The sequence below is a fragment of the Mobula birostris genome, chromosome 1, assembly GCF_030028105.1.
Source record: "Mobula birostris isolate sMobBir1 chromosome 1, sMobBir1.hap1, whole genome shotgun sequence".
In the NCBI taxonomy this organism is placed as follows: Eukaryota; Metazoa; Chordata; class Chondrichthyes; order Myliobatiformes; family Myliobatidae; genus Mobula; species Mobula birostris.
Window position 1 is genome coordinate 85593652 of NC_092370.1, and position 63763 is coordinate 85657414.

General features: G+C 44.4%; 1 protein-coding gene across 2 annotated transcripts; it reads right to left on the reverse strand.

Annotated features, from left to right (window-relative positions):
• Positions 1 to 18526: 18526 nt before the first annotated feature.
• On the reverse strand, positions 18527 to 60734 carry rnmt (RNA (guanine-7-) methyltransferase). Of its 2 annotated transcripts, XM_072258310.1 has the most exons (10): positions 60515 to 60734; positions 52892 to 53027; positions 48080 to 48205; positions 41237 to 41352; positions 35414 to 35595; positions 30327 to 30491; positions 29144 to 29261; positions 25579 to 25680; positions 22761 to 22794; positions 18527 to 19872 (listed from the first exon to the last, which is right to left on the reverse strand). In XM_072258310.1, the coding sequence occupies exons 1-10, from the start codon at positions 60671 to 60673 to the stop codon at positions 19835 to 19837; spliced, it is 1176 nt and encodes a 391-aa protein (XP_072114411.1). In that variant the 5' UTR covers positions 60674 to 60734; the 3' UTR covers positions 18527 to 19834. The 2 variants fall into 2 exon arrangements, with proteins under 2 accessions (XP_072114411.1, XP_072114404.1); XM_072258303.1 differs by lacking the exon at positions 22761 to 22794.
• Positions 60735 to 63763: the final 3029 nt, after the last annotated feature.

A 63763-nucleotide genomic window follows, 5' to 3' on the forward strand; every position in this document is an offset into this window, starting at 1 on the left:
GCCTTTAGTGTAAAAGTCTTTCTTAAAACCTCCCTCTGTCCTACTTGCAACCCTCTCCTTAGTTACACCCTTGGTCTTTGAGTCTTTATAAGGTGTCTCTAGACTTCTCTTGATTTTATTTTGATTTTTTTCATGACCTCTTTGAATTCCTAAAGTCTCTTTAACTTCACCCCCCTTGCTTTTTATATTTGTCTAGGCCTTTGAGATTATTAAGATAAGAATATCTGAAAGATTCCCTTTTTAACTTTGTCATCCAGGGGTACTAGATTTACCAGTCCCACTCTCTAAGAAAGCGTAGCAGAAGGTGTGTTTATTTTCCATGGAATGGAAATTGTTGAGAGGAAAACGTGGGGGAGCTGTGTAAAATTATGATAGTTAGGATGGACACTAATGATCCTTTTCCTGAAGTGGTGGTGCTTAAGACAAGAGGGCAGAGAATTAAAATAAGAGGGGATCTGAGGGGTGTTTTGTCACACAAGTTGCTTGCAGTCTGGAACATGCCACCTGAAGTGGTGGAGTAGGCCGGTACTCTCATGACATGTAACAAGCATAAAGGCAAGTATGTGAATCACCAAGGGATGCAAGGCTACAGACCTCAGATTCAGGTTATTTTGCTGTCACAAACACCAGGGTGCAATGAAGTTACTTGCTCGCTTGCAGTTCAGAGAGTAAACAGCCTATATGGTAATTATAAGAGCCGTGACAGGCGCAAAACAACAGAATGCTGCAAAGACGGCAGTGCAATCTGAAATTGTGCAGAAGAGAGAAATGCTAAAACGATATTATCAGAATTAATAATGGAAGAAGCATTAAGAGTCTGAGAATGGCAGCACCACTGGGAAGGGAATGTGAAGGAGTTCATGTAGTGAGGAAGACATATTCTTAAGTCTGCAAAAGCAAGTAAGTGGAATTAGCGTAGATAAATATAATGATCAGCATGGACGTGTTGGGCCAAAGGCCCATTTATGTGATGTATGAATCTATGACTTGTTTGTGACGTTGTTTTCCCAAAATGTCAACAATTGTTTCCGTCCAGAGAAAGATTTGAACTGCTGAGTTCAACACTTGCAACACTCGAACTGCACTAAATCCAAAGCACAATTTAGAAATGGAACTCCACAACACACTGTAAATAGTACCAGAAGTATATTTCACTATAGTACATAAGGTCATGGCCTAGCCGTCTCCTCAACATCAAACGGAGTGTACCTCATGGAGTGACAGGAAACTGATTCAGTGTAGAGTGAGGACAGCATGTCACTCCACAAGGTACATTGAAAAATCTCATTTTTCTCACAATTGTATGGTTGCTGTAATCACAACCCTTCAGGTAATGAAGATCGCCACACAAATGCATCACGTAGGCAAGGACAGATAAGTGCCAAGCAAAATCTAAGGCAATGACCATGTCCAATAAAAAAAGGCTACCCACCCATCTCTGACATTCAACTGTCTTTGCTGCCATCAACATTATATATAATTTATGCACATGACAATAAATTCAACTTGACTAGAACACAGGATGCTGCCTGGATTAGAGGGCGTGTTTGAAAAGGAGAGGTTGAATAATCATGGGCTTTTTTTCTCTGGAGCGGTGGAGGCCGAGTGGAGGCGCGATAGAGGTTTATAAGATCATGTGAGCATGAATAGAATAGACAGCCGGTATCTTTTTCCCAGGATTGAAATGTCAGTGGGATTACTAGAAGGCATGTATTTAAGATGAGAGGGAGTAAGTTCAAAAGAGATATGTGGGACAAGTTTCTTATACAGAGTGGTGGGTGCCTGGAATGTACTGCTGGGTGTTGGACTGGAGATGGATATGATAGAGGCATTTAAGAAGCTCTTAGATAGGCACAAGAATGTGCAGGGAATGGAAAAATATAGACTGTGTAAGCAAAAGGGATGCATTGTTGGAAGTGTCCTGATTGCTTGTATCATAACCAGGTACGGCTATTTCAATGCACAAGAACACAAGCTGCTGCAGAGATTAATCTGTAGACAGGTGCCTGTGATGCTGTTGCCAGTAAGTTTTGCACTGTTCCTGTACCTCACCGTACTTGTGTTCACGAAAATAAACTTGGGTTAATTTTAGATCTATAGTTAACCGAGAACCAACCTGATGGAATTAACTACCAGTGCAACTGTTTTGATCTCAGTCAACAGCATTCTTAACTTACAGAAACTTCGGGTTGCTGATCCAGTTCTTGGGAATCTTACATAATATTAGAAAGTAAAAACAACAGTGTGAAGCTCAGAGGAAAGTGGTCAGGTAGGGGGAGACATCAATTTCTGTTACCTGGCACCAGTGAAGGCACAAGGATGCCAGACAATAAGTTTCAGCCTGTGTATCTCTATCTGGTCTCCCCCACCACTGCTTACACTCCTCTGCGCCAAAGGAAACAAATCCAGCCTTTCCCATCTCTCCCTATAACTGAAACACTCCAACCCAGGCAAAATCCTGGTGAATCTCTTCTATGCCCTTTCCAATGTAACCAGATCCAGAGCAAACCTTAATTACAGAGCAGGCCAGAAACTGCATTAGCGATAGCAAAGTCAAAATCAAGTTTACTGTCAGGTGCACAAGCACACCTATGCGCAGGTACAGTGAAAACCTTCCTTGCTGCAGGATCACAGGTACATAGCATCATATTAGCAATATTCAGAAGGAAACCATAAATTATACACAATTTTTACAAGAAGGAACACAATTAGAACAAAAAAGTCAATTTTTGTGCAAAGTGATTGAAGTGGTCATGGTGTCACTAAATTGTTGTGATTAATGTTTTGCCAGTTAGTTCAAGACCAGAAGTAGCAGTTCTTGAACCTGGCGGTATGAGACTTGGGGTTTCTGCACCTCCTGGCCAATAACAGCTGCAAAAAGACGGCATGGCCACGATGGTGGAGATATTTGAGTTGCCCTCTTGAAGCCGAGTCTCATATAGATATTTTCAATGGTGGGGAGTGATGTGCCATGAGTCCACTCACCTCCACAGCTTCTTACATTCCCGCACATTCGAATTGCCATACCGCATCGTGCTATGTGATTGCAGTATGCAACATTAGCACTTACCTGTCAAGACTACTTTAACACAACATCACAGCCTATGAACTTTATCTCTGAGAAGAACAAAGAGCATGGGCAATGGAACAAGTTTCCATCTGATTCGCACACGTGCCCATCCAGAGTCGTGTTGCCAGGTCAAGATTCCCCCAAATTGTGTGAGAGCCTTTACTAAAGGAATATCAGGAATTCAAGGTGGTGAATCAGCTCCACACTTTAAAGGGCAATTAGGGTATTGAATTAAATGTTTGCCTTGTGTGTAACATCCTTATTGAAAGAATGAATTTTAAAAGTATTTAATTAACTTTCCTAATTGAATATCAAATGCAGCTAAAATTCTACGCTACGGCAAGAAAATCAGCAAAGCAGAATATCTATCAACCTTTCAATTACTGTTTGCACTCAGCATTGATAATAAACTGTTTAACTTCATGCTTTTCTCGCAAGAGTATTATTAAAATAATACATTTAATCTTTAAATTAAATTTCTAACTTATTTTTATAAATTCCTAGCTATGAAAGCATTGATGGCATCACTTCAATTTACAATTCCTTAGCAACATCTTGGTAATTGTGTTCTTTTAATTCATTCGAAAATGTATGTCTCCTACTTAAGACCAATGACTCAGTGTAGGTTGCCAAGTAACAGGACAATAGTTACGTGATTTCCTTTAACTACAAGTCTACCTTTCATTTCAACCCCTGTGGTGCTTCAATGCCGATTCCTGAAAGAAAATAGCACTTAAATTTTGTGGTATAGTGAATCCAGTACATTCAGAGAAAACTGGAATTAAAAGTTACCTGAAACACACAAGCAATTACTTTATTAGCTGAAATTTCTCCCTGGCTCAGTTCTAGAATATTTCAATGGATTTTGAATTGCTACAAGCATATTTTTTTTGAAGAGCAAGATTTCCAATTAGTTCTGCAACTAGATTGTGACCCCATCCTTTCTAGAGCAAGGAAAGCAAACTTTCAATCACTCCCCACATCAGATCTTTTAAATTGTTTTTTTGATTGACAGATTTAGCATAGTAGAAAAAGTGACAAGGAATTTTTCTCTACTAGTATAGTTTTTGTGAAGGTTGTTAATAATATAAAGGCCATTCATTCAGCCCTATTAGTTAAAGATGGCATTTGTACTCCATCTGCCCCTTACTATTTCCTTTCATTCCTTTCTTTCTCCTCCTTGCCTATTAGTTTTAAAAGGGTGATGCCACAGGTCAGCAGATATTGAAGGATTTCTGACCTGAAAGGTCAGCTCTGTTTCTCTGCTCCTTGATGCTGACTGGGCCTCCTGAGATTTTCCAATTTTTTTCCCTGTGATTGTAGACGTTTACAGCTGCTGCCCCACTGTCCCATCATCCAGTCCTGATCTTAGGTGCTACCTAAATGGAATTTATCATTCTCCCTGACAAATTCTCTTGGATGCTCCCATTTCCTTCCGCAGCCCAAAGACATGCTGGTAGGTTAATTGATGACTGCAAGTTACCTTCAGTGTAGTGGGTGAGCAAGATAATTGGGTAGAATTTAATGACATTACAGGGAAATAAGGGACTGGTGGATCTGATTCAAAAGATAGTTTAAACTTGATGGGCTGAATGGTCTCCTTCTCCATAATGTCACTGTTATTAATGCAGCTCCCTCACGGCTTCAGTGACCTGGGATAGGATTTGAACCTCTGGTTTTGCAAATAAGTCATCTGCACACTCTCTCTGTGACTGCACAGATTTTCCCCAAGTGCTCCTGTTTCCTCCCACATCCCAAAGACACACTGGTCTTAAGGTAAATTTACTATTGTAGCTACAGTAGGTTAGCTGGGAAGGAGGAGAAGTGAACATGTTAAAAATAACATGAAAGAGAATAGGTTACAGAGAAATGTAAGGGAATGGAACTGAAGGAATTCCTCTAGAACCCAGCATAAACAGAGTATTGAAAAGGAAACAACCATTGAAAATGTCTACTCCCATCAACCTGCATCGGGACCACAGCCCTCCATACTTCGCCATCCTTGTTCCTATCCAAACTTCTTAAAACATTGAAATTGAGCTCGCCTGCACCACTTCCACTGGCAGCTCATGCCACACTTCACAACCCTCTGAGGAATTTTCCCCTCATGCTCCCCTTAAACTTTCCACCTTTCACCCATAACCCATGACCTCTAGTTGTAGTCCCACCCAAACTCAGTGGAAAAAGCCCGCTTGCCCTATCTATACCCTCATAATCTTCTACATTCCAAGGAATAAAGTCCTTCCTAACCTGTTCAATCTTTCCTTATAACTCAGGTCCTCCAGTCCCAAAAACATCCTTGTAAATCTTCTCTCTACCCCTTCAACCTTATTTACATCTTAATGGGCCAAATGGCCTCTTTCTCAAAGGAAATATAAAAGCACTAATCATTTGTCTCAATTGCTTCTTTCAAGTTCAACATTCTAACTGAATAAAGTACTTTATCCAGTTTTCACTTTTGAATTTATTAGTTAGTAACTAACTCTATTTTTAAATGTCCCTTAGTCTTGGGGTCTCTAGCCAACAGAAACATTCTCTAGGTAATCAACCTGCCCTGCACAGACAAAGCTAACAGAAACCCGTTTTTGTAAAGGCTGCCCTAAAGTTTTAAGCAATAAGAAAATACTGGAAAGAGTCAACTGGTCAGGTAGAGAGGAACTGAGTCAATGTTTTAGAATGAAAGAATTTCTGATGAAAACATTAATTTGATAAATATAGAGATAAAAGAGTAACAAAATAGAAAATCTTGTTTTATTTGTTTATTTCTCAAAAGCAAGGCTGAGCAGCCAGAACTCTTGGAGCATTGCACATTGGCACCAATGACATAGGTAGACAAGGTGAGGAGGTCCTGAAGACAGATTTTAGGATGCTAGGTAGCAAGCTGAAAAACAGGACCTCCAGGGCAGTAATCTCTGGATTGCTGTCTGTGCCACATGCCAGTAAGGGTAAGAATAGGATTATTTGGCAGGTGAATGCATGGTTGAGGAATTGGTGCAGGGGTTCAGATTTATGTATCATTGGGATCTCTTCTGGGAAAGGTGTGACATGTACAAAAGGGACAGGTTACATCTGAAAACCCAAGCGCGTCCAATATCCTCGCGAGCAGGTTGGCTAGAGTTATTCAGGTGGGTTTACGCTAATTTAGTAGGGATGTGGGAACCAGAGTGACAGTGCTGAAGATGAGGTAGTCGGTTTACAAACAGAGGCAATGTATAGTGAGACTCCAAGCAAGGAGCAGCTGATGATTGGGCTAAATGCAGTCAACAGGATGAGTTACAATGTAAAAGGTGGAAAAAACCGAAAAAAGTGAATACAGGACTCTATCTGAATGCACACAATATACAGAATAAGGTAGATGAATTTGGAGCACAGTTACAAATTAGCATCTATAATGTTGTAAGCATCACTGAATCATGGCTGAAAGAAGATTGTAGCTGGGAGCTTAATATCCAAGGATACACTTTGTATCAAAAGGATGGGCAGAAAGGCATAGGAGGCTCTGTTGCTCTGTTGGTAAAAAGTGAAATCAAATCATTAGAAAAAGGTGACATAGGTGTTGAATCATTGTAGATAAAGCTAAGGAACTGCAAGGGTAAAAAGACCCTGGAAGTTATATACAGATCCCCAAACAGTAGAAAGGATGTAGTATACAAATTTCAATGAGCTAGAAAATGCATGTCAAAAGGGCAATGTTACAATTAGTCATAGTGGGTTTCAATATGCAGGTGGTTTGGGAAAAACAGTTTGGTGCTGGATTCCAAGGGGGGCAATTTCTAGAATGCCTACAAGAAGGCTTTTTAGAGCAGCTTGTGGTTGAGCCCACTAGGGGATCGCCTGTTCTGGATTGGGTGTTGTGTAATGAACCGGAATTTGTTAGAGAGCTTAAGGTAAAAGAACCCTTAGAGGAAAGTGATTATAATATGATCAAATTAAACCTGAAATTTCAGAAGGAGAAGCTAAAGTCAGATGTATCAGTATTACCGTGGAATAAAAGGAATCACAAAGCAGTATTGCACCCATATTGTACTGTCTCAGTACTTTTATATTTGTGTGCTGTAGCACTTACTTTTTATTTGCAGTTTTTTTGTAAATAACACTATTCTTTGCATTTCTGATTAGATGCTAACTGCATTTCATTGACTTTGTATCTGTACTTGGCACAATGACAATAAAGTTGAATCTAATCTAATCTAACATCCAACCGTTGGAAAATGGTGCTGGAGAGGTAGTAATGTGGGACAACAACATGGCATGGTGGACGCACTGAATAAGCGTTTTACATCAGTCTTCACTGTAGAAAACACTATCAATATGATGGAAGTCCCAAGTGTCGGGGTCATGAAGTGTGTGAAGTTACCATTACTAGGGAGAAGCTGAAAGGTCTGAAGGTAGATAAGTCACCTGGACCAGATAGTGTACACCCCAGGGTTCTGAAAGTGATAGCTGAAGAGATTGTGGAGACATTAGTAATGATCTTTCAAGAATCACTGGATTCTGGATTGGTTCCAGAAGACTGAAAAGTTGCAAATGTCACTCCACTCTTCGAGAAGGGAGAGAGACAGAAGAAAGGAAATTGTAACCAGTTAGTCTGATCTCAGTGGTTGGGAAGTTGTTGGAGTTGATAAAGACTCTTCAGCCCCTCGAGTCCATGCCTATTAATCTGTTTGGTTCCATTGACGAGCACCCACACCATAGCCCTCCATGCCCTTCCTATCCATGTACCTATTCAAATATCTCTTAAATGTTGAAATTGAAATCACATCCATCTCATTCCACTCTCACCTTTCTCTGACTAAAGGATTTCTCCTTCATGTTCCCCTTAAACATTTCACCTTTCAACCTTAACTCTGCCCTCCACTCTGTCCTGTTCCGTCTGGAAAATGGGATCTCATATGCCAGGCTGTTGCTTATAGACGTTTCAGGGAGGTGATATTAAGTGACTAGGTGGCGTCATCGGTGATGTGAACTTCCAGTAACCTGGTGCACTTAACTCTCCCTATGGAGGAGAAACATTGTCTCATTTGACAGTATACATGTATACAGTTAAATAACAATAATCTTTACTTGACCTGACTTGACTTGTCTTGACCTCTAGTTCTAGGCTCACCCGACCTCAACAGAAAGAGCCTGCTTGCATCTACTCTTCATCATTTTATATACCTCATCAAATCTCCCCTCGTTCTCCTGTACTCTAGGGAACAAAGTCCTAACCTATTCAACCTTTCCCTATAACTCAGGTCCTCAAGTCCTGGCAGCATCCTTGTAAATTTTCTCTGCACCCTTCCAATCTTATTGATACCTTTCTGTAGGTAGATGACCAAAACTGCACACAATACTCCAAATTTGGCCTCCTCAAGATGTTCTACCACTTAAACATAATATCCCAACTCCTGTACTCAATATTTTGATTTATCAAAGCCAATGTGCTAAAAAAAAACTCCCTCAATGACTCTATCTATCTGTGCTGCCACTTTCAAGAAATTATGGCTCTGTATTCCCACATCCCTCTGTCCTACTGCACTCCTCAGTGCCTTACCACTCACCTTGTAGGTCTTACCAAAGTTTGTCCTCCCAAAGTGCAACTCTTCACATTTGTTTGCATTAAATTCCATTTGCCATTACATAGCCCATTTTTCCAGCTGATCCAGAACCTGCTGCAAACTTTGATAGTCTTCCTCGCTGTCCACTCTGCCCCCAATTTTGGTGTCAACCACATATCATACGCAAATTTGCTGAATCATATTTGCTTTGGTTTTACATGTATTACTCCAGATTTCCAGCATCTGCAGTTTTTTGTGTCTCCAATATTCAATGGTTGGTGCCCAACACAAAAGTAATACAAAAGAGCTATGAAATCACAAAAAATTACAGCATAGAAACAGGCCATCTTAGTCAACCTTGTCTATGCTGAGCATGATGGTTATCTGCTAACCCCTTTTGCTTCCATTAGGTCTTGTCCATCTATACTTTTACTACCCAATTAGCTAACAAAACACCTTTTAAATATTATAAATATACTTGTCTCCACCACCCCCTCCAGCACCTAGTTACAATTGTTCATTCATTATGTGCTGTGTCATATGATATGGGTGATAATAATGTTTCCATGACCATGATTTTCTTTTGTAAATTTTTCTACAGAAGTGGTTTGGCATTGTCTTCTTCTGGGCAGTGTCTTTACAATACAACACATCTCTGCCATTCAGAGATTGTCTGCCTGGCGTTATTGGTCACATAACCAGGACTTGTGATATGCACCAGCTGCTCACGTGACCATATACCACCTGCTCCCATGGCTTCTAGTGACCCTGATCAAAAGGGCTAAGCAGGTGCTACACCATACCCAAGGGTAACCTGCAGACTAGAATAGGGAAGAAGTACTTTAAACCTCCTTTGGTAGAGGCATACCTCTACCCTGACATCCTCTCATTATAATCATTAATCAAAATCAGAATCAGGATCAGGTTTGTTACCATTGACATATGTCATGAAATTTGTCATTTTGTGGCAGCAGTACAGTGCAAGATATAAACATTACCATAACTTAATAAATAAACAAATAAAAAGTTTGAAAGATGTATAGTGTTCAGGGGTTCATGGACTGTTCAGAAATCTGATGGCAGAGAAGAAGAAGCTGTTTCTGAAACATTGCGTGCGGCTCTTCAGGATCCTGTACCTTGTCCATGATAGTGTCATGAGAAAGGGGGCATGTACAAGACGGTGAGGAACCTTAGTGACAGATGATCCTTCTTAAGACACCACTTTTTGAAGATGCCCTCCATTGTCTACAACACTGTACAACTTCTTTCAATCTTGTGCATTGGAGCCTCCATACCAGCTGGTGATGCAACCAATCAGAATGCTCTCCATGGTACATTGGTAAAAATTTGTTAGAGATATTGGTGGCATTACTAAATCTCCTCAAACTCTTAATGAAGTATAGCTGCTGGCATTCCATCAGTTGTCTGAAAAATTTACTTACCCCTTATGTTTCTTCTTCACACCATAAACCTGTTTGTTCAAGATACCCTGCCCTGGGATGAAGACTCTAACTATTGATTCTAGAATTTGCATCTCATATTTTTATAACCTTCTCAGCAACCTTCCACATTCTAGTGTGAATAAGTCCAATTAGCCAATCTCTACCTCTAACTACAGCCTTCCGTTCTAGGTAAAGAAGGAGATGAGGAGGAGAAGTTCTTTGCAAGAGTAATCCAGCTGCTTCACTTGGAATGTTTGGGTCCCTGGATGGTGGAAAGAGCGTGATGAACTGGAGTTGTATCTTCTCCAGTTACATCAGCGGCTGCTGTGGCCAGGGAGTGGTGGGTGGGGTAGGAAGTGTGTACCAGGGAATCACAAAGTGAGAACTGACTCATGAAACAAGAAATGGAAAAGAGAGAGGAAAGTGGGAGTTTAATTTTGGAAATGGCTGAAAATACAAAGGATAATACATTAATTGTGAAGGCTAGTGGGATGGAAAATAAGTTCCATGGGAACTCTATCTTTGCTCTGTCCTGGGGAGAAGGGATGAGAGCAGACATGCTACAAATATATGTGGTTGAGAGCTCCAACCTGAAGGTGGGAAGAGTCATGCTTCAGAATGAAACTCCTGTACCTTCTTCCTGATAGCAGCAGTGAGAAGGGGGAATGGCCCAGATAATAGGGGCCCTGACGATGCCAGCTGCTTTCCTAAGACATGGGTGATCATGGGGGTAGGGGTGAAATAAAGAACTGGGAAGTTGATTGGGAAAGAGATACAGGGCTGGAGAAGGGGAATCTAATAGGAGAAGACAGAAGGCCATGGAAGAAAGAAAAGGGGGAGGAGCACAGAGGGAGGTGATGGGCAGCCAAAGAGATAAGGGGAGAGAGAGAAAAGGGGGCGGGGAATAGAGGGGTTGGGCACATTACCAGAAGTTTGAGAAATCAATGTTCACGCGATCACATTGGAGGCTATCCAGAGAGAAGAAAAGGTGTTCCTCTGCCAACCTGAGTGTAGCCTCATCACAACAGCAGAGGAGGCCACTAGGAGATCCCACTTTTTCTGGCAGATGGAGCATGGGTGCTTGGCGAAGCGGTCTCTCAATTTACATTGGGTCTCATCTATATACAAGAGGCCACACCGGGAACACCAGACACAGTATGTATGACCCCACAGACTCACAGGTGAAGTGTCACCTCACCTTGAAGGACTGATAGGAGCCCTGAATGGTAGTGAGGGAGGAGATGTAGGGGCAGGTGTAGGGGCAACTTGTTCCACTTGCAAGGATAAGAGCCAGGAGGGACGACTGCACAAGGGAGTTGCAAAGGGAGTGATTCTTACGGAAGGCATAAAGTTGGGGAGGGGAGCAAGGGAAAGATGTGCTTGGTGGTGAAATCCCACTGAAGATGGTGGAAGTTACAGCAAATTATGTGCTGGACACGGAGGCTGGTGAGGTGGTAGGGGAGGACAAGAGGAACCCTATCCCTGGCGTGGTGGCAGGAGGATGGGGTGAGAGCAGACATGTGTGAAATGGAAGAGATGCAGTTGAGGGCAGTACTAATGATAGAGGAAGGGAAGCCCCTTTCTTTGAAGGAGGAGGACATCTCCTTCATTCTGGAATGAAAAGCCTCCTCCTGAGACCAGATACAATGGAGATGGGGGTATTGAGAGAAGGGGATGGTGTTTTTACAAGTAACAGGGTGTGAAGAGATATAAACCAGGTAGTGGGTTTGTAATAGGTATCAGTGGATAAGCTGTCCCAGAGACAGAGACAGAGAGATTGAAAAAGGGAAGGGAGGTGTCAGAAATGGACCAGTTAAATTTGAGGGCAGGGTGGAAGTTGGAGGCAAAGCTGATGAAGTTGACGAGCTTGGCATGGGTGCAGGAAGCAGCACCAATGCAGTGGTCAATGTAGGAAAGGTGGGGGAGTGACACCAGTGTAGGCTTGGAACGTAGACTGTTCCGTTAGTCAACAAAAAGGAAGACATAGCTAGGACCCATGTGAGTGCCCATGGCTACACCTCTTGTTTGAAGGAAGTGGGAGGAACCAAAAGAAAAATTATTAAATGTCTGCTAGACAGAGGAGAGCTTTGAGGCCTTCCTGGTGGGGTATGGAGGTAAATAGGGACTGGATATCCATAGTGAAAATAAGATGATGGAGGCCAGGGAAATTGGAATCATTGAAAAGATCAAGATTGTGTGAAGTGTCACGTATAAGGTAGGAAGGGACTGAACCGGGGGGATAAAACAGAGTCGAGGTATGCAAGTAAGAGTTCAGTGGGGCAGGAAAGAGATGAAACAATGGGTCTGTCTGGACAGGCAGGTTTGTAGGAGGTAGAAACAGAAGGTGCAGGGTAAGGGAATGATGAGGTTGGTGACAGAGGATGGGAGGTGCCCAGAACTAATAAAGTCGGTGTGGGAGACAATGGCCTGGTGCTCCTTAGAGGGATCCTGTTCGAGGGGTAAATAAGAGGAGGTATCTGACAGTTGTTGCTGGGCCTCAGCAAGGTAGAAGTCAGTCTGCCAGACTACTACATCACCCCCCAACCCCAGTCTGCAGGTTTGATGATGAGGTTAGGATTGGAGCAAAGACAGAGGAGAGCAGTGTGTTCAGACAGAGTGAGGTTAGGATTGGAGAGAGGAGTGGTGAAGTCGAGACAGTTGACGTCTTGTCAGCTGTTGGTAATGAAAAGATCCAGAGCAGGTAGAAGACCAGAGCCAGGTGTCCAGGAAGAGGAGGAGGGTTGAAGACGGGAAAAGGGGTCATCGGTGCGGGGTGGGGAGTCCTTGCCAAAGAAGTAGGCTCGGAGACGGAGACAGAAGAAGAGCTCAGCTTCATGGCGGGCACGGAACTCGCTGAAGTGTGGACACGGGGACAAAGGTGAGGCTCTTACTGATGACAGAACATTCTGCCTCAGTGAGGGGAAGGTTGGAGGGGATGGAGAAGATCCGGCATGGATGAGAGCTGGGATCAGAGGGGGGAAGGGTGTAGGTAGTGTCAGAGGAGAGGGGAGGGTTGGAGTGTTCGGGGAAGGTGGGGTGAGAGGAAGACGGAGTTTCCGAGGACCTAAAAGTTGGCGGTGGGACTTGAGAGACGTGGGATTTCAGAGTGCTAGCGGGGGAAGGAGGGACGGGCAGCGCATGGATCCCACCTGGAGGTGCTGTCGGTCAAGGATGGAGTCAGCGGCAACAGGGGTCTCGGTCTGGAGACGTCCAGGAAGAGGAGGAGGGTTGTAGACGGGAGAAGGGGTCATCGCTGTGGGGTGGAGAGTCCTTGTCAAAGAAGTAGGCACGGCGAAGGAATCGGCTGTACTTTTTCCCATAGATGCCGCCTGGCCAGCTGAGTTCCTCCAGCATTTTGTGTGTGTTGCTTGGATTTCCAGCGTCTGCAGATTTTTTTGTGTTTGAGGTCCTTTTTTTTTATTATTTCTTACTTCTCTTGTATAGCTGTGCACTTGTAATGCTACTGTGACACTGTAATTTCCTTTGGGATCAATAAAGTATCTATCTATCACAGAGGATCTATCCTGAGCCAAACACATTGATGCAATCACCAAGAAGGCATGCCAAGCAGTTATAATTCATTAAGAGTTTGAAAAGATTTGGTAGATCCTCAAAGTCAAGCAATTTCCACAGATGTACCACGGAGAGCACTCTGACATGGGTGCGTCTCCGCCTGGCATGCGCGGGATTGAACGAGGCTGCAGAGGATTTTAGACTCAGGCAGCTCCGTTACAGGCACAATCCACCCACCATCAAGGGTGCAGATGTCATGACAAGGCAAGGGCAAAGATAATAAATACTTGATCCCAGAGGAAATTACAGTGTCACAGTAGCGTTACAAGTGCACAGATATAAATATTAGAAGAGAAATATAAAGAATAAAAGAAACAAGTTACCACAAACAGTCTATCAGGAGAGGGTCATCACTTCCCCGGCTGTAGGTTGGCTCATTATGGAGCCTAATGGCCGAGGGTGAGAATGACCTCATATAGCACTCTTTGGAGCAGTACAGTTGTCTTATTTTTTTTTTACTAAAAGTGCTCCTGTTCAGCCAAGGTGGCACGCAGGGGCTGAGAAACATTGTCCAGAATTGCCAGGAGTTTCCATAGGGTCCTTTGTTCTACCACAGACCCCAGTGTGTCCAGTTTGACTCCTATAACAGAGCTAGCCTTTCTAATCAGATTATTGAGCTTGTTGGCATCACCGTGTTGATACTATTGCCACAGCACACCACCACATAGAAGATCATACTGGTGACAACAGACTGGTAGAACATGTGAAGGAGAGGCCTGCATACTCCAAAGGACCTCAGTCTCCTCAGGAAGTAGAGGTACCTTTGGCCCTTCTTGTATACACAGCCTCAGTGTTGGTGCTCCATTCAAGTCTGTCATGCAAGTGCACCCCCAGGTACTTGTAGGTCTTCACCACATCCACGTCCTCACTAGCGATAGTAACAGGGAGCAGTACAGACTTAGTCTTCATAAAGACCATCACCATCTCCTTTGTCTCACTGTTGTTGAGCTGCAAATGATTTAGCTTGCACCATTTGACAAAGTCCTCCAACAGGGCCCTGTCTTCATCCTTCTGTCCTCCCTTTACACACCCAACTATTGCAGAGTCATCAGAGAGTTTCTGCAGATGTTGTATCTCAGGTTGTACCTAAGGTTTGAGGAAGTGAGCCAATGTGCAGGCAAACATAGTTTACAGATAGTATGCTGTGAAGCAAGGCAAGAAAGGACATTGAGACCATAGCTTCCCTTTGCACAGCATTGGGCTCAAGCTGTTCTGAATACCCGGACAAGGTAAAGATGCACAAAGGATACACACGATAGCTATAGGACAATTACTTTACCAACTCTAAGGTATCAAATATTATTAGCTCGCAGTTTCTATTGGTTATTAATACCTGTATTACTGTAGTATGATTGGTAATTGATTATGCAAATAAGGAATTTGAACATGTACAAGATCACAAACTAGTTAATTTCTGTGTAAAAATTGCATTTTATTTGTTCAAGCGTTAGAACAGTTTGGTGACAGGGGTCACACTGTTCACTTTGTGCACAAGTAAATAAAGTGTGATTGAGGAATGAGTGCAAGTTTTCTGAGATCTGTTGATCTGCGACAAGGACGTCATCCAAAGGCAGTGCCTCAAGAAGGCGGCATCCGTCATTAAGGATCCTCACCACCCTCTTCTCATTACTGCCATCAGGCAGGAGGTACAGGAACCTAGCTTTTTCTCCTCCACGTCATAATTCTGAATGGTCCATGAATCCATGAACACTACCTCGCTATTTCTCTTTTGCACTTTTTTTTATTGTACCTATAGAAATTGTTTATGCTTTGCACAGAAATACAGCCACAAAACATGTGTCAGTGACAATAAACCAGATTCTGAAATAAAAATAAGGAGTATAATTTGCCATTAGACTTTAGAACTCATACAAGAGCAAATTAGGTTTCGAAAAATTTGTATCAACACGCACAAAATGCTGGAGGAACTCAGCAGGTCAGGCAGCATCTATGGAAATGAATAAACAGTTGATATTTCAGGCTGAGACCCTTCATCAGGAGTGGAAAGGAAGGGGAAAGATGCCAGAATAAAAAGGTGGGGAAAGGGAAAGGATAGCTAGAAGGTGATAGGTGAAGCCAGATGTGTAGGAAAGGTAAAAGGCTGGAGGAAGAATCTTAATCACAAAATAATCTGCAGATGCTGGGGTCAAAGCAACACTCACAACACGCTGGAGGAACTCAGCAGGTCGGGCAGCATCCGTGGAAAAGATCGGTCGACGTTTCCAGCCGGAACCCTTCGTCAGGACTGAAGAGAGAAGGCCCGAAACGTTGACCGATCTTTTCCACAGATGCTGCCTGACCTGCTGAGTTCCTCCAGCATGTTGTGAGTGTTGGAGGAAGAATCTGATAGGAGAGTGAACCATAGGAGAAAGGGAAGGTGGGCAGACCCAGAAACCCAGGGCGAGGTGATAGGCATTTGAGAAGAGATGGGAGGCCAGAGGAATAGAAGAGGAGGGGGAGGGAAATTCTTCTCGTTGGAAGATATCAATATTCATGCTATTAGTTTGGAGGCTAGCCAGGCAGAATATAGGGTGTTGCCTCTCCACCCTAAGGATGACCTCATTGTAGAACAGGAGGAGGCTGTGCACCGACATGTCCAAACGGGACTGTGAATGAGAATTAAAATGTTTGGCCACCGGGAAATTCCACTTTTGGTGGATGGAGCAATGGAGCTCAACAAAGCAGTCCCCCAATTGACGACGGGTCTCACCAATGTAGAGGAGCTGCATCAGACGCAATCAACGACCCCAGCAGATTCGCATGTGAAGTATTGCCTCACCTGATAGTTCTGTTTGGGGCCCTGAATGGAGGAAAGGGAGGAGGTGAAGGGGCAGGTGCAGCACTTTGGCCACTCGCAGGGTTACCAGCTGAGAGGGAAGTTAGAGAGGAGGGATGAATGGACAACGGAATCACAGAGGGAGTGATCCCTGCGGGAAGAGGAGGCAAGGTAAAGGTATGTTTGGTGGTAGGATCCTTTTAGAGAAGACAGATATTGCAGAGAATTATGTTGGGTGCGGAGGCTGATGGGGTGGCAGGTAAGGACAAGAAAATCATTATCACCGTTCAGGAGGGAGGAAGATAGGGTGAGCTCGATGTTCGGGTAATGGAGAAGATGGAGGTGAGGAAGGGAAACCCTGTTCTTTGAAGAACATTTCTGAAGTCCCCAAATAGAAAGTCACATCCTCGGAACAGATGAGGCAGACAAAGGAACTAAGAAAAAGGAGAAGTATTTTTACAAGCGACAGGGTGGAAAAAGATATAGTCAAGATAATCGTGGGAACTGGTAGGTTTATGAAAAATCTCAGTCAACAGTTTATCTCCAGAGATGGAGACAGAGAGATCAACGGATGGGAGGTATCAGAAATGGACCAAGTGAATTTAAGGGCAGGGTGGAAGTTGGAAGTGAAGTTGATGAAATTGACAAGCTCAGCATGGGTGCATGAAGCAGCACAAGTGCAGTCAATACAGCAGAGGAAGAGGAAGAGTTGGAACACAGACTGTTCTGTGTAGCCAACAAAAAGGCGGGCTCGTCTGGGCCCATAGCTACCCCGAGAGGTAAGGCAAGCTCCTTTACATTGATAAGAACCGTCTTAAATTGAGGGACTACTTCAGAGAGCACCTCCGCTCCACTCGGCAAACACGGAACCTCCCGGCCTGATTCCCATTCCTGTTCTACCACGTTGGTCCATGGCCTCCACTTGTGCCACGATGAGGCCACCCTCGGGGTGGAGGAGAAACACCTTATATTCCATCTGGGTAGCCTCCAACCTGTTGGCATGAATATTGATTTCTCTTTCTGATAAAAGAAAATTCCCTCCCCCTCCTTCTATTCCCCAATCTGGCCTCTTACCTCTTCTCAACTGCCTGTCATCTCTCACTGGGTCCCCTTCTCCTATGGTCTACTTTTATCTCCCATCAGATTCATTCCTCTCCAGCCCTTTACCTTTCCTACCGACCTAGCTCACCTATCACTTTCTAGCTATCCTCCTTCCACCAGCCCCCCCATCTTTTCATTCTGGTGTTTTCCCCCTTCCTTTCCAGTCCTGAAGGTTCTCAGCCCAAAACATCAACCGTTTATTCATTTCCACAGATGTTGCCTGGCCTGCTGAGTTCCTCCAGCATTTTGTGTGTGTTGCTTTGGATTTCCAACATCTGCAGAATTTCTCATGTTCAGGACATATGTTCTGGTTTTACTTAAAGCTTATTTTGTGGCTGGGGCTTTGCTTACAGATGTGAGCTTCAGTGGAATACATTAGTAAAGAAACCCTGTGAACCTGCAAATACAAAACAGTTGCAGTTCTAGATTAGTAAATCCGCACCCATTGCAAATTGACACCCTGAAGCAAGGTTTCATGTTACTTCTTTCAAGTAACTTGTAAGTAGCTAGGGACAGGGAGATGAGATGGTCAGAATCAATGGTTTTGATCCTCCCACTGTTCCCTTGAAGCAGATATTAATGTACTTATAACTTGACTTAAAATGGCTGTGAGGCTGAACAAATTGATAGGAATTTGGAAGTCATGTGTATTTATCATAATGAAAAAGCCCAGAGAAACAAAAGGAGGGTAAGTTGGAATGATGCTGCATTAACATCTTTCCAATGCAGAGAATCAATCTAACATTACCTAATTACATCACTATGATCATGTCTCCCACAGGTAAAATGGTATACCACCTCAAGGTGGAACCCAATCAGCTGATGTAAACTTTGTTATCCTTGGCAAGACTTAAGGAGGTGAGGAACAGATATAGTGCTTGTGGTCATTCATTTTAACTGGATAATCCATGCTGTGTAAATGTTTTAAATTAATTGATTGGGTTTTAATAAAAGGAAATGCAGGGTGATCAAGAACAATAAGCACTAGATAATTCGAAAAGAGCCTGATACTGTAGGCCAATGATCCAATGCCAACTGCAAAATTTATTCATGAGGAAATAATTTAAATGACAAAAGAAATGTAACAGCTTATAAATCTGTAAAATATATTTATGCATCATAATATTGATTTGTTCCAACAAAAGAACTGCACAATGTCTTTGGAACATTCATAGTGAGAGTTCAAAATTTATTCAGACACTACCACAACTGATTTTCTGCATTACATTTGACCACTTTTATGTTCCTACAAGGAAAACCAAAGATATTACATTTATATCTTTAAATATTTTTGACAAGAATTTACTTTATAGAAGCCATAGTTTATAGATGGCAACGTGGCAGTGGAGAATAAAATATTCTATAGGAAACAGGGAAGTCCCAGTTAAAACTGGTGAGCATGTGTATGCTCCACGAAGTTCATATTTGTTCAGCATTTTAAAGGCAGGATTGGAAAATAAAACCTAAAAGTCAGCAGTTTATAAAACTGTTTACAAAAAGTAGAACATCCAAGAAATTAATCAAATGCTTAATGGCATGGAGCCAATAAAACAACAGCTTCCATTATTGCTACATCAGACATTGGCCTATGATGCCCAAGACTGGAACCACCATCCATGAAGATTATGTTAGTCTTTCAAAAGCTACACAGTAAGTTTTGAGGAAGGAGTCAAAGAAAATGGTCATTTTTACAAAGGGTTGGGGAGAAATAATAAAAGTAGATAACACCATAAAAGTATAAACAGGAAGGGCATGGAGCCCAAACTACTTCAGGATCACAGTAGCAAGATGACAAGTAAATAATTTAAATGGTGCCAACAAATAATTTTTCCTACAAAATGCAGGCAGAAGGTATCTACACTACCCTATCCCAGTACGCATGTTCAAAAACTCAAACAGCAGTGAGATTTTTATTTTAGAGTTTGTAATCACCAAATGACACAGCACATAATGATGATGATGAAATCACCAACTGACCTACTTTTCTAATATTTCCAGAAGGACCATCCTACATAAAAAGTAAAATGTAAAAAGCTCAGTATTCAATTTTTTTTAACAAAAATATATGCTTGCAACTAAAACAATAAGTATAGTACAAAGATTTTTTTTAAATGACACATTCCATCAGGACATTGCTTCGTGTGCAGCAAATAACTGTGCGCTGATCATCAGGGACTTCAGTTTGAATCCACAATCTAAAATAGCATCCGTACCCAATTGGCATAACTAGCATTCTTAAAATACTGTCTTCTAAAGGATCAACTTCTATCGTTATCTCCTTTATCACACCTTCAGGTTCCAGCGAAGTTCCCAGCAAATAAAAAGGATTTGCTTATGGTTGTTTCTCAAATGCAAACACCAAGTATATACCTAGGAAGAAAGTATAAGGATTTTACTCTGGTTCTAATAAAACAATGATTGCACAGCCAGTGGATGGCAGTATTTTCACAAACCTTTGACTCTGTTCCTCATCTCTAATACAATGAAGTACACTGATCTTGGAAAGGTGTTACATCACTTCAAACTTTACAATATATATGCACAGGAGATCAGAGTGAGTGGTTGGGGGAAGGGGTAGGAGCAAGAATGATAACACAAGCAGAGGTAATATGAGTATAACTGTCTCTACTCAAAACAGTTTATTGTTTAATGAGTGCCTTCCAAGAGGCCACTTAACTGCAGTTTGTTCAATAAAATGCAATCATAAAGTCAGAGCAATAGAGCATAGATACAAACACTGCTTTCTTTCATGAAGAAAGACTGGATGAACTGGGCTTGTACCCGTTGGAATTTAGAAGATTGAGGGAGGATCTGATTGAAACGTATAAGATCCTAAAGGGATTGGACAGGCTAGATGCAGGAAGATTGTTCCTGATGTTGGGGAAGTCCAGAACGAGGGGCCACAGTTTGAGGATAGAGGGGAAGCCTTTTAGGACTGAGATTAGGAAAAACTTCTTCACACAGACAGTGGAATTCTCTGTCACAGGAAACAGTTGAGGCCAGTTCATTGGCTATATTTAAGAGGGAGTTAGATATGGCCCTTGTGGCTACGGGGGTCAGGGGGTATGGAGGGAAGGCTGGGGCGGGGTTCTGAGTTGGATGATCAGCCATGATCATAATAAATGGCGGTGCAGGCTCGAAGGGCCGAATGGCCTACTCTTGCACCTATTTTCTATGTTTCTATGTTTCATCTAATTGTCATTTTCTTGTCCAAGACTAGAGTAACCTGTTTCACAGTGAAGGTATCACATTCTACCTCTTTCTCCACAAGACTGGCAAAGAATACAGTATGACATAGATCAGTTGCAGATATGGACAGAGAAATGGCAGATGGAGTTTAACCCAGATAAATATGAGGTGTTGCACCTCAGAGGGGCAAATACAAGGCGACAATACACTGTTAATGGCAAGACCCTTTACAGTGTTGCTGAGCAGAGAGATCTCGGGATCCAAGTTCACAGCTCCTTGAAAGTGGCTACACAGGTCAATAAGGCAGGAAAGGTTTATGGAATGCTTGATTTTATAAGTCCAGGCATTGAGTTCAAAAGTCAAGAGGTCATGTTGCAACTTTATAAAACTCTGGTTAGGACACATGTGGACTTTTGCATACAGTTTTGGTCACCCCACTATAGGGAAGATGTTGAGGCTTTGGAGAGGGTGCAGAAAATGTTTACCAGTATGTTGCCTAGTTTAGAGAGCACGTGCTATCACGAGAGGCTGGATAAATTTGGGTTCTTTTCTGTGGAGTGCCAGAGGCTGAGGGAAGATCTAATCAAGGTTTATAGGATTTTGAAAGGCATAGATGAAGTGGACAGACAGAATCAGTTTCCCAGGGTTGAAATGTCCAATACCAGAGGGCATGGACTGAAGGTGAGAGCTGGTAGGTTCAAGGGGAGTGTGAGGAGCAGGTTCTTAGAGACGTGGACGTCTGGAATGTGCTGCCTGGTATGGAGGTAGAGGCAAATACATTAAAGGCATTTGGACAGGCACATGAATGCAAGGAAGGTTTGATATGGACATTGAAGGTATATGGGCATGGTGTAGGTAGGAGGGACTAGCTTTAGGGTGTTTTTGATTTACCTTTTAAGCTGGTTCAGTGCAATACTGTGGGCTGAGTGATGTGTTCCTATGCTGTACTGCTCCATTTTCTTTTTAACTAAGCTAGTTTGGAGTGGAGCTTCTCCTCAGATTATGAAATCTGACACATGTTCAGCCCCTCCACATGAACTACCATTTGGGGAACAGCAGAGTGGATTTATCAGGTGCGGGGGGCGGGGTGGAGAGTGGGGATTGCTGTCTTGGTTACAATCAAGTGGCAGGAATGGAACCCTACCATAATCTAGGAACAACCTTTATGCATCTCTAACCAACATTGAACTGATCACTAGTTTTATGTGATAAAAAGGTTGTAATTCTGATGAAAGCATGTTACAAAAACTTTTATCTGTTTCTCTGCCTGGTATGCCTTCACAGCTTGGAATGGAAGCTCCAATGCAAGAAGCTGCAGAAGGCTTTGACTCAGCCAACTCCATCACAGCCACAGCCCTCCTCACTTTCAAGCATATCTTCAAGAACTGGTGTCTTAAGAAGTTGCCATCCTTCACTAAGGGTCTTCACTGTCTAAGGCATGCCCATTCCCATCAGGATTGACCTGAAAACCCTCACTCATTTCAGGAACAGCTCCTCCCCTCTGCCATCAGATTTCTGAGTGGTCCATGAACATGTCTTATTATTCCTTTTCTTTTGCACTATTTAAGTAATTTGTAGCAATTTTTGTCTCTGTGCTGTACTGCTGCAACAGATTTCATGTCATAAGAATGCTAACAAACCTGATTCTGCTCTATGTACTGTTAATTGTGTTAATAATTTCCAGCACATTTATTACTTCAGATTTTCAGTACCTGCAATAGCTTGCTTTGTAATATTTAAAGTCCGAAGCAGACTATATATTCAGGGAAAATAATATTGGCCTGTGAGGCAAGTTAATTTTGTAATGTTCTAGCATGTGCACAGAACCTGTGCCATCTAGTGGCCACTATAACAAAGTTTCAGTCCTGTCATGCAAAGATTAGCAGATCAACAATAATGACAGCACATCTATTATAGTGAGGTTCTAAATTAATTATAGTTAAGTGAAAAGCCAAGATCAATCTTCTTTTATAATTAGATGTATGAAAACAACCAGGAATATCAATACAAATTTAACTGATTTTTACTTTACAACTTCATATCAGCCAATTTTAAATTGTTATTCTTACTTGTAGCCTCCCATTCAGATTTGCTTAATGTTCCCTGTGAAACAAACAACACAAAACCATTTTTGTAATGACAAAAGACAAATGAAAAATTCATAATTATATTCCAGGCATCACAGAATAGTATCCAATATGTAGTTTTTTTTTTATACTCCCCACAGATTTACATCGTTGTGAGTAATTTCAACTATTTAAATATGAAATTAGAATTAATTCTAATGTTCAGATCAGAGTAACGCAGCACAAACAGGCCCGTCATACTCTAGCTGACCATCAATCAACCATCTATACTCATCGCACTTACCATTACTTTACTTTATACTTTATTGTCGCCAAACAATTGATACTAGAACTTACAATCATCATAGCGATATCTGATTCTGCGCTTCCCGCTCCCAGGATTACAAATTGATAGTAAATATTAAAAATTTAAATTATAAATCATAAATAGAAAATAGAAAAATTGAGAGTAAGGTAGTGCAAAAAAACCAAGATGCAGGTCCGGATATTTGGAGAGTACAGCCCAGATCCAGCAGTCTTATCACAGTTGGAAAGAAGCTGTTCCCAAATCTGGCCGTACGAGTCTTCAAGCTCCTTAGCCTTCTCCCGGAGGGAAGAGGGATGAAAAGTCTGTTGGCTGGGTGGGTCGTATCCTTGATTATCCTGGCAGCACTGCTCCGACAGCGTGCGCTGTAAAGTGAGTCCAAGGACAGAAGATTGGTTTGTGTGATGTGCTGCGCCGTGTTCACGAACTTCTGCAGCTTCTTCCGGTCTTGGACAGGACAACTTCCATACCAGGTTGTGATGCACCTAGAAGAATGCTTTCTACGGTGCATCTATAAAAATTAGTGAGTGTTTTAGGGGACAGGCCAAATTTCTTCAGTTTTCTCAGGAAGTAAAGGCGCTGCTGGGCCTTCTTGGCAGTGGACTCTGCTTGGTTGGACCAAGTCAGGTCATTTGTGATACTGACCCCAAGGAACTTAAAGCTTTTGACCTGTTCCACTTGCGCACCACCGATGTAAATTGAGCCGTGCAGTCCGCTACTCCTTCTGAAGTCAACAACCAATTCCCTTGTTCCATTTCACACTACCACATTTGTTACTCTGCTCATTTCTAGTTGCTGCTGCCACTCTGTCCCACAGTCAAATTAAAAGAAGGTAAGTTGAACTATTAACTATCCCAATATTTAAATGTTCAAGATGTGGGGTAGCCCTAAAGCATACTGCTTGAGCTCTGTCCGTCAAATTTGTTTGCACACATAGCCTAACATAGTCATGCATACTGACAGGAGAAGGGGCAAAGGCACGTTACAGGCACCTTAAAACCAGTCACTTAGAGCAGATGGAGCTGGTCAACCATGGTTGGTAGCTCATCTAGAAGATCAGCCCTGACTCAAACCTCTGCTGCCTTGCAGCTATACCTACTCATGGGGAAGGCTATGGGAGTAAATCCCGAGTAAAGACCTGGAGTTAGAGTCACTCAGACAGACCCATGTTGAATTGAATGCTGACGGGCAATTCCTACATCATTGCTGGTGCCAAACTGTCAGCTTCTGCTACTCCTTTGGATTAACCAGCTGCATGGAGAGGGGGTGTCTGCTAATTTGGCAACAGCTTGCTTTACATATTGTACTGCCCTGGCTTGCATATCACATAGATCGCTGGGACACAACATAAATGGTTGACCCCAACCAACGGAGGGACTCAAGGGGAAGCATTAGTGAATTGCTGCCTCTCGAAAACTGTATAGATCTTATGGGGAAACCCACCATTCATATAAGCGTTCTGAAATATTACAAATGTCTTGCAGTTAATAAATTTTCAAACAGTGAATTCATTAGCTTTGTGAAGATGATTCCACATAGTTTAGCCTCTTTGGGATTATTACTATGCCTTTTTTCTGTTTGATAGCTAATCCTTTGTCCATACTAATATATTTCTCTAATGCCCCAATATCCTACCATGCACTGCAATCTATGTGGCACATTACTGAATTTTTTCTGGATATCCAAATACTGTACATTTATTGGTTCTCTCAATCAACTTGGTTTGTTACAACCTCAAAATGTTAAGTCTGTCAAACATGAATTCCCTTTTATACAACCATGAACTCCGCCTTGCTAAATGTCCTACTACTGCTTCCTTGACAATGGATTCCACATTTAACTCAATTTCCCTCTCCAATGTTGTCTGACCAGCTGAATATTTCCAGCAATGTCTTTTCACCCAAATACACACTAAGAACACACTCACAAGATTATCTTTTCCAATTTGATTTATCCAATCTACAAGATGAAAGCTCCTCACAATTACTACAGATTATTGCAGCCCCCATTTTTTAATTTATACTGTCCTACACTGCAGTTAGTTTTAGGAGACCCGTAAAATATTATTCCCACTCAAGTATGCTATTCTGTGCAATTTCTTATCTCAACCAAATTGAGCCCACATTGTAATCTTCTGAGTCAGGACCACATCTAACTACCACACTGATTTCATTCTTTACTAATAATATGACCTCACCCCAGTTCTTTTCTTCCTATCCTTCTACCAGTATTACAAATGTATCAATTTAAAACATCTAACTTTCGCAATTCTCCTTAATGTCAGAAAATTAAGTTCCCTGCATTCTTTAGATTTTGTACCTTTTTACATATAACCTAATAGCCACTGTTAATCTCAACTAAACTTCTTATTAGCACAAAACAAATCTCTGCTTTTTGCTGCAAAACGATTTGCAAGGTCCAAGTCGATTAATCAACAGCCATTAAAAAGATGCTTATTAAACTACTCAAACTAAAAATGACCGAGTTTCAGCTTACAATTGGCGCCTTAGCTTGCGGATTCTTCAGGAAATCTTCTGCGTGTTTATAATCATTCTTGTTAGATATAAAACTGCTGCTGTTCTCTGGAATGGGATATTGCTGCAAAACATACAACAGAAATAAGTATTAAAACCACTTACAAAAAGACATTTAAAAATTAAAGAGAAATTTGAAGGCAATTCAGTCATAACTTCTAATTATCACTGCAATCTTGCATTCCCATAGCATTCTTTAAATAAACAATTTAAACACGTTTAGATAAATAGAGGGGTCTCACTGCAGAGGAATCATTCCTCACTGTGAGGAAACATGTATGCTATCAAAACACTGAATACCATATGGAGCTCTGAAGTCTCACTAAGTGCTAACTTGTGACAACAAGTGTTTGGAAGTGCTCTCAGTGATATGTCAACATTATAAATGAGTAATGGGACATCATTGAAAACTCCAAGTCAGCTACTGCAGCATAAAATATTACATCTACAGTTATTCTAGTGGCACAGAATGTAGAGCTGCTGTCTCACAGCTATAGTTACCCAGGCTTGATTTTGACCTCCAGTGCCAACAGTGTGGAGTTTGCACGTCCTCTGTGACCACCTGCTTTCTCCTTGAAGCTCTGATTACCTCCACATACCTCAAGGTTGTACTGGCTTTTAGCTAATTGGTTACAGTAAATTGCCCGTGCTGTAAGTGGATGGTCAATGAAGCAGGCGTGGTAATGGGCAGGGGTAAGAAAACAGATTGCACAGAAATAAGCAGGAGAAATGGATTGCTCTGAGAGCTAGCACAGGCTTGAAAGGCTGAATAGTCTCTTCCCTGTCATAAGGACAAGAAGAATATGTGAAATCAATTAGACAAGGCTCATCTATACTTCCACATACCCACAATGATTCTACAACTCTCTTAAAAATCTACTTTGAAACTGATTCTACAAAATTCAGTATAAAGGAATGAGACCTCTAATATTAAAAGGAAAGAATGATGGTAAAGAAATCTGATCTATGTACTTTGGAGTTTTAATAATGGCAGTTCGATCTTATAAAAACATACAAGATCCTTAGGGGTTATGACATGACAGATGTTGAGACATTTCAACCAGTGGAAGAGTCTTGAACAAAGGGGGGGAAATTACACAATTAGGGGATGGTCATACTAGGTGCGGAAACTTCCTGTAATTTTCTGACAAATCTCTGGAAGCCTCTGACCACAGAAAATTAGAGGTGAGATCACTGTAGTATCTAAAGAGAAAGTAGCTAATCCCCTGAGACATCAGAGAATTGAGGGCTATGGGAATCTGGCACAGAAGAGGAGTTGAGGCTTTAGATAGGTCAGTTATCAAATTATATAAGAGCAGAATTGGGCCATTCAGCTCATCAAGTCTGCTCTCTGCCATTCATTCAAGGCTGATTTTTATTTCTCAATCACATTCTTCTGCCTTCCCCGTAACCCTGAGCTCCCTTACCAATCAAGAACTATCAATCTCTGCCTTAAATACACAGTGATTTGGCCTCCAGAGCTCTGTCAACAAATTCCAAACATTCATTATCATATTGAATGGAGGATGGAGGAGCTGGCTAGAGGGTCTGGGTAGCTTGCTCCTGTATTTTCTTATATTCTAATGTTTTTAAAGATCATGGAAATAGTTACCCGTCACTACAGTAAAAAAAGGATATGAAATTACATTGCATCTTTCATGGAATATGAAAGTAAGCTAGCCAATAATATTGAAGAGGATACTAAAAGTTTCTTCAGATACATAGAGTGTATGAGAGAGGTGAGAGCGGATATTGGACCGCTAGAAAACGGCTGGAGAGGTAGTACTGGGGGCAAGGAAATGGCAGATAAACTGAATAACGATTTTGCATCAGTCTTCACCGTGGAAGACACTAGCAATATGGTAGAAAGTCCAGGTGTTAGGGGGTATGAAGTGCGTGAAGTTACCATAACTAGAGAGAAGGTTCTTGGGAAACTGAGAGGTCTGAAGGTAGATAAGTCACCTGGACCAGATGGTGTACACTCCAGGGTTCTGAAATGGTTCCAGAAGACTGGAAAATTGCAAATGTCATTCCATTCTTCAAGAGGCAGAAAAAAGGAAACGAAAGGCCAGTTGGTCTGACCTCAGTAGTTGGGAAATGCTGGAGTCGATTATTAAGGATGAGGTCTCAGGGTACTTGGAGCCACATGATAAGACAGGGTGTAGTCATCATGGTTTCCTCAGGGGAAAATCTCGCCTGACAAATCTGTTGAAATTCTTTGAAGAAATAACAAGCTGTTGTGTGCTTGGATTTTCAGAAGGCCTTTGACAAGGTGCCACACATGAGGCTGCTTAACAAATTACAACACATGGTTTTAAAAGAAAGATTCTAGCATGGATAAAGCAGTAGCTGATTGGCAGGAGGCAAAGTAGGGAATAAAGAGAGCATTTTCTGGTTGGCTGCCAGTGGCTAGTGGTGTTCCACAGGGGTCTGTGTTGGGACCGATTCTTTTTACGTTATATATCAGTGACTTGGATGATAGAATTATTTGTTGCAAAGTTTACAGATGATATGAAGATAGGTGGAAGGGACAGATAGTGTTGAGGAAGTAGAGAGCTACAGAAGGACTTAGGTTAGGAGAATGGGCAAAGAAATGGCAGATGGAATACAGTGCCAAGAGTATGGTCATGCACTTTGGCAGAAGAAATTAAAGGGTTAACTATTTTCTGAATGGAGAGAAAATACAGAACAGAACTGAGGTGCAAAGGGACTTGAGAGTCTTTGTGCAGGATTCCCTAAAGATTAATTTGCAGGCTGAGTCTGTGGTGAGGAAGACAAATGGTATATTAGCATTCATTTCAAGAGGACTAGAATATAAACGCAAGGATGTAATGTTGGCACTTAATAAAGCACTGGTGAGGCCTCACTTGGAGTATTGTGAGCAGTTTTGGGCCCCTCATCTTAGAAAAGGTGCGCTGAAACTGGAGAGGGTTCAAAGGAGGTTCACAAAATTGATTCCAGGACTAAATGGCTTGTCATATGAAAAGCGTTTGATGGCTCTAGGCCTGTATTCACCAGAATTCAGAAGAATGAGGGGTGACCTCATTGAAACCTATTAAATAGTGAAAGGCCTTGATAGAATGGATGTGGAGAGGATGTTTCCTATGGTGGGAGAGTCTAAGACCAGAAGACACAGTCTTCGAATAGAGAGGAGTCCTTTTAGAATGGAGATGAGGAGGAATTTCTTTAGCCAGAGAGTGGTGAATCTGTGGAATTCTTTGCCTCAGGCAGCTGTAGAGGCCAAGTCTTAATGTATACTTAAAGTCTTGATAGATTCTTGATTAGTCAAAGCATGGAGGGATGTGAGGAGAAGGTAGAAGACTGGGGCAGAGAGGAAAATTGGATCAGCCATGATGAAATGGTGTAGCAGACTCGATGGGCCAAATAGCCTAATACTGTTCCTATATCTTAGAGTGTTATATAATTAAGACATCCTAAAAGTATTTTTGGGGAAGTGGAATGGGAAATTTAAACTTTTACTTTACTAAATTATGTCTAACACAACAAAGGTTATGTTTTCATATTACCTCTAGTGACTTCATCTTCTTCAACAGCAATTTATGCTCTGGATTCCGGACTTCGTCTTTGAAAAACTCTGCAAAAGTCTTTTTTAAAACCAGCTTCATTTTGTGCCTTTTAGCCATCCTAGGAAAGGCAAACATATAATGAACACCAGAAGATCAGAAACTTTAAACACTGATCAAATTCCTAAGTTCTACAGATTGTTATCTCATTATTTACTCTGATTCACTTACACATGGAAGTAGTCATCTTTAACAAGGTGAAAACTAGATTGTAGCTGCGCATGCACGTCTATAATACAGCCTATTAGAGGACTGCAATCTGCTTCAGATTTTGTAGTGTTCAATTACTTCATAAAAGCAGCTCTGCAAAATGTGAAAACCTCATGCAAGGCATGGGGTAAAACATAATAAAACATTTAGAAACCTATTGCAATTCTGTTATATACTACATTTAAAAATTTAGCCATTCTTTAAAAGACTGAAGGTTTATGCAAATAAAAGTTCAGTTTCTCAAAATAAACATTGGTTTAAGAGCCAAACTATCAAACTACAACAGAATGTAAAAGGCTGAGGAGTGACTGTAGATGTTTATAACATTATAATGGTATCGTGGTCAGCACAGACAAGGTGGACTGAAAGGGCCCATTTTTATGATTCTATGAAGAGGAACTTTTTTTTAGTGGAAAAAGTCAAAACATAACCTGCAGTAGCACAGCTCAAAATGTAATTGCAGCAAAATCCCTAAAATTATAGAGCTCAATGTCAACTTCAGTTGATAGTGAATGAGACACAAGTAACCTGACACCTCCCTATCTTGCAATAAGTGTTATGTTGAAGTTGCTCTTAACTGCACCAACCTCATCAGTAGATGAGTCTCCAACACCATTTTGAAAACAACAGTTGTCTGGATGCATCTCCTAATAACATCACATTGCAATACCCTATGCCTTCCGGTTAGAAGGTGAAATCTGACCCAAAAGTACTCTTCTCACAAAAAAAATATTTGTCCAAATTTATTGCTCCTCACTCACCCCCAATGATTGCAGCTTCAGGATGATATGTCACCTCAATGAAATTGGACGAACATTTATAGAAATTTAAAAAGCACTAAAGAGTAGTAATTCGTGACTGCTGATCTTGAATTAGAACTGTTCTATTGACATTATAATACAACCAGAGAACTTACTCTTCAAACAACGGAAAGTAAACAAGGAATTCAGGGACATTAACAACTCCTTCCAAGTTAAAATCATACTGGCAGCCAAAGAGTGGGTATTCTCCCTTCTTTTGAAAAGTTACACTGTACAATTCATTTCCAAAGGAGTTGGTTTCTGATGCTTCCAGGCGTTTGCTGAAGAAAATAAGTTAAAGAAATATCAAATTATGACAAACTGTTGTTTATAAATAACATGCAGATTATAGAAACAAATCACAATGCCTTAAACTGAATGGCTTATACATGTTTCAATGCTGCAGGATTATGGTAATGTAATAAAGCTAGATTCAGGATCAAGTGAACACAAGATACTGCATGCTGGAATCTGAAGCAAAAAGACAAACAGCTGAAGGAACTCATCATGTGTGGCGGCATCTGTGAAGGAAAAAGGACACTCGAAGTCTTAGTCCAGTCAACACTCTTCAACTGGACTCAGTCTGGGGTCAGACGATGGGTCTTGATTGAGACATTAACTGCCTATTTCCATCCTGCTGAGTTCCTCAAGCCATTTGTTTTTTTTTTAAATAAGGTTTAAGTGGTTTGGCTGGAAGAATAACCAATTACTAGGGACATACAAAAGGCAAAAATCATATTTGACAGATCAAGTGTCTAAATACATAGAAAAGGGAATTTGCAAAGAATTTCTCTGCCACAAAATTTCATTGAGGGTAGAACTTAAGATCATGCATCAGTGCGTGGAACTATGCTGTGGCCATTACAGAAACTTGGTTGAGAGGAGGGCAGGAAGGGATGATTAATGCACCAGGTTTTTGAAGTTTTAGAGAAGATAGAGGTGGTGGTAAAGGGGGGGGGGAATAGTTGCACTGCTGATCAGGGACAATATCACAGCTGCACTTAGGGAGACATAATGGAGGTGTCAGAGAGTCTGTTTGGGTAGAACTCAGGAACAGGAAGGGTGCAATCAAACTAATGGGATTGTACTACAACCCCCTCCCCCCATTAGCCTCTGGGACATTGAGGAACAAATGTGTGGACAGATTAAGGAAATATGTAAAAAATAATAGGGTGGTCGTCATGGGGGATTTCAACTTTCCTAATATAAACTGGAACCTCTTAGAGCAAGGGGATGCACTGGACCAGGTGTTGGGTAGTGAGCCTGGCCAGGCGATTGACCTTTCAGTGGGTGAGCAGTTACGGAACAGTGACCACAACTCCTTATCTTCCAGGATAGCTATAGATAAGGATAGGTATGGTCCTTGCGGGAGAATTTTAAATTGGGGTTCAGCAAATTATGATGGCATTATGAGGGCATTACAAGAGGGTACAGCAAATTACCAGGGCTGAAATGGCTAACACGAGGGGGCACAGTTTTAAGGTGCTTGGAAGTAGGTACAGAGGGGATATCAGGGGATATAAAGTTTTTTTTTACACAGAGAGTGGTGAGTGCGTGGAACAGGCTGCCAGTGACTGTGGTGGAGGCGGATACAATAGGGTCTTTTAAGAGACTCCTGGATAGGTACATGGAGCTTAGAAAGATAGAGGACTATGGGTAACCCTAGGTAATTTCTAAAGTAAGTACATGTTCGGCACAGCATTGTGGGCTGAAGGGCCTGTATTGTGCTGTAGGTTTTCTATGTTTCTATTAGGCAGGACATAATATTAATTGGAAACACATTTCCTCTGGCAAGTCCACATCAGATATGTGGAGGGTGTGCAAAGATCAATTGCACAGAGTACAGGAAAGGTATGTTCCTGTTAGAAGGAAGAACATGGATGGAAAGATTAGAGAACTTTGGATCTCCAGAGAGGTGACAAATTTAGTCAAAAAAAGGGAAAAGAATGTAATTCTTCAGAAGTTAGGATCAAACAGAGCACGAAGATTACAAAGAAGCCAGAAAAGAACTAAAGGAGGACATTAGAAAAGCTAGGAGGGGCCATGAGAAGTCCTTGGCAAGTAGGATTAAGGTGAATCCCAAGGCATTTTATATATAAATGAAGAGCAAGAGGATAACTAGGGAGAGGGTAGGACCACTCAAGGATAAAGAGGGGAACATTTGCTTGGATGCAGAGAGTGGGAGTGAGGTACTTAATGAGTACTTTGCTTCAGTATATACCAAGGAAAATGACATGGAGGACCAGGAGATCAATGCAGAGTGTATATATTAGGGCATGTGGAGGTCAAGGAGGAGGAAGTGTTGAGCCTCCTAATGAATATTGAGGTGAATAAGTCCCCAGAATCTGATGGGATTTAACCCAGGTTACTGAAGGACGCAAGAGATGAGATTGCTGGCGCCTTGACTAGCATCTTCATGTCTTCTCTAGGCACATGCGAGATCCCAGAGGACAGACGACTGGCTAATATTATACTTCTATTTGGGGAAATCCTGGTAACTATAGACTGGTGAGTCTCTGTCAGCTGTAGGGAAATTGTTGGAAAAAAATCTTAGGGAAAGGACATATGAGCACTTGGAAACCGGTGGCCTAATTAGGGACAGCCAGCATGGCTTTGTGGAGGGCAGGTCGTGACTTACCAACTTGACTGAGTTTTTTGAAGAGGTGACAAGAGAGATTGATGAAGGTAGAGCAGTGGATGTTGCTTACATGGATTTTAGTAAGGCATTTGACACAGTCCCTCGTGGGAGATTAATCCAAAAGATTAAGATGCACGGGGTCCGCAGTGAGTTGGCTTGCACACAGAAGACAGAAGGAAATGGTCAAAAGGACTTAGTCAAACCAGAGTTGTAATTAGTGATGGTCCCCAGGGATCTGTGCTGGGGCACAGAAAAGAATTAAAGAAGGGCATTAGGGAAGCCAGGAGAGGCCATGAAAAGTCCTTGGCATATAGGATTAAGGTGAATCCCAAGGTATTTTATACATTTGGGTGGTGTAGAAGACTGGCATAAACTATAGCACAATATAGATCAGTTGCAGATATGGGCAGAGAAATGGCAGATGGAGTTTAACCCAGATAAATGCTCAGTGCTGGCAAGCAGAGAGATCTTGGGATCAAAGTTCATGGCTCCAGTAAAGTGGCCACACAAGTTGATAGAGTGGTTAAGAAGGCTTGTGCTGGCGCGTGGCCAAGTGGTTAAGGCGTCGGTCTAGTGATCTGAAGGTCGCTAGTTCGAGCCTCAGCTGAGGCAGTGTGTTGTGTCCTTAAGCAAGGCACTTAACCGCACATTACTCTGCGACGACACCGGTGCCAAGCTGTATGGGTCCTAGTGCCCTTCCTTTGGACAACATCAGTGGCGTGGAGAGGGGAGACTTGCAGCATGGGCAACTGCCGGTCTTCCATAAAACCTTGCCCAGGCCTGCGCCCTGGAAACCTTCCAAGGCACAAATCCGTGGTCTCACGAGGCTAACGGATGCCTATATATATACTACACTATAGGAAGGATGTTGATACTTTGGAGAGAGTGCACAAGAGGTTTACCAAGAGGATGCCTGGTTTAGAGGACGTGTTCTATCATGAGAGGCTGGACAAACTTGGGCTGCTGTCATTGGAACAGCAGGGGCTGAGGGGAAATCTGATAGAGGTTTATTAGATTATGAGAGGCATAGACAGAGTAGACAGTGAGTATCTTTTTCCCCCAGGGTTGAAATTTCTAATCCAGAGGGCAGGGATTGAAGGCGAGAAGGGGTAGATTCAAAGGGGATGTGAGGGGTAAGTTTTTTACTCAGTGGCGGATGCCTGGAATGTGCTGCCTGGTATGGTGGTAAAGGCAAAAAAAATTAGACATAGGCACATGAATGTGAGGAAGATGGAGATGGATATGGGCATTGTGTAGATAGGAGGGATTCATTTTTGGGAGTTTTTGATTTACTTTTTAGCTGGTTCGGCACAACATTGTGGGTAGAAGGACCTGTTCTTGTGCTGTATCAAATGACAGAAAATAAAAGTGGTCCACATCAGCAACTAAGGGCTAGGATCAAGGAGTAAAGGCAAAATATGCTATTTGATGGAAAACTGACCAAACAAACAATAGCAAATTAACATGAAATTTTCAGGTTTGAAAAAGCTTACGGACTGACTCACTTGGGGTCAATAATGGAATACTTAGCAACCTTTTAAGAAAAAAAGAACTTCAACAGCAGCTGTTTTGCAAAAACAACAGAATTAGTAACAGACAAATTCAGCGATAATTTGTACATATTAACACAACAAAATTATAGAAATTGTCATCCTGTTAGGTAACATCTGTGGTGGGAGAAAGTAAGTTTCAAAATGCTGAGATTTCACCAAACGAAATTAAAAAATAGAGAAAAAGTACTAAAATACAAAGTGGGAAGGAGAGGAGAGAATCTATGGGAATGTTAATGATAGAAGCTAAGTTACAAAGAAAAGGACTTTAAAAGCAGTAAGTAGGTGGGACATAGAATTAAGTGCAAAATAAAATATTTTCAATCAAATCACATCGAAGGGAAGCAATCTCAGAACATGGACACTTCAAGCAGAGACATCAACTGTTGTCCAGCTTGAACCTACTTAATGCAAATAACCTCTGACTCACTAAGCAGATTGAGGTGGAATTTTAAGATTTTTATCCAGATTTAGGAATCCAAGTCAGGGTGATATTTGTCTTGGAAAAAAACATGAAAGGGATGGTGTCTCCATACATCTGTCCTTCTGAATGGTGCTGAACTTGACAAGGTTTTGTGTAGTATTGTGTAGACTGAAGTACTATATGACAGCGAAGGAACAGTTTCTTTGAGTAAATACATGTTCTTGTTAATAATTTATTGTTGCAGTTATAAATGCATAGTAACTTATTCTATTACACACCAGCAAATAGTGGAGGAAATTTAAGAAATATCAGGAACTGAGCAATTCAGAGGATACCATAGAGAACGCAAGAGAACGAATGCAGTTCATTCAAAAAAGCAAACACTCATACCAGTGGACTCATGAGAAAAACGCGCAGCAGACCAATTTTTTTTTTGAACAGGGAAGATGAGCATAGAAAACCTGAAGCAACAGTGTAACTAAGTTTAGCACACAACTAGTTTCACACATCATAAGTTTTAATGCTCCTCCTCCTTCCCACGCAAGATTTGACATTGTTAAAATGGTTTGCACTTAAGACAAATTCACTTACACAAGCTCAAAAGCGTTTGGTGTGGTTCCGATGAAATAACCTCCTGGTCGTAAGTGATTGCAGGCATTCCTTAGCATGGTGTCTGCCTGTTCCAGTGACTCAAAGGAATAGTGGTAGACAAACTGACAGCTGCAAATATCAAAGACAGCGTTTGGATCCTTATATTTCTGAGTCAGCAACTCCTGGAAAACATGCAGCAAATGCATTAAAAGTGCATTTGAAATGAAGTTAAACTGGACCCAAACACCACATTATGAACACAAGAACAATGTATTTGTTAATCCAAGTGCTACTTCTTCCCAAAATTCCTCCTTTTTGTAATACAGGTGGCCCCCGTTTTTCAAACGTTCGCTTTACGACACCTCGCTGTTACGAAAGACCTATATTAGTTACCTGTAACACAAGGTGTTTTCACTGCAATGAAAAAAGGCAGTGCACACCCGAACAGCCGAGCTCCTCCCCCGGAACTGCATTCTAGCCGCCATTGCTTAAACACGTGCTTTATCTCAATTTATTTTGTGCATCCGTTAGCAAGATGAATTCTAAGGTATCGGAAAAGCCTAAAGGAGCTCATTAGGGTGTTACACTTTGCGTAAAGCTAGACATAATTAAGCATTTCGATCGTGGTGAAAGAAGTAAGGACATTGTCCACGCGTTGAACTTGCCTGCGTCCACCATTCGCACTATTTATACACAGAAGGAATTTTGAAAGCTGCCGATGTTACTGTTGGTTCTGCTCGTAGCAAAGTGGTCTCTCTTAGTCAGCATCCAATAATGGATAAAATGGAAAGCTTGAGTGGATTGATGGGTGTACAAAGCATGGTGTTCCGTTAAGTTTTCTTATACTTAAGGAGAAATCAGTAAGCTGAAACAGAAAGCACTGGACGATGGTGATGAAAATGTTGCAAAAGTGGAATTTAAAGGTGGTCATGGGTGGTTTGATCGGTTTCTGAGGCAAGGGCAGCTTCATAGTTTAACGTTTACTGGAAAGAGTGCTTTGGCTGATACTGAAGCCGCCGAAAAGTTCCCAGCAGAGCTGAAGAAAATAATTACATAAGGTGGTTATTCATATAAGCAAGTGTTTAACTGTGACGAAACTGCAATTTATTGGAAAAAAATTGCCGAGCAAGACATTTATTTCAATAGAAGAAAAGCAGGCTAAGGGACACAAGGCATCGAAGGACAGGTTTATCCTAATGGCTATTATTAACGCCACTGGTGATGCTGTCCTTAAGCCTCTACTAGTGTACCATTCAGAAAATCCGAGGGCACTTAAAGGTGTTGATAAGAAAACACTTTCTGTTGCGTTTCATTCACATCCAAGTGGTTGGAATACTCAAGTGCTTTTTTCTGAGTACATGAGTGGATACGTTAGTCCTTTTGTTGAAAAATACTGTAGAGAAAATAACCTCGATAATAGGTGTCTTGTGATTGTCGATAATTGTGCTGCTCATCCGCCTGGCATTACCGAGTATGGCGGTAACATTCCTGTTGCGTTCTTACCACCGAATACAACAGTGTTGCTGCAGCCGTGTGACCAAGGCCTAATAGCCACAATTAAGGCTTACTGTACGCAAAATGTGATGCGTTTTATTGTAAGTACCATTGACAGAGAGGGCAACTCCAAGGTGTCTTTGCGAGAGATCTGGAAAGACAACAATATAAAACTGGCAATCGCCAACATTGGAGATGCTCTTGATAGGCTAACAGTCTCGATGAGAAATGGCGTTTTTAGGAAACTGTGTCTCGAAGCAGTGAATAATTTTAAAGGCTTCGAGCCATCAACAATAAATACGACAATAGTGAGTTTGGCTACTGTACATATATTATTTCCACTTTATATAGGCTGTGTATTTTTACGTGTTATTTGGTATGATTTGGCAGCTTCATAGCTTAAGGGTAACTGGAGAGAGTGTTTCTGCCGAGAGCACTTGCGCCGTGTTTCTGCTGAGAGCGCTTGCGTGAGATTTTCGCTACAGAGAACAGTGCGGCAATGATTGTAGAGAAGTATTTCTACTTTATATAAGCTGTGTATTTATCATATCATTCCTGCTTTTACTATATGTTACTGTTATTTTAGGTTTTATGTGTTATTTGGCATGATTTTGTAGGTTATTTTTTGGGTCTGGGACCTCTCAAAAATTTTTCTCATATTAATAAATGGTAATTGCTTACAGGTTTCCCCCGCCATCCGAAGGTAGAGCGTTCCTATGAAGTGTTCGTAAGCCGGAATGTCATAAAGCGAAGAAGCAATTACCATTTATTTATAAGGGAAAATTTTGTGAGCGTTCGCAGACCCAAAAATAACCTACCAAATCATGCCAAATAATACATAAAACCTAAAATAACAGTAACATATAGTAAAAGCAGGAATGATATGATAAATACACAGCCTATATAAAGTAGAAATACTTCTCTACAATCATTGCCGCACTGTTCTCCGTAGCGAAAATCTCACGCAAGCGCCGTCGGCAGAAAATCTCACGCAAGCGTTCTCGGCAGAAACACTCTCTCCAGTAACCTTTAAGCTATGAAGCTGCCAAATCATACCAAATAACATGTAAAAATACACAGCCTATATAAAGTAGAAATAATGTATGTACAGTGTAGTGTCAGTTACCGGAATCCAGAAGTCAGCACCGAGCACACTGATGATGGTGTGTTAGGCTGAGTCGTCGGAGGTTGAGGTGGTGCAGTGGTCCCCAACCACCAGGCAGCAAACCGATACCGGTCCATGGAGAGTACAGCGGTAGCCGGGACGCACCCAGCACATCTTTAAGAAAAAAGCCGAAATAAACAAGCTAATTAATTAGGTGCCGCCCGGCGCGTAAATATCGGCCCAGATCAGAGGCGACGCAATCAGCAATCTGTATTCACTTTGCGACATTCCGGCTTACGAACCATTTCATAGGAACACTCTACCTTCGGATAGCAGGGGAAACCTGTATTTCAGTTTTGTCAAGTAAATCTATCTACCTTAACCTTCATCCCGTTAACAAAAGCGAGTTGCCAATTTTGTTTAAAGGAAAACATTAGGAAAGGCTGTCAAGGTCTTAAGGATTGAAATGGGATTTTTCATTGAAAAATACGGAAGACAAGTCATATGGAGGCTAACCAGAGTATATTCTCCCCACAGGGAGGATCCAGGAGATTTCATATATCCAACTCAAAATCGCTCAGAGCTTTGACAAGAGTGAATAAGAAGAAACCGCTCTCAGTGACAGAAAAGTAGAAACATTTGGCAGAGATGCTCAGCAGGTCAGGTAGGAACAATGGCAAGAGAAAAGAGAGTTAATGTTTCAAGTCAATGACCCTTCATCCAAACTGATAAAGAAAATAGCAGGATCTTAATTTTTGTCATTAACTTCTTGTATTCTGTTTCACTAACATCCATTTTCTTTGCATTTTTATACTTGTTTTTCCTCTAGCTTTTTACAATTTTAATGAAATTTCATCAACCTGACAATTTCACTCTTCCACCACCAGTGCTACCTGATCCAATAATCATTTAATGCATTTCTGAAGGGTGGAGAAAATAAAGCTTATATCTGAGATACGGTGGAGACCAAGGTTCAGGTGGCAATTGCTTTTGATACTGTCCAAGAGGGAAATGGCCATTCCTTAATTAGAACTTATTGTCTCAAGTAATACTAATAGGGATGAATGAGAGTAGAAAAAAGACAGTGCCTCAAAAGGGCAACATCCATCATTAAGGACTCTGAACAACCAGAACATGCACTCTTCTCATTAACACCATCCACGACTGGGTGAAGCTAAGGAGGACGATGGCACCTAACTGCAACTCCTTTGCTTGCAACTTCGGAAACAGCTCTATTTCTATCTTTAGAGTTACACATTAAATTTGGTTCTTTGCAGAAATGGGACCCGCTCTCGGGGTCTCACGACTGGCCACTTTTCGATATGCCAAGGTCTGGAAGACTAGCGCGCCTTCAGGGTGCCAGATTTTCGTGGCTCTGGAGGTGGGCAGACTAGAGGTCCGTGCCGCCTCCTAGTGAGACAAGAGAGATGGAAGATCAAAAGCAGCAAGCTGGCTACTGGCTGTGTGCCCAGAGACCCAAGTTCTTTGGGCACAGAGCTCAAAAAAAACAACACAACAGACTTTTAACACCATAAATCAGTAAGTTGTTTCGTTATGTCTCCATTCTTGCTGTGATACGGGGACACCTCTTTTTCCCTCATTAGGGGGAATAATAAGGGCATGTCGAGTTACTGGGTGAACGAGTAGTCTTTGCGGTACTGCAAGTCTCTGTCTTTATTAATGCTTTGCTCGATGCTATTTTGCTGGTGGGGGGGAGGAGATTATTGCTTTGCTGCTGCTTATGCGCGGGGGGGAGCATTGGCGTTCTAATATTTAACTGTCATTCAATCTTTGGGGCACTCCTGTTTTCACAGATGTTTGCGAAGAAAAAGAATTTCAGGATGTATATTGTATACATTTCTCTGACATTAAATATACCTATTAAGGTGGTAGAGGAGCCTGAAGACTGACACTCAATGTTTTAGGAACAGCTTCTTTATCTCTGCCACCAAATCTCTGAATGATCCATAAACATAACTTCATTATTCGTCTTTTGTACTGGGTTTTTTTATTGTAACTTTTAATTTTTTTTTATGTCTTGCACTGTACTGCTGCCACAAAACAAAAACTTTCACAAATATCAGTGATATTAAACCTGATTCTGAAATTGAGCATTCCAACATTCTCTCTTATTAGATTTCCAGCAATCTATATTCCGCATTTCACAGTTTCTAATTTGTTTTTGTTTTTCTGTACAGCACTCATTCATCTTCTTCTACTTCAATACCTCAGACTATGATCAACAATCATTCACCCCCCCTCCCCCGGGAAACAATTGTGACTATTCCACCTGAAGTTGTAGTGGAAGCAGATGTGATAGGAAATTAGATTAATACTTAAAAGGGAAAACCTTGCAGGACCACAAGAACAAAAGAGAACAATGTCACAAAGAGGCAGCACAGAGGCAGGAAGAGCCAAATACCTACCAGTTGTTCTATCATGTTATTATATTTTATTGTATACTGTATTTCTTCTGTTAAAGATCGATTCTGGTACATTCAGCGTAGTTAGCAAGATCTAATATCCCCGATGCAAGATTAAAACAATCCAACAAAATAACTAATTTGGCCTGCCCAGTGAAAACCAAATGCGCTCGATGCAAAAGGCAACACAACTGTATGGCTTGCACACATCTGCATAGCTGTTGAAGTAATATTGATATTCTGACTAATTAATGTACTGCAAAAATCTTTTTGAAGCATAGATGTATTAGATTTATCGAGGGCTGAACAGCCTGGACATGCTATACTATTCTATTCTATTCAGCCTATTTATATTAAACTTTAGGAGGAATGCAATATAAATACAGGGCAGTGGGGTTGTCTTTATTTTAAAATCAGTGCAGAATCCAATTCACTCAGGGGTCTACACACTGTTTACTCCTTTCACTTTGAAGTTTTTACAAAAATAAACCAGTTTTAAGAAATATATTCCAACTTAGTTTCTACAAATTATTGGCTGAAGCACTGAAATGTGACTTAGAAGCCAAATGTATAAGTTATAGGCCAGGTCATTGATTGTCAACTTGTTATCTAAACAAAACTCGATTCTTCCACAAGTCATGCTACTATTATCATTACTGCTATTTTGTTTTACAAAAATCAGCTGAATGTCTTACTTTGAAAGACCTACAGCTACAAAGCTTTCCATGAGATGCCAGAATATCTTAGAGCATTTGAAACTAAATCACATGAACATATATCGCAATACCCAAAGCATCATACCTTGGTGCAGTCCGCTCTTATAAACTCTGCAGCAAAAAGAGGTTCATTGGAGTAGTTTCTGTTTTTCATGAAAGCATAGCGTTGAAAGCACTGTTCCAAAGAAACATCAGCAATATCTGTTGGAGATGGAAGGATGTAAATAATTATCCACTAATTTGTGCATAACATTCAATGAATTTTGAATATTAACTCATACATCTCATCTTTCTTCAAATTTCTCAAGAAATTCAGTGCTAAAGACACCATCTTTCAGGGACAATCAACCAATGCCTAATCCCAGTCCTTGGGCAACGGACAATCTCAGATTTTCAAAAGGAATGGTAAATCACAAAGAAGTTCTTCTTTACAAGGCAATCAAGTTCAATACAATCCCGGGTAAAGAAACCTCCTTGATCAACACACAAGCCACATCCCTAACCATTTACCCTTGCCATCCCAAAGCAATAGGGAGTTGTAGCTTGCACCACCTGATAATGATTGTTTCATCAGCAAGGAACAAAACCATAAACTCATCTACCAAGAATGCAACAGACGCAGGTCCTCCGCTAAGTCACGCACCATGCCGACTTGCAAACATATGCTTTACAGAACAATACAGCACACAAACAGGCTCTTCAGCCCAAGATGTCTGTGCCGACCATGCTGCAAAATTACAATAATCCTGTCTGTTTGCACATGGTCCCTATCCCTCCATTCCAGATTGATCATATGCCTGTCTAAATGGCTCTGGACCGCCATTATTGTAAAGGTTTTCACTAAGAGTACTGAGTTCCATACACCCATCACTCTCTGCATAAAAATCTTACTCTGCACATCATCTTTAAATTTTCCCCCTCTCACTTTAAGATTAGGTCCTCTAGTATATAGCATTTCTGTCTTAGGACAGCGGTCCCCAACCACCGGGCCGCAGAGCATGCGCTACCGGGCCGCGAGGAAGCGATATGAGTCAGCTGCACCTTTCCTCATTCCCTGTCACAGCCACTGATCAGCCATTACGCATGCGAGGTCATGACCCGCGCATCATCCATGTCAGGGTGGGAAGGAGATCAACTCCTCGAGCTTGCAAATGACGACGGGCTGAAAAGTATGTTTGACATAACATCTCTGTCAGCATTTTGTATCAAAGTCAAGGCTAAATATCCTGAGATAGCCATGAAAGCACTGAAAACGTTGCTTTCATTTCCAACATTTTTCTGCGAAGCGGAGTTTTCTGCAATGAATGCAATGAAAACTAAATTGCGGAATAGACTGGACATAAGGAACCCCCTTCGAGTATCGCTGTCTCCCATCACCCCTCGATAGGACCGTCTTGTTGCAGGGAAACAAGCCCAGGGCTCCCACTGATTCAGCGATATTGGTGTGTTACAATGATTTTATATGTTCATATGGGGAAAATATGTGCTGTGTGTTTAATATCCAAATGTTACTTAAAATGTTATGATGCTATTGACTTATAAGTGACCCTGTAACAATTACAGCACGGAAACAGGCCTTCTCAGCCATCCTAGTCCGTGCCGAACGCTACTCTCACTTAGTCCCGCCAACCTGCACACAGCCCATAACCTTCCATTCCTTTCCTGTCCATATACCTAACCAATTTTTCTTTAAATAATATCAAACCTGCCTCTACCACTTCTACTGGAAGTTTGTTCAACACTTCAAGCTCCCCTGTCCTCCCCTGATAATTGACTTATCACTGTATTCATGCGAGGAAAATATGCGCTGTGTTTAATATTAAATTCGTTAGATAAACCCTTTTAGAAACAAAATTGAGTATATTACCCACTTATCGCCTATATTCCAGTAGTGATTAACACCCACCCCCATGAACAGAATCGCCAAAAGGGATTTGCTGGGGCGGGCAGGGCGGGAATCGGCAGGTCACGACGCGCATGCGCACCCACGCAAGGCTTCATGGCCATTGTAGTCTTTCTAGGTAAACAACGCATCTGACTGCTACTCTTGTCCGTTGGCAACCCCACCCCCACCTCCCCGGTCGGCCGGTCCACAAGAATATTGTCAATATTAAACCGGTCCGCAATGCAAAAAAGGTTGGGGACCCGTCTTAGGAGAAGGCTCAGACCATGAACACAAGAGTCTGTGCAGATGTTGGAAATCCAGAATAACACACACAAAGTGCTGGAGGAACTCAGCAGCTTAAGCAGCATCTATGGAAAGGAATAATCAGTCGACATTTCGAGCCAAGACCCTTCATGGGAATGGATAGGAAGGGGGAAGGGCAGAATAAGAAAGATGGGGGAAGGAAAAGTACAAGCTAGAAGGTGATAGGTGAAGCCAGGTGGGTGGAGGAGAGGGGCTGAAATGAGAGGCTACCCAGATGGAATATGAAGTACTGCTCCTCCAACCTGAGAGTGACCTCATCGTGGCAGTAGAGGAGACTATAAATTGACATCAGAATGGGAGTGGGGATTGGAACTAAAATGGTTGGCTACCAGGAAATCCTATTTGTTGCGCGTGGAGCAAAGCTGTTCAACAAGGTGATCCCCCAATCTACGTTGGATCTCACCAATGTAAAGGAGGCCACATGAGAAGCACCGGATGCAGTAAATGACCCCTACAGATTTGCAGGAAGGACTGTTTGGGGCCTGGATGTAGCTGAGGAAGAAGGTGAATGGGTAGGTATAGCACTTCTTCTACTTACGGGGATAAGTGCCTGTTTCACAAACTTACCGAAGTTCTTTGAAGATATAACAAGCGCCACATAAGGTGCCACATAAAAGACTTATCTATAAGATAAGGATACATAGAGGTGGGGATGATATACTAGCATGAATAGAGGATTGGTTGACCAATAGAAACAGAGAGTTGATACACGGGTGTTTCTCTGGTTGGCAATCAGTGGTGAGCGGTCAGTGCTGGGCTCGCAACTGTTCACAATATACATTAATGATCTGGAAAAGGGGACTGAGTGTAGTGTATCTAAGTTTGCTGACGATACTAAATTGAGTGGAAAAGCAAATTGTTCAGAGGATATGGGGAGTCTGCAAAGAGATATAGTTAGGTTAAGTGTGTGGGCAAGGGTCTGGCAGATGAAGTACAGTGCTGGTAAATGTGAGGTCATCCACTTTGGAAGGAAAAATGGAAGATCACATTATTATTTAAATGGTAAAAGATTGCAGCATGCTGCTATGCAGAGGGACTCGGGAGTGCTTGTGCATGAATCGCAAAAGGTTGGTTTGCAGGTGCAGCAGGCTATCAAGAAGGCAAATGGAATGTTGGCCTTCATTGCTAGAGGGAGGTTAAGAGCAGGGAGGTTATGCTGCAACTATACAGGGCAGTGGTGAGGCCGCATCTGGAGTACCACGTGCATTTCTGGTCTCATTACTTGAGGAAGGACATACTGGCTTTGGAGACCATGCAGAGGAGGTTCACAAGGTTGATTCCAGAGATGAGGGGGTTAGACTATGAGGAAATTGAGTCACTTGTCACTGTACCCGCTGGAATTCAGAAGAATGAGAGGTATCTTATCGAAACATATAAAATTATGAAAGGTATAGATAAGATAGAGGCAGGAAACTTGCTTCAACTGGTAGGTGAGACTAGAACTAGGGGACATAGCCTCAAGATTTGGGAGAGTAAATTTAGGACAGAAATGAGCTTTTCCTGAAGAATGGTGAATCTGTGGAATTCTCTGCCCAAAGAAGCAGTGGACGCTACCTCAGTAAATATATTTAGGACACGGTTGGATAGATTTTTGCATACTAGGGGAATTAAGTGTTGTAGGGAAAAGGAAGGTAGGTGGAGATGAGTCCATGGTCAGATCAGCCACGATCTCACTGAATGGCAGAGCAGGCTCAACGGGCCAGATGCCCTACTCTTGCTCCTATTTCTTATGTTCTTATGAGATTAGCAGGGAAGGACAAATGGACAAGGAAATCATGGAGAGAGCAATCCCTGAGGAAAGCGGCGAGCCAGGGGAACCTCCAACCTGATGGCATGAACATAACTTCTCTAACTTCTGGTAACTTTTCCCCCTTTCCTTTTTTTCCATTCCCCACTCTGGATCCCCTCTTACCTCTTCTCACCTGTTTATCACCTCCCCTGGTACCTCCTCCTCCTTCCCTTTCTCCCATGGTCCACCCTTCTCTCCTACCAGATTCCTTCTTCAGCCCTTTACCTTTGCCACCGATCATGTTCCAGCTTCACACTTTATTCCCCCCACTTCCCCACCCACATGGCTTCACGTATCACCTTCTAGCTCGTACTCTTTGTTTCCTGAAACTTCTTCCCCCTTCATTTCCAGCCCTAATGAAGGGTCTCAACCTGAAACATCAATTAATTATTCCTTTCTGCAAAGACTCAGACCATCTACCTTATCTATGCCTCTCAATTTCATAACCTCCATCAGATCTCCCCTCAGCCTCTGATGCTCCAGAGAAAATAATCCAGGTTTTTCCAACCTCTCCTTGGAGCTAACATTCTCTACTCCAGGCAGCAGCCTGATGAACCTCTTCTACAACCTTTCCAAAGCCTCCACATCCTTCCTGTAACGGGCCAAGCAAGTAGAACTGCACAAAATCATCCAAATGCAGTTTAACAAAATTTCTGTACAGATGCTAAATGACTTCCTGAACCTTATACACAATGCCCCAACCAATGAAAGGCAGGTATATCATACACCTTTTTAACCACCTATCTTTACCCTATTCCTTCACCTTCTGTGTTAAAATCCTGTAAATACCTACATAGTCTCAGCACATTTCTAGAACAGCTTATACCCCACTGTTTCTAGAACAGCTTATACCCCATTTCTAGAACACTTATACCCCACTGATGACTAATAAATGGTTGTTAGGATGATAAGATAAACTTTTAATCTAACAATTTATCTCATTATGACCTTGAACTATATTGTCTAACTGCATTCCACTTTCTTTGCAACTGTTATAATTTATTCTGCATTGTTATTGTTTAACCTTTTTCTACATCAAGGCATCAGTTTGATCATGCAAGACATTCTTCACTGTATCTCTGTACATGTGCCAATAGTAAACTAATTCCACACTTCAACAGCACAGCAGAATGAAGGTCATCATATCTAAGCAGTGGCACAACAATAGTGTCTCCAGGAATCCCCATTCAACCGCGAGCTCAGGTGCTGCTAGTGTGAAATCTGCACATTCTCCCCATGACATTGTGTTTATGGGGTATTCTGGGTTCCTCCCATAAAGACACACCATAAAGTTGGATGTCTATTGTAGATTACTCTTTAACACAGGGTAAGTGACAAAATAATGAAAGCAAGTACATGGGCGTGTGGGAGACAGAAGTAATATAAGGGAAATGGTAATACTGGTCCCTTCCATAATGAACTAGGATATGTGCAATAAATGCCTTGTCACTAATAACAAGATCTGGTAAATGAACAATTACAAACAAACCCATAAAATTTGACAAGTTAAATCCTAATGTAATGCGCCGTAAGGATTCACGGCTAATGTAATGGCATCTCTGTAATGTTCACTGCCGAGGTAACAATTTCTCTGTAGCAGCAATGTTTGGGTTATGGCTGGAGATAACAGGACTTTGGTATGCATGTTAGCCAATCAGAGATTGCTGCTCTGTCTTGTGAATCTGGAAGGAGATTTTTTGCAGTCTTTGTCGAGGAGAGATGAAGAGGGAAGACACATGTGGAGAGAGCTGGTAGACCACCGGACGGAGTGGAATGGGATCTGAGGTCGGCGACGCTCGAAGGAGATCGATGGTGGAACAATGGCGAATGAGTGAGCTCCAACATGCACTTTTGACTTTTCCTTGAATTGGGCCCTTTTTTATTTGTTATTTTACTAATCCTATATTCAGATTAAGATTCATAAAGTTCATCATTTAATTGCATATGGTGTACTGTCTGATATTTTGCGTTGTGGGTTTGTAACTGGGCAGTACGTTACACAACATCCACACAAACATGATTTCTCAGCTTGGCGGGGCCAGAGGCTGTTTTCCCCTAGACAAACACGAGCTGGCCGAGCCTGAGGGTTACACTAATATTTAGAAAGAGTAAATAAACCCTTAACAAAGAGGGTAATGAATGGATGAAGAAATGCTCTAAATTGAATGTTTGGAACTCAGTTCAAGAAAATGCTTAATGGAACCCAAGTAACAAATCTTCAGAAAATAGAAAGTCATTATCCAGCAATCAAATGAATAGTGGGCTAATTTAAATCCACTAGTTTTGGCAACACTCAAAAGGTTTCAGTACTAAAAGTTCAGGTGTAGTTGCCTTGGTTCAACACAAAAAGAAAGAACTGGTCAAGTTACTTTTTTGAAAATTTATTAAGGTTAGATCAGTGAATATATCACTTGGAATTTACTCAAACAAGCCATATTTTGAAAAAGGATCTAGTGCTTTCTCGGTGTATATGACAAATAAACCCTTCTCAGGCTTCAAGCAGATACAGGTATCGATCATAACCGAAATTCCGATGACAAACTCTGTCATCTTCTTCGGGGATGATGCCTGGGGAAGTCTAGTCCTGCGGTACTTATACCCTTGTAGTCCTTCCTTCCTGATTGGATGAAGACTAACCAATTGGGAGGGATGGACTACAGAGGTATAAATATACTGGACTAGATTTACCCAGGCATCACCCACGATGAAGGTGGCAGAGTTTGTCATCGGAACGTTGGTTATAATTGACACCTGTACTTGCTGGAAGCTTGAGAAGAGTTTATTCACTAAGCTATATTTTCATTACACGTTAAATCCTTTGAACATCAATGTATACCAATTCAAAAAGCAAATGGATACAAATCAGTAACTCTTAAACTCTCCCAGTTCCTTAAACAAAAACCATGTTGCCTCTCCAGCAAATTACTTACCAACACAAACCAGTTTGTTAATTTGCCCTTTCTTCCACTTCAGCAAATCACCACCTTTCCCACAACCCAAATCCAAGACAGAGATGTTATGCCTATTCTTCCGTCGCACCAATTCAAGGAACTCTCCTAAGTAAAAAGGCAAGATGTCGGCAATCAGTTGAAAACTCTAGAATTAAAACTTCATAACTGCTTCAAAAAAACAAAAATAAAATCACATTTTTATCTAATGTGGAGGAAAACATTGTGAGTTAAAGATTTTGATAGACAGAGGGTTAATACTGGCTTTTTGAGTATGGAAACCAGTTTGCAACTTAGTTATAGATATGGCCTTGGCTTTCAGCAGACAATTCTTAGAAACTGTTTGCAGTAGTTTATCTTGTTAGAATTAGCCTCAAGGATATGGGACAAACAGACTGATACAAAAGACTGATTTTAGAAACGCAGAAAGCATAGAAAACCTACAGCACAGTACAGGCCCTTCAACCCACAAAGCTATGCCAAACACGTCCTTACCTTAGAAATTACCTAGTGTTACCCATAGCCCTCTATTTTTCTGAGCTCCATATACCTATCCAGGAGTCTCTAAAAGACCCTATCATATCTGCCTCCACCACCATCGCCGGCAGCCCATCCCACACACTCACCACTCTCTGTGTAAAAAACTTACCCCCGACATCTCCTCTGTACCTACTTCCAAGCACCTTAGAACTGTGCCCTCTCGTGCTAGCCATTCCAGCCCTGGGAAAAAGCCTCTGGCTATCCACATGATCAATGCCTATCATCTTATATACCTCTATCAGGTCACCTCTCATCTTCTGTCATTCCAAGGAAAAAAGGCCGAGTTCACTTAACCTTCTCTCATAAGGCATGCTCCCCAATCCAGGCAACATCCTTGTAAATCTCCCCTGCACCCTTTCTATGGTTTCCACATCCTTCCTACAGTGAGTCAACCAGAATTGAGCACAGTACTCCAAGTGGGGTCTGACCAGGGTCCTATATAGCTGCAACATTACATCTTGGCTCCTAAACTCAATCCCACTATTTTTTTTTAATTTTAGCTGTTGTTATGTGTATAGTTTATCCCAAGATAACTGCATGTGAACCTAGCTTATCTTTTGTAATTCATAAGGGAATCAGACAGACTCTGCTTCTGCAATCAATTTGTTTAAAAGGAGTTGTGCTCTCGGTATGATTTGGAGTTCAAAACCACCGTTAGCAGTTCCACTGTCCGCAATATCATGAATAAAGCTCTCTTTACTTCAAAGCCTGAAACTGTCCGAGTGGTGTATTTGAGTAATTTCTCTAACAGTTCTTATACATTTGAGTAATTTCCCTAACATCTACAAAGTGAAGAGGGCTGTAATATGATAGAAGCCTTTAGATCAAAGCGCCGAGGAAGATTGAAGCATTGAGGTCAATGCGGAGGTCAGATCGGCACTCGCTCTTAATGGATCAGGCTGGGGGTCGAGAGGCCACGGGAGGCCGCTTCTCAGCGGATGAAGGCCCCACGGAAGGACTGAGTTTGAGCTGTTGCTCTCCATCAATACTGATGGAGGATGTTATTGAAATTCCAAGATGTGATTATCAGTGTGGACCGCAACTTACATTGATCTTTCTCAGTTATTCCGTGTTTTCTTGCTTGTTGCCAATTGGTGAGTGGGTGATAAGTCACTTTTTTGGGTAAGGGAGGGGTTTGGTATTTGATGGTATTGTCGCTGTTTTTTTTTGCATGGGAAGGGGTTTGATGTTTTAGCTGCCATGTCTGGGTGGGCAATCCGTTAGTTTCTGTGTGAGGGAGTGGTTGGGGGGTTTGGGGTTTGTGAATTTTGTTTCTTTTTCTTTTTCATGCAGGAGGTGGGCCTCAACAATTTCCATGGTTTTTCTGTATATTATGGTTATCTGGAGAAAACACTTCTCCATATATACTTTGATAATAAAATTAACCTTTGAAACCCAGTAGAAAGTCGGGTTAACTTGATCTTGCTTGAATTAAAGCACTTACAAAGGTTCATTTATTGTCAAAGTATGCATGTTCAGTACAACTCTGATTATGTCTACTCCAGATAGCTATTAAATACAGAAAGACCACGGGAGCATTGGAAGAAAAGACATCCACTCGTCACCCCACCACCCTGGGCATGAAAAAGAAAAAAAACAAAACTTGCAGACCCCAAAAATGCCCCCTCACACCCAGCACAATAAACAGCGACAAAAGCAGTCCCTCGACCCCGACACCCGCATAAAAAAATAACGACAATAACAGTCCCGACCCCGTCATTCACAGAAAAAAACAGTGCCAGGAGCACCAAACCTCCAAACCCTCACACACAAAAAAAACTAACAGATCACAATCTGTCACAAGAAAGAAAACACCAAAAAAACTGAAGGAAACCAATATAAAGTATGGTCCAATAATCACATAAATCTCAGCATAATCAGAAACTTTTTGTCTGCATATAAGGAGAGCAGCCACACGAACTCAGCCCTTCTGTAAAAAATGACCGTTATCCCGGGTCCGAAATCGCTAATCCAGCTGCTGACCCACTCCGCATTCACCTCGATGCTTCAATTTTCCTTGCTGCTTCGAGATGGAGTCACTCATGACCCCGCGCCTCATCTCTGATCTTTTCCATGAGTCAGCTTGTATTCTCAGTCTTTTTTGCCATCACCACCTCCCTGTCTCTGACCTCCATAAGAAAGGTCTCCAGACACAGCATCACGCTGGATCCTTTGATCAAGTTCCAAACTGTACTTCACAGGCTCCAACAGTTTCCATAACACAAATGAGATGAGAAGTACAAGCAGAAGGTGGAGAAGTGAGATAATTGGAAAGATTTGCTGTCTGGAAGATGTTGCCCGAGGAATCGTTGTTTGCTGGCACCATCTTGACCAGAAGAAATGTTAGATGTTAGAAATTTGCATGTTTACTTACATGTTAAAAATTTAGGTTTCCTTTCCAATCCTTGCATTTTGATCAAAAATTGTAGCACATGTTCAGATTTCTACTGTTTAATGGTGTAAACAATCCACTTGATAATAACTTCCGGAGAACACAAAACAGACTCAAGGACAGCTTCTATCTTGCTATTATCAGACTTTTGAATGGATTCTTCATGTACCAAAAGGTGAACTCTTGATTTCCTAAATACTTCATCGTGGTCTTATATTTTATCCGGCTACCTGCACTTTCTCTAACAATAACACTGTATTCTACATTCTGTTTATATTGTCAATGTAATCACATTTGGCCTGATCTGTATGGTTGGCACACAAAACAAAAGCTTTTCACTGTATCTCAATACACATGGCAATAAATAGCATGGCCTGGCTACCTTAGATCATACATCACTCAAGCTTAGATGTATATTTTAATAATCAATGGCACCAAGAACAAAAATGTCCACATTTTTATAGAAAACAGATACAGATACAGTGTTAGCTGTGAGGAGGATGCTAAGGGGATGCAGGGTGACTTGGATAGGTTAGGTGAGTGGGCAAATTCATGGCAGATGCAATTTAATGTGGATAAATGTGAGGTTATCCACCTTGGTGGCAAAAACAGGAAAACAGATTATTATCTGAATGGTGGCCGATTAGGAAGAGGGGAGGTGCAACGAGACCTGGGTGTCATTATACACCAGTCATTGAAAGTGGGCATGCAGGTACAGCAGGCGGTGAAAAAGGCTGGCATTCATAGCAAGAGGATTCGAGTACAGGAGCAGGGAGGTACTACTGCAGTTGTACAAGGCCTTGGTGAGACCACACCTGGAGTATTGTGTGCAGTTTTGGTCCCCTAATCTGAGGAAAGACATCCTTGCCAACAGAGGGAGTACAAAGAAGGTTCACCAGATTGATTCCTGGGATGGCAGGACTTTCACATGATGAAAGACTGGATCGACTAAGCTTATACTCGTTGGAATTTAGAAGATTGAGGGGGGGATCTTATTGAAGCATATAAAATCCTAAAGGGATTGGACAGGCTAGATGCAGGAAGATTGTTCCCGATGTTGGGGAAGTCCAGAACGAGGGGTCACAGTTTGAGGATAAAGGGGAAGCCTTTTAGGACCGAGATTAGGAAAAACTTCTTCACACAGAGAGTGGTGAATCTGTGGAGTTCTCTGCCACAGGAAACAGTTGAGGCCAGTTCATTGGCTATATTTAAGAGGGAGTTAGATATGGCCCTTGTGGCTAAAGGGATCGGGGGTATGGGGGGAAGGCTGGTACAGGGTTCTGAGTTGGAAGATCAGCCATGATCGTACTGAATGGCAGTGCAGGCTCGAAGGGCTGATTGGCCTACTCCAGCACCTATTTTCTATGTTTCTATGATGATACACAACAGCACTCCTACATTCAGGAAATGGGAATGAACATCACTTTCATTTGTGTACTGAGAATTATCTTCTGAACTACCTTTAATGATTGCAGATAATCCAATGCAAATAACGCCACCAATTTCAAGGTTCCATTAAAGTCCAATCCCGACAGCTCATGATTTTGGATGCCTCCTGCATCAACCCAACATATTCAACCTGTGCACATTTCATCTTAAGCTTCCTCCTGATTATGTGCACGTCAACAGAAAGTTCAAATTCTTGAAGGGCATAAAAATCAAACCTTCTGTGATTGAAATAACATTAAAAAATTGTATCCAGAACAAGGGCAAGTCACAGCTAAATTATTAAAGTGGCTAGATTTCTTTCTTTCTTTCTTTGGAAAGTCTCAAGTATATGGAATATACAAGTGCAAAGTGTTTTGATTTCTTTACAATAGACATGCAATGCAATGAACATGAACATGAACTTTCAAACCTACCAATAAGGACGCTCTTGATCCAGTTGTTGAAATTGCGTAAGTAGAAGATTCTACTCTGACTGCGGACTGCCAATCCACATTCTTGGAGCTCATTATAGTGTGCAGCCACTTTACTGCAGTGACCCTCATCCACTTTCTGATTTAAGAAACAGAATTAAAAGATTAATCATTTCTAGTGGACCTAATCATTGAAACTCCTGCACCAAAACATCAGAAGCTATTAAAAAAAAATACGAGTGCCACTAACACTTGCAAATATGCCATGGAATATGCTTGTCCACATAATGAGAGGCAAAGACAGGAGATAGGCAGTGTCTGTTTCCCATTGTAAGGATCTCTAAAACCAAAGGGCATAGGTTTAATGTGAGAGGGGGGGGATCTGAGGGATAGGTTTTTCACACACAAAGGTATCTGGAATGAGCTGTCAGAGGAGGCATTGGAGGCAAGAACAACAAGAACATTTAAGAGGCATATGAACTGGTACTAAGATGAGCATAGAGAAATAGGGAATTAACGCAAGCAAGTGGGGTTCGTATAGAGTGGTATACTTGTCGGCATAGACATGGTGAAGCAAAGGTCCTCTTAGCATACTGTACAACCCTAGGATTCTACAACAAAGTTGAAGCCTCTGGAGTACAGGAGGTAGTGACAGCATCAAGCAAAAGTAATGTGAGGGACCAGACAATAGCAATCATGGTAAATGGTTGATTTTCTGGTGTAGCCTGTTCCGCTACTTGCCTTTCTAAATTTATAATGAATGATTTGGAACACAAGATTTCCAAATGAAATATCACAATGGAGCATAAAACGCAAAGACACATGGAGCATAAAACTTCACACAGAAAATTGTGAAATGATCTATTCCATTTTTACCTGGAAGATAAAGGGTTCAATTCTAAAAGCACTGCAAGAAATAAAACTTGGACACGTAGATGTATAAATCTTTTGAAGCCGTTAATACCTATTGAAAACTAAATTTAAAACAGCGCACATGAACTTGGACAGCATAAAAAGAAAAGAGCGCAAATTAAGAGAGATCACATTGAACTGCTACATAACCTGGATCTGATTACTCCAAGTTCTGGTCACTGTGGTTGAGAAAGGACATGAATATTTTAGGGACAACTCCGAAATTGGTTGGAGAAGCTAGAGCTGTTCTAATGAAATGAAGGTTGAGAGGCAATTTAATTTGAGACCTTCGAAGTCATAAGGGAACCAAAAGGTAATAAAGGAAAATAGCTTTGAGTGGTCAAATCAATAGAAACAGGAAGGAAATTTAAAGCAATTGGCAAAAGAACTGGTGGCAACATGAGAGAAAGGCTTTGCCACAGAATAAAGTTATTCAATCTAGAACCCACTGCATGAAAAGCTGGTGGATACGTATTCAATTCTTTCAAGGGAAATTGTGTGATTTTTTAAAAAACAGCACAGTTTGGAAAAAGGGAACAGAGCTTGATGGACTTGGTGTCCTCTTTCCATGCTCCAGTTTTCTATGATATTATAACATTGATAAGATAATTCAGCAGAAACAGCATTGCCCATACTGTGGCAAGAACACCAAGTATACACCTTTAAGAAGAAAGTAAAACTTGATTGGCATAAGGGAAAACCAAAATGAAACATCCAGTGATAGAGGCAGCTGATAAGTGTGAACACAACAGTCAACATGCAAACAACCAAGAGACACAGTGTACCGAAACGGTGGATAGATGATCTCACATTTAGGAATGCAAACCCTTACAGATTTATTTTTAACACTAAGCTTCAGTGCTGCCTGAAGAGTTTGTATTAGACATAACAAACGTTTAGTATCGCAGGTACAACGCTATGCCTGTCAACACATCCGGCTCTCCAGATAATAAATTCCGACTTCAGCTTCCAAATTATATACGCAATCTTTCAGCTAGTTCATCGAATCGGGTGGTGGGGGGGGTCGGGGAAGAAGAAAGTGAATGTTGTGGGATGGGAACAAAGTGGAGTAAATCAGAATTGATTGGAGAGTATGCAGAGGCGGCTGAGGCAAGAAGTGTTGGATGGAGAAGGGGCTGATGTCGGGAGTGGTGGGGAGAAGGGGCTGGGGATCGGAAGTGGTGGGGGGAAGGGGCTGGGGATCGGGAGTGGTGGGGGGAAGGGGCTGGGGGATCGGGAGTGGTGTGGTGGGGGAGAAGGGGCTGGGGATCGGGCGTGGTGGGGGAGAAGGGGCTGGGGATCGGGCGTGGTGGGGAGAAGGGGCTGGGGATCGGGAGTGGTGGGGGGAAGGGGCTGATGTCGGGAGTGGTGGGGAGAAGGGGCTGGGGATCGGGAGTGGTGGGGAGAAGGGGCTGGGGATCGGGAGTGGTGGGGGAGAAGGGGCTGGGATCGGGAGTGGTGGGGGAGAAGGGGCTGGAGATCGGGAGTGGTGGGGGAGAAGGGGCTGGGGATCGGGAGTGGTGGGGGAGAAGGGGCTGGGGATTGGGAGTGGTGGGGAGAAGGGGCTGGGGATCGGGAGTGGAGTGGTGGGGAGAAGGGGCTGGGGATCGGGAGTGGTGGGGAGAAGAGGCTGGGGATCGGGAGTGGTGGGGGGAAGGGGCTGGGGGATCGGGAGTGGTGTAGTGGGGGAGAAGGGGCTGGGGATCGGGAGTGGTGGGGGGAAGGTGCTGGGGATCGGGAGTGGTGGGGGAAGTGGATGGGGGATCGGGAGTGGTGGGGAGAAGGAGCTGGGGATCGGGAGTGGTGGGGGAGAAGGGGCTGGGGATCGGGAGTGGTGGGGAGAAGGAGCTGGGGATCGGGAGTGGTGGGGGAGAAGGGGCTGGGGATCGGGAGTGGTGGGGGAGAAGGGGCTGGGGATCGGGAGTGGTGGGGAGAAGGGGCTGGGGATCGGGAGTGGTGGGGGGAAGGGGCTGGGGGATCGGGAGTGGTGTGGTGGGGGAGAAGGGGCTGGGGATCGGGAGTGGTGGGGGAAAGGTGCTGGGGATCGGGAGTGGTGGGGGAAGTGGATGGGGGATCAGGAGTGGTGCGGAGAAGGAGCTGGGGATCGGGAGTGGTGGGGGAGAAGGGGCTGGGGATCGGGAGTGGTGGGGAGAAGGAGCTGGGGATCGGGAGTGGTGGGGGAGAAGGGGCTGGGGATCGGGAGTGGTGGGGGAGAAGGGGCTGGGGATCGGGAGTGGTGGGGAGAAGGGGCTGGGGATCGGGAGTGGTGGGGGGAAGGGGCTGATGTCAGGAGTGGTGGGGGGAAGGGGCTGGGGATCGGGAGTGGTGGGGAGAAGGGGCTGGGGATCGGGAGTGATGGGGAGAAGGGGCTGGGGATCGGGAGTGGTGGGGGGAAGGGGCTGGGGGATCGGGAGTGGTGGGGGGAAGGGGCTGGGGGATCGGGAGTGGTGGGGGAAGTGGCTGGGGGATCGGGAGTGGTGGGGAGAAGGGGCTGGGGATCGGGAGTGGTGGGGGGGAAGGTGCTGGGGATCGGGAGTGGTGGGGGAAGTGGATGGGGGATCGGAAGTGGTGGGGGAAGTGGATGGGGGATCGGGAGTGGTGGGGAGAAGGAGCTGGGGATCGGGAGTGGTGGGGGAGAAGGGGCTGGGGATCGGGAGTGGTGGGGAGAAGGAGCTGGGGATCGGGAGTGGTGGGGGAGAAGGGGCTGATGTCGGGAGTGGTGGGGGGAAGGGGCTGATGTCGGGAGTGGTGGGGGGAAGGGGCTGGGGATCGGGAGTGGTGGGGAGAAGGGGCTGGGGGATCGGCCGTGGTGGGGGGAAGGGGCTGGGGGATCGGGAGAGGTGGGGAGAAGGGGCTGGGGGATCGGGAGAGGTGGGGGGAAGGGGCTGGGGGATCGGGAGTGGTGGGGGGAAGGGGCTGGGGGATCGGGAGAGGTGGGGGGAAGGGGCTGGGGGATCGGGAGTGGTGGGGGGAAGGGGCTGATGTCGGGAGTGGTGGGGGGAAGGGGCTGGGGGATCGGGAGAGGTGGGGGAAGGGGCTGGGGATCGGGAGTGGTGGGGGAAGGGGCTGGGGATCGGGAGTGGTGGGGGGAAGGGGTTGGGGATCGGGAGTGGTGGGGGGAAGGGGCTGGGGGATCGGGAGTGGTGGGGGAAGGGGCTGGGGGATCGGGAGAGGTGGGGGGAAGGGGCTGGGGATCGGGAGTGGTGTGGTGGGGGAGAAGGGGCTGGGGATCGGGAGTGGTGGGGGAAAGGTGCTGGGGATCGGGAGTGGTGGGGGAAGTGGATGGGGGATCAGGAGTGGTGCGGAGAAGGAGCTGGGGATCGGGAGTGGTGGGGGAGAAGGGGCTGGGGATCGGGAGTGGTGGGGAGAAGGAGCTGGGGATCGGGAGTGGTGGGGGAGAAGGGGCTGGGGATCGGGAGTGGTGGGGGAGAAGGGGCTGGGGATCGGGAGTGGTGGGGAGAAGGGGCTGGGGATCGGGAGTGGTGGGGGGAAGGGGCTGATGTCAGGAGTGGTGGGGGGAAGGGGCTGGGGATCGGGAGTGGTGGGGAGAAGGGGCTGGGGATCGGGAGTGATGGGGAGAAGGGGCTGGGGATCGGGAGTGGTGGGGGGAAGGGGCTGGGGGATCGGGAGTGGTGGGGGGAAGGGGCTGGGGGATCGGGAGTGGTGGGGGAAGTGGCTGGGGGATCGGGAGTGGTGGGGAGAAGGGGCTGGGGATCGGGAGTGGTGGGGGGGAAGGTGCTGGGGATCGGAAGTGGTGGGGGAAGTGGATGGGGGATCGGGAGTGGTGGGGAGAAGGAGCTGGGGATCGGGAGTGGTGGGGGAGAAGGGGCTGGGGATCGGGAGTGGTGGGGAGAAGGAGCTGGGGATCGGGAGTGGTGGGGGAGAAGGGGCTGATGTCGGGAGTGGTGGGGGGAAGGGGCTGATGTCGGGAGTGGTGGGGGGAAGGGGCTGGGGATCGGGAGTGGTGGGGAGAAGGGGCTGGGGGATCGGCCGTGGTGGGGGGAAGGGGCTGGGGGATCGGGAGAGGTGGGGGGAAGGGGCTGGGGGATCGGGAGTGGTGGGGGGAAGGGGCTGGGGGATCGGGAGAGGTGGGGGGAAGGGGCTGGGGGATCGGGAGAGGTGGGGGGAAGGGGCTGGGGGATCGGGAGTGGTGGGGGGAAGGGGCTGATGTCGGGAGTGGTGGGGGGAAGGGGCTAGGGGATCGGGAGAGGTAGGGAAGGGGCTGGGGATCGGGAGTGGTGGGGGGAAGGGGCTGGGGGATCGGGAGTGGTGGGGGAAGGGGCTGGGGATCGGGAGTGGTGGGGGGAAGGGGTTGGGGATCGGGAGTGGTGGGGGGAAGGGGCTGGGGAATCGGGAGTGGTGGGGGAAGGGGCTGGGGATCGGGAGTGGTGGGGGGAAGGGGTTGGGGATCGAGAGTGGTGGGGAGAAGGGGCTGGGGATCGGGAGTGGTGGGGGGAAGGGGCTGGGGGATCGGGAGAGGTGGGGGGAAGGGGCTGGGGGATCGGGAGTGGTGGGGAGAAGGGGCTGGGGGATCGGGAGAGGTGGGGGGAAGGGGCTGGGGGATCGGGAGTGGTGGGGGGAAGGGGCTGATGTCGGGAGTAGTGGGGGGAAGGGGCTGGGGGATCGGGAGTGGTGGGGAGAAGGAGCTGGGGATCGGGAGTGGTGGGGGAGAAGGGGCTGGGGATCGGGAGTGGTGGGGGAGAAGGGGCTGGGGATCGGGAGTGGTGGGGGAGAAGGGGCTGGGGATCGGGAGTGGTGGGGAGAAGGAGCTGGGGATCGGGAGTGGTGGGGGAGAAGGGGCTGGGGATCGGGAGTCGTGGGGGGAAGGGGCTGGGGATCGGGAGTGGTGGGGGGAAGGGGCTGGGGATCGGGAGTGGTGGGGGGGGCTGGGGATCGGGAGTGGTGGGGGGGGCTGGGGATCGGGAGTGGTGGGGAGAAGGAGCTGGGGATCGGGAGTGGTGGGGGAGAAGGGGCTGGGGATCGGGAGTGGTGGGGGAGAAGGGGCTGGGGATCGGGAGTGGTGGGGGAGAAGGGGCTGGGGATCGGGAGTGGTGGGGAGAAGGAGCTGGGGATCGGGAGTGGTGGGGGAGAAGGAGCTGGGGATCGGGAGTGGTGGGGGGAAGGGGCTGGGGATCGGGAGTGGTGGGGGGAAGGGGCTGGGGATCGGGAGTGGTGGGGGGAAGGGGCTGGGGATCGGGAGTGGTGGGGGGAAGGGGCTGGGGATCGGGAGTGGTGGGGGGAAGGGGCTGGGGGATCGGGAGTGGTGGGGGGAAGGGGCTGGGGATCGGGAGTGGTGGGGGGAAGGGGCTGGGGGATCGGGAGTGGTGGGGGGAAGGGGCTGGGGATCGGGAGTGGTGGGGGGAAGGGGCTGGGGGATCGGGAGTGGTGGGGGGAAGGGGCTGGGGATCGGGAGTGGTGGGGGGAAGGGGCTGGGGATCGGGAGTGGTGGGGGGAAGGGGCTGGGGGATCGGGAGTGGTGGGGGGGGCTGGGGATCGGGAGTGGTGGGGGGGGCTGGGGATCGGGAGTGGTGGGGGGAAGGGGCTGGGGATCGGGAGTGGTGGGGGGAAGGGGCTGGGGATCGGGAGTGGTGGGGGGGGCTGGGGATCGGGAGTGGTGGGGGGAAGGGGCTGGGGATCGGGAGTGGTGGGGGGAAGGGGCTGGGGAATCGGGAGTGGTGGGGGAAGGGGCTGGGGGATCGGGAGTGGTGGGGGGAAGGGGCTGGGGATCGGGAGTGGTGGGGAGAAGGAGCTGGGGATCGGGAGTGGTGGGGGGAAGGGGCTGGGGATCGGGAGTGGTGGGGGGGAAGGGGCTGGGGATCGGGAGTGGTGGGGGGAAGGGGCTGGGGGATCGGGAGTGGTGGGGGGGGCTGGGGATCGGGAGTGGTGGGGGGAAGGGGCTGGGGATCGGGAGTGGTGGGGAGAAGGAGCTGGGGATCGGGAGTGGTGGGGGGAAGGGGCTGGGGATCGGGAGTGGTGGGGGGGAAGGGGCTGGGGATCGGGAGTGGTGGGGGGGGCTGGGGATCGGGAGTGGTGGGGGGAAGGGGCTGGGGATCGGGAGTGGTGGGGAGAAGGGGCTGGGGATCGGGAGTGGTGGGAGGAAGGGGCTGGGGATCGGGAGTGGTGGGGGGAAGGGGCTGGGGATCGGGAGTGGTGGGGGGAAGGGACTGGGGATCGGGAGTGGTGGGGGGGAAGGGGCTGGGGATCGGGAGTGGTGGGGGGAAGGGGCTGGGGGATCGGGAGTGGTGGGGGGGGCTGGGGATCGGGAGTGGTGGGGGGGGCTGGGGATCGGGAGTGGTGGGGGGGGCTGGGGATCGGGAGTGGTGGGGGGGCTGGGGATCGGGAGTGGTGGGGGGGAAGGGGCTGGGGATCGGGAGTGGTGGGGGGGAAGGGGCTGGGGATCGGGAGTGGTGGGGGGAAGGGGCTGGGGGATCGGGAGTGGTGGGGGGGGCTGGGGATCGGGAGTGGTGGGGGGGCTGGGGATCGGGAGTGGTGGGGGGAAGGGGCTGGGGATCGGGAGTGGTGGGGGGGGGGAACGATGAGGCCGGGAGTTGTGGGACGAGGGTTGAGCCCAGGTTTGAGAAGGGGAAGATTAGGTGAAGGTGTGTGCGTATGTTGGGGGGGGGGGCTAATGTTAAAGGGTTGAGAGAAGAGTCTGGCGGCCAGGGGGGATTTGGGTCAGAGTGGCTGGGGTGTGATTTCAGGCCCTCGCCTCACCTGGTACTTTCGGTCCACTTGTTCATCTTCCTTCTCTTCCCTCTCCTCGCTGTGCTTGCGCTTCCTGGGCCTCTCCCTGTCGCCATCCATCGAGGCCGGGCAGCACTGCTCCCCCGCTGAACCACTCATCCCTCGCCCCACGTCCGCTGCCGCCTGCATTATCAAGGCGCCGGAGTGGGAGAAACCTCCCGCGACGTCCGGCTTACAAATAACCTTTGACCCTTCCCCGACCTGCCCACCAACTTCCTGCAAAGTATCTTTCCATCCGGTTCAGACGGTTGCTATGGCCACCAATCCGCCGGAGCGACGCCCGTGGGAGTAAGATGCCTTCAGAAGGCTCCCAGCGGCGGGCAGTGCCCTGAAGTTATCGTTCGGTCTTTGCCAGCGGCTCTTGGCCCCGCGGGAAGGGGAAGGAGGGCGAACGTGCACCAGTCTACGCTGTGGGATCGGCGGCGGAGAGAATAAGCATCTTTAAATTAGAACTGGATTATCATTTTCACTTAGACCATAACATACAGGAGCAGAAGTAGGCAATTCGGTCCATCAAGTCTGCTCTGCCATTCAATCATGGGCTGATCCAATTCTTCCAGTCATCCCCACTCCCCTGCCTTCACCCCATACCCCTTGATGCCCTGGCTAATCAAGAACCTGTCTATCTCTGCCTTAAATGCACCCAATGACTTGGCCTCCACAGCCACTCGTAGCAACAAATTCCACAGATTTACCACCCTCTGACTAAAGTAATTTCTCCGCATCTCAGTTCTAAAAGGACGTCCTTCAATCCTGAAGTTGTGCCCTCTTGTCCCAGACTCCCCTACCATGGGAAATAACTTTGCCCTATCTAATCTGTTCAGGCCTTTTAACGTTTGGAATGTTTCTGTGAGATCCCCCCTTCATTCTCCTGATTTCCGGGGAATGCAGCCCAAGAGCTGCCAGATGTTCCTCATACATTAACCCTTTCATTCCTGGAATCATTCTCGTGAATCTTCTCTGAACCCTGTCTGATGTCAGTATATCCTTTCTAAAATAAGGAGCCCAAAACTACACACAATACTCCATGTGTAGTCTCATGACTGCCTTTTAGGCCTCAACATCAGAACCCTGCTCTTATATTCTATACCTCTAGAAATGAATGCCAATATTGCATTCGCCTTCTTCACAACTGACTCAACCGGAAGGTTAACCTTTAGGGTGTCTTACACAAGGGCTCCCAAGTCCCTTTGCATCTCTGCATTTTGAATTCTCTCCCCATCTAAATAATAGTCTGCCTGTTTATTTCTTCCACCAAAGTGCATGACCATACTCTTTCTAACATTGTATTTCATTTGCCACTTCTTTGCCCATTTCCCTAAACTATCTAAGTCTCTCTGCAGGCTCTCTGTTTCCTCAACACTACCTGCTCCTCCACCTATCTTTGTACCATTGGCAAATTTAGCCACAAATCCATTAATACCATAGTCCAAATCATTGAAATACATCGTAAAAAGCAGGGGTTCCAACATCAACCCCTGTGGAACTTCACTGGTAACCGGTAGCCAGCCAGGATAGGATCCCTTTATTCTCACTCTCTGTTTTCTGCTGACCAGCCAGTGCTCCACCCACACTAGTAACTTCCCTGTAATTCCACGGGCTCTTTTCTTGCTAAGCAGCCTCATGTGCAGCACCTTGTCAAAGACCTTCTGAAAATCCAAGTACACTATCTTCTTTGCATCTCCTTTGTCTACCCAGCTTGTAATTGATTACCTGACTAGCAGACCACAGTACATGTGCTTGCAACACTGTGTGTCCGACAGAGTGATCAGCAACGCTGGGGCTCCACAGGGGACTGTCTTGTCTCCCTTTCTCTTCACCATTTACACCTCAGACTTCAACTACTGCACAGAGTCTTGTCATCTTCAGAAGTTTTCAGATGACTCTGCCATAGTTGGATGCATCGGCAAGGGAGATGAGGCTGAGTACAGGGCTATGGTAGGAAACTTTGACACATAGTGTGAGCAGAATTATCTGCAGCTTAATGTGAAAAAGACTGAGGAGCTGGTGGTAGACCTGAGGAGAGCTAAGGTACCGGTGACCCCTGTTTCCATCCAGGTTGTCAGTGTGGACATGGTGGAGGATTACAAATACCTAGGGATACGAATTGACGATAAACTGGACTGGTCAAAGAACACTGAGGCTGTCTACAAGAAGGGTCAGAGCCGTCTCTATTTCCTGAGGAGACTGAGGTCCTTTAACATCTGCCAGACGATGCTGAGGATGTTCTACGAGTCTGTGGTGGCCAGTGCTATCATGTTTGCTGTTGTGTGCTGGGGCAGCAGGCTGAGGATAGCAGACACCAACAGAATCAACAAACTCATTCGTAAGGCCAGTGATGTTGTGGGGATGGAACTGGACTCTCTCACGGTGGTGTCTGAAAAGAGGATACTGTCTAAGTTGCATGCCATCTTGGACAATGTCTCCCATCCACTACATAATGTACTGGGTGGGCACAGGAGTACATTCAGCCAGAGACTCATTCCTCCGAGATGCAGCACTGAGCGTCATAGGAAGTCATTCCTGCCTGTGGCCATCAGACTTTACAACTCCTCCCTTAGAGGGTCAGACACCCTGAGCCAATAGGCTGGTCCTGGACTTATTTCATAATTTACTGGCATAATTTACATATTACTATTTAACTATTTATGGTTCTGTTACTATTTATTATTTATGGTGCAACTGTAACGAAAACCAATTTCCCCCGGGATCAATAAAGTATGACTACTACTACTACTACTACTACTACTACTATTTCCTCAAAAAATAGCTGTTTATCAGGCAGGATGTTCCTTTCAGGAAACCATACTGGATTTGGTCTATCTTGTCATGTTCCTCCAGATACTCTGTAATCCCAATGCCAGAATTTATTGATTCTTGAAAGATCATCGTTAATGCCTCTACGATCTCTCCAGCTACTTCCTTCAGAATCCGAGGGTGCACTCCATCAGGTCCAGGAGATTTATCCACCCTCAGACCATTAAGCTTCCGGAGCACCTTCTCAGTCGTAATCTTCACTGCACAAACTTCACTTCCCTGACACTCTTGAATGTCCAGTATACTGCAGACGTCTTCCACTGTGAAGACTGACGCAAAATATGTATTCAATTCCTCTGCCATCTCTGCATCTCTCATTACAATGTCTCCAGCGTCATTTTGTATTGGTCCTATATCGACCCTCGACTCTCTTTTACCCTTTAAATACTTGAAAAACCTTTT

Bases quoted from the DNA above. Each gene is read 5' to 3' on its own strand.
- rnmt (XM_072258303.1), bottom strand. From the start codon at position 60,673: ATGCAGGCGGCAGCGGACGTGGGGCGAGGGATGAGTGGTTCAGCGGGG. The intron at 48,206-52,891 runs GTAGGTTTGAAA...CTTTTTACTTAG, and splicing joins GATCAAGAGCGTCCTTATTG to GAGAGTTCCTTGAATTGGTG. The intron at 19,873-25,578 runs GTAAGCTGAAAC...CTTTCTTCCTAG, and splicing joins CGCAAGCTAAGGCGCCAATT to GTATATACTTGGTGTTTGCA.